Source organism: Nicotiana sylvestris, chromosome 10 (genome assembly GCF_000393655.2).
Source record: "Nicotiana sylvestris chromosome 10, ASM39365v2, whole genome shotgun sequence".
NCBI lineage: Eukaryota > Viridiplantae > Streptophyta > Magnoliopsida > Solanales > Solanaceae > Nicotiana > Nicotiana sylvestris.
This window is the reverse complement of record NC_091066.1, coordinates 124,157,627-124,229,715: the sequence shown is the minus strand read 5'-3', so window position 1 is coordinate 124,229,715 and position 72,089 is coordinate 124,157,627. Positions and strand designations below refer to the sequence as shown.

Below are 72,089 nucleotides of genomic sequence, written 5' to 3'. Positions count from 1 at the left end.
CACTCCTTCATTTGGAAAAGCATCTTAAAGGAGTGAAAATTATGTTCAAAAGGTATTACATGGTCACCCCACTATAATACTAATATGAACATATGTCGTACTAATTGGATTCTCAATATAAGAAGCTTTAGAAATACTGTGGAAGGCCCTCTCTCAATAATCACTGAAAATTAGGGATGTCTATAGTGACAAAAAATGGGATTTCACTAAATTAACTATTAATATCCCAAATGACATCAAAGAAAATATTTCTAAAGTTAGAATTCGTTCAAAGGGATTAGCAAGTGATATTCCTATATGGTCACTAACAATAAAAGATTTTTTCACAACTAAGACTTGCTACAACTTTATTGACCCCCCCCCCCAAACAACCAACTAGATTATAAATGGATTTGAGATCTAAGTTGTCCTAAAAAGATAAAATTCTTCTTATTGCAATATCTACATAATAGGATACCATGTAGAAAATACCTAGCTAATATTGATATTAACATAGATCCCAAGTGCCCTATACGCAAAAGAAATGATGAAGAATCCATCACCCATATTTTCTTTAGTTGTAAAACCACCAATCACTTTTGGAAAAGTCTAGGATGACAAAACTTCTATAAACCACAAGGCAATCACTCGCTTCTTCAATTAAAAGATTTTGACTGTCTACTAAAAAATAAGTATATTAATTGGAAATCTTTCTTTCCATTTTCCATCTGGTATATCTGGTTAAATAGGAATAACAATAATAAAAACAACAATATTCCTATTAACATTGATCTAATAATTCAAAAGACAACTAAATTCAAACTCCTTACTAAAAAAAGCCTCAACCCTAAAAAAAAAAAAATCCCCATCAAAGTTAGATGGCACAAATCACCAAGAGAATGGTTTAAGTTAAATATAGATGCAAGCTTTAAGAACAACAACAAAAAAAGTGGCCTGGGAGGTGTATTCAAATATACAAATGGAAATTGGGTGGTAGGCTTTGCAGAATCTACTCATGCAAATGGGTCATTAGAAGCAGAAACCAAGGCACTCCTTGAGGGGCTTCAGATAGCGCAATAATGGGAAATGTTCCCACTTGAAGTAGAAACAGACTCCACAGAGGTAATTCACTCTATATAACAAGGCAACAAACTATATGATGACATTGTTAATGTACCAAGAGAAGGAAGTGGTCCTTCGGCACATCTTCCGGCAAGGGAATAATGTAGCACATCAATTGGCAAAAGAGGCTAATACTCAAGCAAAGGGGAAGAAACATTTTGTGCAACCTCCATCTTATGTTGAATCTTTTGTAGGAAATGAACTAGAAGAACAATATGTTTTTGTTAAATATCTAACTTATGATGCTTGCAATGTTTTAGCAGGCCTAGGTAATCAATGTGTCCTAAGTGACACAAGGTATGAATGTGATGTACGGTAGTTTTAATATAAATATTTCCTGTTTGCTCAAAAAAGAAGAAGATTATGTCTATTGTTAAGTGCCAGAGAAAAAGGTAGCCCACTACACAAAATATTTTGTGCTGACGCAAGGTCTGGGGAAAGGCAGCACTTCAAGAGAGTATAATGTAGACAATTTACCCTAATGCAAGTATCAGTGGTTGATTTCACGGCTTGAACCCCAGAACTATAGGTCACACAAATACAACTTTAACCTTAAGTGCTACAAACTCTCTGTAAAACTCACGTACATATACTTGGTAAGTTTAACCCCCCCCCCCCCCCCCCCCGTCCCAAAAACAAATCAAACTCTATTATTATCTCAAAATAATTATTTCAATATTATCTGATGAAATAACTTATTTTTAGAGATAATTTTAATTAAATACATTGCCAATTATGTGGGCCACATGCATTAGAATTTAGAATCCAGAAAGAGGCGTAATTTCTAACAATGACGTCATACAGGTCATATCCTATATATACATTTTATTTGGGTGCGCATCATGAACATGTTATTAGTTCATAGAAAATTAGTAATAAGCTATTTGAAGGATAAATTTTAGAGCCTCCTTCGCATACATTTAGCACCATGTGCATTGTCAAAAAGGTGGAATGGATGTGGACTTTCCTTATTATCCGGGACATAGGAAAGTGACTATATATACAGAGAGGGAACGAAATTCATATGGTCCATCATCTTCTGAATAATTGTATAATGTAACGTAATCTCAATAATACATGAAAGGTAATTTATTATCAAAACTTATAGGTACGGTTCAAATGTATCCTCACAAAAGAGTATATATTCGTGCTTACATCTTTGTTAAGATACTCAAGGATGACATCACGTGAATAAGTACTAAATTATTTACGTTATAGTTTAAAAAAATTCCAATAATAATCATATCAAGATATACTTCCCTTGATTCGGGAAGTGCATCTTTTATTTAATTAGCGAAATTGAGACACTATCTCTAGTCTCTAAGCTGATGCTCTTCATCAAAATGTGGCTGCAAGTACAGTGCCTTGACTTGTAAATTTCATTGCCTTTTGGCAATCTGAAGCCCCACCAGTATTCCATATATTTTATCTCCAGTCCCTTCGTAGGGTATGCAAGATTTTGCACAAAATAATGCCGGTGTATAGTCACAATTTTACTTGTATGTTTTGGTTTTAGGACTGTGTTGGTTTCGAGGCTTTACATAAATTGATAACTATTTTGTATTTTTGTTTTTTTACTGATTTCAGTCTAATATATATATATATATATATATATTGTCTTTAGAATATAACATTATATACATTGGCGGATCCAGAATTTTTAAATTATTGGTGCTTAACTATTTTTAATTTGAAAATTACTACTTAAACTGGATGCTCAACTATTATGTATCTGTATGAATTATTAGTTTTTTTTTATAATATAGAGTAATAGTGTTGTGTCCAAAAGCAATGGGTGCTTAAGCACCCATACTTGACAATGTAGATCCGCCAGTGATTATATACACACAAACATATAAAAGGAAAGTTTTAAAGAACTAGTGCATACGTGGAACAACGGCGGCACGCTTTACTGAAAAAAATAGCTAGGCTAGTTACTTTTGGGTCGGTTATTAAAGTTTATCCAGACTAGATTGATATTTCTTTCCTAACTAAAAAGCCAAACAACTCCAGATTAAGAATATTTCTTAATCTTTTTATTATATGCGACTTGGATTAATATGATTGCTAGAGGCCTTAAAAATATAAATTATATTATTTATTCTAAAATCTATTTTTGTGCTAAACCGTTTGGCTCCCACTGTGGGGTCCTAGAAATTAAGCATTCAATCCAAAGTCTTACCGCACCTTTTTCTAAATTCTATTAATCTCACATACTAATTATCCATTTATGGAAAATACCACGTCTGGAGTTAACAACCTGCCAGTCGAGCAAGCCGCCTACTTAGTAGAGCAAACATGGGGAAAACAAACTTCGAATGATCAATCAACCGGATCCTTGCCATCCTGACCAGGAAAAACTCCCTGGCAACGTCTATCGGCGGGGATAACGAAGGACGGGAATTAGAGGAAGCCGAGAAATATTTCATGACGCAACAACATAAATTGAACGCCCAAATCGGAGAGGCTTTAAGGGCCCTCGCAAGCGAAGAAACGACCGCAACACCAACCCCAACCTTGATGGAACACGTTGACATCAGAAACCAAATTATAAACTAAGGAATACCGCGACAAGGGGGATACCAAATGATACCGAGGCCGACGGATCAGGTATGACCAAAAATACTAAGTTATAGAACTTAATTCTAACCTTACAATCATATGTGAAGGAGCAGAACGAGATGATCGAACAGATCCAAGAGTTTCACCCATTATCACGGGGATCACATAAGTAAATATTTTCAATAGCCTTGGAAGCCAAGTGTGGCCCCGCTCCGAAGAAGTTCAAAATATTGCACATCCCAAAATACGACAGTACATGGGATCCACGTGACCTTGTTATGGCTTACACAACTGAGTCAAAGAAAATAATCTTACGAACGAAGAAATCACATCAGTTCTCATCAAGAAATTTGGAGAAACCCGGACCAAGGTGTAAAGAATAGCAGAAAAAGAGTATTATTTGGAGACCTTCTGTTAGCTCAAGATCGTTAACTAAGATTGGAGAATTTAACTAAAGAAGAGGAAGCTTGAAAAGAGAAAGAGATTTTGGAGAGGGGAACTAGTTTAAGAAAGAAGACTTTCTTGAATTTTTGCTTCATTACAAATGCCTAAAACTACTCATATTTATACTTGTCTAGGGATGATTCTAGATACAAAAATAATTTAGACAATTCTATCACCTTCTACTAATATCTTCCTTAAATATCCAAGACTCTAGAATATCTAGATATTTCTTAAGTATAACAAATATCCAAGATAATACTCCATAACTTTGTAGAAACTTCTTCTAATTATAATTTTTACTCTTCCAAAAAATCAACTTTATTTTTTCACACTCCCCCTTAAATTGATTTTTTGGAAGCTATCCCAAGCTTGTCGCGGAATAACTCAACCGATGCTTTAGGACGTGTCTTGGTGAAGATCTTAACACTATTTTTCTGGCTCGTCTTGCTTCCCCAAAACCTGAAGGTTCTTCAGTTGGTCCTGCAAAGAGACATGAGTATGTGCTGATGAAATTTTCATCTCTGAAACGAGCTGGCTTTACAATAGTTCTTTTTGGTCTTCCTAAAACACTTGAATCATCTCCTTGCTCAGTTTTATTTCTTTGAGTTCTCGGGCTCCCCCTTTCTCTTAGCTCCTCGATAACTGCATTATCTAAGGAAGTAACTGTGATGGGCAGATTTGATGCTTCAAGGTTCAAGGGTTTAGAACCTGCCCCGTCTTCTGCAACTCCATAATACAAAGAGACTTCATCAATTATGACATCCCTTGAAACAACGAAGAGATGAGTTTTAGGATCCATACACTTCCAGCCCTCTTTCATCATATCCAACAAAGATGCATTTTCTTGCATTGGCATCCAACTTGCTCCGTTTAGAATCCGGAATGTGAACATAACAAATAGAGCCAAAAATCCTGAGGTGTTTCACGCTAGGCTTTTCTCCAAACATTAACTCATAGGGAGACTTCATATTGTTTGGAGAAAGCGGCATCCTATTAATCACGTACGATGCACATTTCATGCCTTCAACCCACAAGGCTCTAGGTAAATTCTTGGCATAAAGCCATCTCTTACATGTCTCAGTTAAGTGTCGGATCTTCCTTTCAGCCACTCCATTTTGTTGTGGCGTATCGGCGCAAGTCAGCTCTCTTTTAATGCCATGCTGATGACAAAAGGAAAGAAACTCATCTGACGTGAACTCACCGCCATTATCAGTTCGCAGCCGCCTTATTCTGGAATCGAGTTCACCTTCAACTGTTTCTTTGAACTCCACAAACTTATTGAAAACTTCTAACATGTGCTTCACAAAATAAACCCAAGTAAATCTAGTGAAATCATCAATGAAAATTAGCATATATGAATAGCCTGAGAATGAAGGACTTCTCGTTGGCCCCATCAAGTCACTGTGAATAAGTTCTAGTGGGGCATTGCATCTTGACAAAGATTTGTCAAATGAAAGACGATGTGCCTTTCCATATTGACATCCTTCACAAACCTCTCCTCCACCAAAATTTCTTAAGTTAGGCAAACTTTTTACTAGATTCAACTTTACCATGGATTTTAATTTATCCATGCTTAGATGTCCAAATCTAGCATGCCAAAGATGTGTATTATCATTGCTACTCATCTTCTCATATGAATTAGAGGCAGATAAGACATATAACTTGTTAACTCTCTTACCTGAGTGAATGATATTTGCCTTGAGCACCTTGATATTTTGGAGGAACTTCACATCACGTGGGCCAAATAGCAATAGTTTCCAGCATCTACAACATTTGCAACTAAAAATAGATTTTTCTTCATACTTGGAAAATGAAAGACTCTGTTGAGAATGATAGTGTCTTTTTCCTTCTCGTTGATCACATCAGTGCCTTCCTTCTCCACATTATGAACTGTATTATCTGCTATAATAATGACATCATGTCCTTTGTATTTGCGAAAGGTGGAGAATTTGGATTGACCTCCAGTGAGATGGTGCCCACGTCCTGAATCCACGATCCAGCCTCTTTCAAAATTTATGGAAGCCATGGCATTTATTGCTCGAGTCTCCGCTGCGAAGCACTTTCCCCAGTCTTCTTCTTTTTCTTCTTCTTCAGCAACTTTCTTGGTTTGAGCCATATTGCTCTCTTTGGCTCGACAATATCTTTTTATGTGTCCAACCATGCCATAATGGTAACATTTTAAAAGCTTTTTATCGTTACTAGAAAACTCTCCCTTCTTTCCTGGCGAGCATGAACCACTTGAGGACGGAAAGTGCATGCTATCTCTTGATTTCCCTTTAAAGATCCCCTTATCGGCAACAAGAGAATTTTCTTCCCTTTATTTGATAGATACACCAGCCATCTGTTTGGCTAATGGCTCTTGTGACGACAACAAATTCTCAAATTCTTCCAAACATGGTTGTTGAACCCATCCTTGAATCGATGTGACAAAGAAAATTATTCTGGCTTTAAACCATGAATAATAATTTTTCTTATTTGTGCTTCAGAGATATCCTCGTCCGGATTCAATAGAGAAATTTCGGAACACAAATTTTTAACCTTCAAAAAATACGCTGCGATAGAGAGATTACCTTGAGTGGTGTTAGCTAACTTATTCTCCAAAATCTAGAGCTGAGCTTCATCCTTCTTGTTGAACAATCGATCGAAGGTCCTCCATATTTCATGAGATGATTTACACCTTATAATATGATTAAATAAATTAGGAGAAATAGACCTCTTTAGGATAAACTCCGCCTTAGCATTAATCTGCTTCCACTTCTTACGCGCATTACTATTTTCCAGTACGTCGGTAGGAGGACTTGTGTTACTCCCATTGACAACTTCCCACAAATCCCACCAACAAGGTATAATTTCATACAAGTCTTCCATACCTTTTAGTTAGACTGGTTCAATAACTCCATCCCGAGTCCATTAGCACGACCACCCAATTCCATTTAGAGAAACAAGTTGAATCAACCACTAATCCGATCTTGAAATCTAGAAGCCAACTTATGGCTCTAATACCATATAAAGAATAGCAGAAGAAGAGTATTATTCGGAGACCTTCTGCTAGCGCAAGATCGTTAACTAAGATTGGAGGATTCAACTAAAGAAGAGGAAGTTTGAAAAGAGAAAAAGATTTTGGAGAGGGGAACTAGTTTAAGAAAGAAGACATTCTTGATTTTTTGCTTCATTACAAATGCCTAAGACTACTCCTATTTATACTTGTCTAGAGATGATTCTAGATATAAAAATAATCTAGACAATTCTATCACCTTCTACTAATATCTTCCTTAAATATCCAAGACTCTAGAATATCTAAATATTTCTTAAGTATAACAAATATCCAAAATAATACTCCATAACTTTGTGGAAACTTCTTCTAATTATAATTTTTACTCTTCCAAAAAATCAACTTTATTTTTTCACACAAGTTGGCTTTAACTTGGTACTCTTATTTGCCTGAAAATTGCATCAGTTTTTTTTGTCGAACTTGCAGGTGCATTTATCAAAGCACACTATAGAGCATAAAAGGTAGAGAAAAGGGTAGAGGACATCTTCAAAGTCGGAAATACGGAGTTACTTTAGGACTTCATAGATCGATTTTAAAAGGGAAAGAATGTTGCTTCCTGAGATCCCAGACAATAAGGAAACCATGGCCTTTACAAGAAATTTGAACCTATGTTGTTTAAAATCTTTGAGGAGATTAAGGAGAGTCTCCGAGGACTCCAGGCCAAGATATGGAATAATGTGTACCAAAGATAAAGTAGAAATCTTCAGATAGAAGAAGACATCTCCACACTCCCAAGGTTTGAGAAAAAATAAAGATGACTAGATATAGTCGCCAACCTTAAGTAGTCTGCATGTGAGACGAACCCATACAATAAAATCCTAGGGTCCAATATAAACCTTATTCCAGACCCATGCATTGAGAAAGAGACCTAAGGCTGAGGTTAGGTCGAGATGATAGAAGGCCAGGGCGCAGGAATGATAAGGTAGCGCATCGAGAAGGGAAAGAGCCAAAAACGTCAAAAAATAGTGATTATAACCTTAGGACAAAGCTCACCAATTACAACATTAATGTTAACATGTCAGAATTTGTGGCAGTGGTTATGGATAGAGGAAACGAAATGAGGTATCCAAAAGAAATAAAAAAGGGATCCAAGCAAGTGAAGCCTGAAGTTCTGATGCGAATTCCACAACGATCACAGTTACAAGACTACTAATTGTATAGTCTTTCAAAATGAGATAGACCGACTTCTCAATCAAGGATACCTCACTGAACTCTTCAGCGGGAAAGTAAAGCAATCATACATGAAGAATAAAATAAGGAAAATTTTCCTAGTGTCCCAATGCTGAAAACCAATAGTCAACATCACCTTTGAGGGTGAAAATGTGAACATGGCGACCTTCATAGAAGCAAAAAATTTGAATACATGTTTGTCTCACACAAAAAAATATACTCGACAGACACTGACTAGAGAAAGTATAACCTTTAATGATGAAGATGTAGATGGCCTGATCATACTAGTAATAACTTTATGAATTTTACACACTTTTGATTTCTCCAGGTAGTTCAGAAAATATCATCTAATTATGAGTGATCGAGGAAATGCTCACATGCCATATTATTTCAAAAGAAAGATTTTTCTCTGGGTTTAAAAACTATACAAAATAACCAGAGGTGAAGTGACCCTAACAACCAACGTTGAATGAGTAGTCAAGAACACTCTATTCTAGGTGGTAGCAGGTGACATGGCTTACAATGCCATCTTGGTAAGATCTTGGATTCAAGAGATAGATAATTTCCCATCAACTCTGCAACATGTGATGAAATTCCCATCCTAATGGGAATTCAGGAAATCAAAGGAGAGCAAAACGCATCCTGAGAGATCAACTCTATATCGGCCGCAAATAGCATTCCCAAGGATGAAGCAACCCAATAGCAACCAAAGAATGCAGAGGCCCGAACATTGAAGCAACAACTGATCTAGATGATTCCAAACCAGAGGCCACAACCTTCCCAGATAAGATTGTCGAACCAGAAGAAGTTGATACTTCCAAAACTAGTTCTCGAAAAGGAAGGTGTAGATAGGCTCAAGACTCAACCCCGAGCTAAAGTGTTAGTTGGTCAAATTTTTGAGTGCTAATGCTTATTGCTTTGCTTGGTCACATGTAGACGTGACAAAGATTCATCCAGAGATAGTGACTCACAAACTTAATTTTGACCCAAAATTACCAACAGATCAAGCAGAAAAAGCAGAAATAAGGACCATATTGGAATGAAGTCATCAATCCTAAGTTTTTCAAGTAATTGAAGATTGGTTCAATAAGAGAAGTCATGTATCTGGAATGTCTAGCAAACGTCGTGGTTGTGCCAAAGAAGAACGACAAATGGAAGGTGTACTACTCAAGATTAGGGTTGCAAAGTATTGTCTATTCAAAAGGCACTTGTATTGGAAGATATTTAGTGGACTATTAGCTAAATGACTGGGGCTCAATTTCCAACCAAATCTCTCTCTATTATGGCACATAAATTAGGCTTTCATAAAGCACCTTTGGGCAACAGCAACTATTGGGATCTAATTTCGAGATCAACGGGACATGGACTACGTAATGAGGGAGGTCCATGAAGGACATTACGAAAACCACTCCGGAGAAAGGTCATTAGTCTAAAAGCTTATTAGGGAGGGGTACTATTGACCCTAAATAGAACAAGACTCAATCGACTTTGTCAAAAGGCGCGATAAATGCCAATGATTCTTTTACCGACTACATCAACTAGTGGAACCACTATATTCTGTACTCACCCCAAGGAATTTTATGAAGTAGGAAATATATATAATAGGGCCATTACCACAAGCCTGGTTATACGTAAAATTTCTACTCGAGTTAGCTGACTTTTCTCCAAGTGGATGGAAATTGGTATATACACGCAGATCAAAGAAAAATAAGCCATGGACTTTATTTGGAGGAACATCTTATGAATATTTGGGGTACTAAAGGAAATCGTACATGATAACATACCATAATTTGTTCTATCCAAAATAGCAAAATTCTTCGAACAATGATAAATCAAAAAGATCACTTCCACTCTATACAAACCAGGAAAAATGGACAAGTTGATTCCTCAAACAAAGAGAAACTCAACTACTTAAAAAAGAGGCTAGAAGCAACAAAGGAAAGATGGCCAGAAGAATTGCCTGGATTGTTGTGGGCCTACTGCCTAATAACAAAATCAAGCACCAGAGAGACCCTATTTTCCTGTGTATATGGAGCAGAAGCACTAATCCTGATCGAAATAGGAGAACCAAGCTTGAGATTTTCAGATACCACCAAGGAGTCAAGTAGTGCAGCAATAGCTACGGATCTTGACTTGGTGAAAGGGCGATGAGAAATTACTTTGATTCGGATTGCAGCATAGAAGCAACAAATCGAGAACTACTACAGTAAGAAGGCCAACCTCTAACATTTTAAAGTAGGGCACTTCATGTTTCAGAACGTATTCACGGTATCTCAAGAGACAAACATTTGTAAGCTCACGTCCAACTGGGAAGGACCATACTAGATCGTCAAGATAACTGGGAAAGAATCGTACAAGCTCGAGGAGATGGATGCCATGCTCGTAAAGGTAAACTGGAACGTGGCATACTTCAAATAGTTCTACTTCTAAAGACTACAGTGATTTCGGTCTCTTTTCCACACATGCTTTATAAATTTATTTTATTTTATTTTTACTAACCTTTTTCGGATGATAGGCATTAAGTTGTCTCACTATGAATGATAACCATACAGACCTTTCACAAAATTCACGAACCACCATAGTTCCCATCCAAGGTCGAAGTATCCGACTAAAAGTTTCCAGACACCATTTTCATCTAAGAATGCTCCACAAAGAAAGACACACACAAGCAAGTGGAAATGCATGAAATATGAAACCGAAAGGCTTCCTTATATATGTATGTGTGAAATAATGCAAAGCTACATTTGCAATGCTCTCTGAGAGCACTATCCACAGAATTAGAAAAGAATAGCCTATTCTACTTTCTCCTCGGGGACTGCGGCCTCGTCGGCCTCTCCCTCATTATCTTCGGCATAATATACGAGGAACATGGCGTCGTATTCATCCGCCTTGGCCTGCTCAATCTCTTCCGAGAGATTGAAGCCTCTGGCATGGATTTCCTCGAGGGTCTCCCTCCGAGATTTGCACCGGGCATATTCATTGCTTCTGCTCTTCTGATCGGAAGCCCCTCTCATCTTAGCTCGAGCATCAACAACGTCTTTTAAATAGATGGCCACTTTCTTGTCAGCCTTAGCCCAAATCTCTTCACCTTCATCCCGGGCGTCTATAACATCGGCTTTCATCTCCAAAAGGTCGGACTCGAGCCTTGCAATCTTGCTCGTTTGGACCGAGCTATTTTCATAGGCGTTCCCGAGCTGTACCTCGAGGGCAGAAGCCTTGGCCAAAGCATTCTTATTGGCCGCAATATGGGCATCTATCTAAGCCCTTAGCTCGTTGCACTCATACTTGGCCGGGCCAACCTCGCCTCAAAGGCATTCCAGATCCTCTGTCTTGCTCTGCAACTAAAGTATCGAAATATTAATATCTAAGGATAGAAGAAGAAGCATCCATTCCCTCGGAGCAAAGGTTACCTATTTCTCGAGGTGGATTTCATAGTTTAGGCTTCGATTCGCCTCGTACAGAAGGTGCCTCAATTCTTTTCCCATTTTATCACAAAGAAGCCTGAGGGATTTCTCCCCATCCAAGGCTTTTCTCAACTTGGCTTCACAGCGGAGCAGTTCAGACTTCAGCTTGTCAAAGGCCTATGAAAAATAAGCTCGATGAGAAAACGAGAATGTAAAATCAAAAACCAACAAAGTCAACCAAAGCTCACCACAGAACAAAGCCGCTGAGCCTCCTCAAAGGTTGAGCGTGCACCTACTGGCCTGGTCTCACCGGCCCCAATTGAACCGATCTCGGTGGGGACATGGTCGCTCGAGACCCCACTTGATTTAGGCGTCCCCTAGTCTCGAACATCCCTCAAAGTACCTTCGACAGGAGATGAGGAAGATGGCAGAACACCTGTATCCCTCGAAGTACCTTTGATGGGAAAAGAAGACGGCGGTAAAGGAGGAGCTATTCTTCCGAGTCTAGAAGCCTCAGATGCTGCAAGCTCGGCCGATACATCTCCTTTGAGCCTCCGAGCAGGGCTTGCCTCGCTATGAGCATCTTAGTCATTCGAAGATTCCTTCCGTTTGTTATCATTCCTCGGTCCCGAAGCCGAAGATCATTCCTCTTCTCCGAGGGGGCACAATCTCATCTTAGAAAATTCTCCAATACCTGCGATGATGGAGTTAATACACATAAAGGAAAGTACCTTTCGAAGAAAATGGGTCACACAGCACGTACCGTGGTGTTTGGCCTCCCATCTACCTTTGGACAGATCTTGCCACTTATGCTTATAGTAAGTTGAGCAAGCTGCTAGTTTCCATGTCCAATCTGCCAGGTTGGGAACCTTGTATGGCAACCATGGGATTGCTACAGAGAAAGAAAGGAAGACATCTTTTATGGAGTCTACCTCTACCATGAACAAAAAATTAAAAACACAAGTGTACCACTTACGTGTGAAATTCCATTTCTCAGGAAATGGCAGGAACTTTACGGGGATAATATCTACGGTCCGCACTCGGATAAATTGACTCATCCACCCTCAGTCCTCTTCTTCTGCATTACTGGAAATAAAGGGCCGGGTGGATCGATGTCGTAGAGTAATTAAGCTTGATAATGCAAGGGCCGGTACAATTTGATAAGATGGCCGAAGGTGAACTCGAGCCCGACTTTATTCGTAAAGTACCTTCATCAACACTATCTTCCAAAATGACGGGTGAACATGTGCCAGGGTAACCTGATATCTCCTACAAAACTTGAGCACGACCCTATTGAGAGGGCCCAGTGTAAAGGGGTACGTGTATACATTCAAAAACCCCTCGGCATGGGCCATGATGCTTTCTTTCGGGGAAGGCACCTGCAGTACCGCCTTTTATCCCTATCCGCAGTCTTTCCTGACTGCCTTCAGGTGTTCCTCCCCTATTAATGTGGCGATCCTCGATGAATGCTCCCAATGTCCCTGAACATTTGGAGGTCTCTCTAATGTAAAGTCCCTCCTCTAGACAAAACACCTCGAAGTTAGCTCACCGAACATCGGTGGTGTACCACCGACCGAGCGCGAAGCGGAGGCGGAACTCTCCTCTCCTTTGTGAACAGATTTGGACGTAGCAGCCATGGCTATGGTAACATAAGAAAAGGAAAATGAAGACTTGGGCAAAAGCTTTGAGTTGGAATGGTAAAAGAACTGGCTCAAAGAAGAAGGGCTCTATAAAAGGGATAGTTACTAAAAAGTAGCAGAATCCTCATATAAAGAGAAAGCAAGTACATATATAGAGCAATCGGCGACTGTTTGCCTATTTTGAAGGCCAATTAATTCTGACCACGCCAATGTCACTTTTGGGGAAGTGTACCGGTGGGACCAACTCGATCACTTCGCAATTGTGCCATACGAATGATGCCGTCATATGGCGCTCAAGGGGTCAAGATTCCTATATCAATCTAGCCTCGAGATGGTGCCCGATCTCGAGGATCTATGTCATTATAACTATAGGTCTAAGGAGCCATCAATATCAATCTAAGCCTCGAGATGGTGCCTGATCTCGAGGATCTCTGACAAAATGAAAATATGCTCTGAAGGACTATCAACATCGGTCTAGCCTCGAGATGGTGCCCGATCTCGAGGATCTCTGCCACTACAAAATAGGCCCCAGAAGAGCTAACAGTTTAGCCTCGAGATGGTGCCTGATCTCGAGTATTTCGGTTACTCCGAGTATGGGCTCTAAAAGAGCAGACATCAAGATTCAACAAACTAGCTTTACATAAGCACTAAAAAATAAATTTGAAGACTTAGAATAAAAGGATCTCTTTGCATTCTCAAAAATTCATTTACAGAATATGTCTTTACAAAATTCCCCCAAGGAGCCCATACACAAAAGAAAGTAAAGAAAAAGAAGAAAGGACGGCGTGAGACAATTCCTCACCCTCGCTACTATTTGAATCACTTCCAGAGTCCTCATCTGAAGTAGTTGAAGGCGCTGACCTCTCCTCCAAGATTCTGGCTTTCTCAATCTTAACAAAGAGATCGAAACCTTCGGCATTTACTTCCTCAAGGGCCTGCCTCCGAGCTCATAGACGAGCATAAGAAATGGCCCGAGCCAACTTCTACTCGGCCTTCTCGGATATCTCCCTGGCTCGAGCATTTGTAGTAGCGACGTCTCTCTTATATGAGGATGCATCTTCATCGGCTCCTGCCTTGGCTGCAGATAGTGCAGTGACCTTCTTCTGAGTACTTCAAAGAAGACCCTGGGTCGAGGCCAACTCTCCCCGTAAAAGGTCTCTCTCCGAGGTCACAATCTCATTATGCCTCCTCAGCTCAAGGATCTCTGCATCTTTGGCTGTAACCTCTCCTTGAAGTTGCCCCACCAGGGCATCCTTTTGCCCAATCTGCAAAGGTAAGACAAGATCATAAGCACCAAGTTATAAGCATAAAAGGATGAGCGCATGAGTGTCGTGTTACCTCCTCAGCAAAACTAGTCCTTTCCTTGTGCACCCCCTCTAGGCTTGCCCGAAGCTCACCCAACTCCTCTTCCTTTCGGGCGGAGGAAGCCTCTGACTTATTTAGCTTTGAGGTGAGCTTCTCGATTTCAATACAACTCCTCTTCCTTACCATTTAATGCTCTAATGAACTAATGTCATAATGGGAGTGTCGAAGAAGCAAGAATTCAAGGTCGTTTCTTATCATTTTACTCTAAGAAACGCGGGGACTATCTGTATACGGTGAAAATCGAAGAGTCAGATTTTGGGGTCATCGTGGCATTCCATAGCTCGTTGCCAGAAGGCTCGAGGCACAGCTCGAGCTTTGATGAACCAGAAGGCTCGAGGCACAACTCAGCCTCGGGGCAGTACAAATCGTGGGCTATGATGAATGAGTGGGAGATTCCCAAGGCGAGTGGTTAGAGCTGATCAAGTTAAGAATAGTACAAGCCCGTACCGTGGCATTAAATGGTTGTACCAGCTACATATCTTTGTAATAAATGCATATGCACTATGTTGGGATTCCCCCTCCTATATAAAGGGGACCCTTGTTATTTTTTGCACACATGATATTCAATACAAGAACAAGAACATTCTCTGCTCCCTAACTTAAACATATTCTCCCTTGATTTTATTGCTCATATTTATTACACTACTTACATTTATTGTATTTCATCGATCGTTCTTCATTTACTATTCATCATTCATCATAAAGAGCCCTCATTAAAGCTCTTGGAGTTGTTAGTCCTTCATCAACTATCCACAACCTAACGCTTAGCTCGACCTCGAGGCCCCAGTACAGTCTAGCTCGAGGCCCTGATTCCAGCCATTCAGTTTGGATAGTAACGCTGCCCTTTACTCTTACTTTATTTTCCTAACTCACACCTAGCATCTATTGCCTAACAACTAGCATAAAAATAAATCACATATTTTTAGAACAACCAAATCAAATCTAATTGTAATTATCATTTTTGAGGTAAACAGTTTGGCGCCCACCGTGGGCTAAAAATAATAGTGATTGTTTTCGTGCTGGTTTATTAAATAACGCAAGTTATTCTTCACACTTTTTCTTGTCCAAAGAATCTTTGATTTCAGGTCAAAATGTCTAACTCAATGAATGCACACAAAAATAACGGTCCTGAGGACCATGAAGAGAATGGTGTAATTGTTCCAGGTATTGGTGTACCATCACAAAACCCTAAGGATGCGCCAGAACCAATTCCTGTGGATGTGGTCTCATGCAACGCCCAACACGTCGATGTAAGCTCCCACACTAATAGGAGTATACGCCAAGAAAACCAACAAGAAGCTTAGAAAACCCCAGCGCGCGAGGAACAAGAGGTTAGCCTTCACATTATTTTTGAGATGTTACAGGCACAACAGTTGGCGATTGCTCAACTGCAAAGCCACCAAAAAACTCCAAGCACAGCAGCACCGGAAACGGCTCCTCGAACTGAACAGGTACCAAAGAAATCGAGTAACAACGGGTCAGATGCCGACCCCGCTTTCATGAAGATGATCGAGGACCTCACAAAGAGGATCGAATCGGGTGCAAAGATGATATAAGCTAATGATAAAAAGGTGGAGACCTACAATTCAAGGGTCGATCAGATCCCAGGCGCACCCCCGATCCTAAAGGGTGTTGATTCAAAGAAATTAGTACAATAGCTATTTCTGTCAAGTGCGGCTGTGAAGATCATCCCAAATAAATTCAGAATGCCCGATCTCCCAAAGTACAATGGAACCTCGGATCCCAACGAGCACGTCACTGCTTTCACTTGTGTTGTAAAGGGAAACGACCTGAAGGACGACGAGATTGAATCCGTCCTATTAAAAAAATTTGGAGAAACACTTTCAAAAGGGGCCATGATGTGGTATCACAACTATCCCCAAACTCGATGTAAGCACGTGATTTTTGCCCTATATGAGAATTACTCCCAAAAAATTCAAAAATAAAATGATTTTCCTTGGTGTGCAATTTTGTGATATTTTTGAATAATTATTTGTATTTGTCTGTGCATGTTTATTTGTTAAATTAATAAAAATACAAAAATATGTCGCATTTTGCATGTAGGATTTAATTCTACAATTGTTAGTAATTAAGTTTGTTTTACAAAAAAAAGGCATCTTTTGCATTTTTAGCATTTAATGTCCAAATATACAATTTTATGCTTAATTATTACTTAATTGTGCGTTAATTGTTATTGGGAGTTAATTTGCGCTTTTATAACTTACTTTAGTTCTTAATAATAATTTAAGGATTTTTAGAATTTAGTTTTAGAAAAATAAAAGAAGAAAAGAGAGCAAAAATACAAAGAAAAATCGGATTGGACCACTTCTTCAAATTTCAACCCCAGGCCCAAACAATTGTCCAACCTTCCCCACGACCCGGTCCATTTCAAACCGGGTCGACCCAATCCATAACCCAACACCCCCTATCTTGCATTTCAAAAAAACAAAACAAAACAAAACAAAAAAAGAAAACCCTAAAAAACCCTAAACTCATCCGCCCCCCTTCTCTTTCTCTCTTCTCCTTCACCATCTTCAAGCTCCACCATCACCTCCCATGGCAGCTGCCCTTCCCCCTCATCCCCACGCCACACACACAACCACGTCGACAACACACACACACACACAACCACGGCGACGTAACACACACACACCCGCGACTTCACCAATATGAACGACCACGGCCTCGTCGCCTTTGCTCCAAAGCCAAGTGGCTTCTGCTACTCCTGCTACATCTAGCATGGTCGAGCAGTTGGTTCGAAAAACCGACCCCGTCACTCCAAACGACCAGCCCGTCGTTGCTGCTCCATTCCAGCTGCCTCGTTGAGCTGCTACTGCTTCACTGCTCCAGCAGTGTTACTGCTTCTTGCTCCGTCGAGCTCCACCATGAAAACCCAGTCTACTATTGCTTCATCTTCTCCAGCTCTTCCGGGCTGCTGCTGCTGCTCACATTTCTGCTTCTGCTCCCTGCTGCTTCTACTGTTGCTTCATCTTCTTCGTTTCGTCGAGCTCGAGTTGAGTGGTCGAGCTCCCGAGCTCCAGCCATGGACGTGAGGCTTCTCTTCACTTGTCTCCATCCAAATGACCAGTTGCTACTGCTTCTTATTCACTACATGCCCCATCGTTGTTGCTTCACGTTTGCTTCACCTCCTTCAGTTGCTTCTTAGGATCGTCTTCATCGTCGTTTGTGCGAGTTTTGGTTGGGGTCGTCAAAACAGTCCATACGAGTTCGTCGTTGGTCAATCATTGTTCGTCGTTTCGATCCGGTTAGTTGGTTTTGAGTTTTATTTTTGTCCGTATTTCGCTTTGATATTCTCGAATCTAAAATCGGTAAATTTTTGTTTTGTTCGTGTTCAGTGTTTTGTTAATTTTTCAGTTGTTCATGTGAAATTGTTAGTTTAATGTTTGTTAGATTCAAATTGAAATTTAATTAATTATTTCTTCAATTTGTTTCATGTGTTTTATGTATTTTTCAGAAATTGTTAATATTGTTAGATTCAAGTTTAAGTTCATAATTGTTTCTTCTTCGATCTTGTTATTTGTCTAAAAGAATTTAGTTGTAATAGGAAAATATGTTGGTTTAATCATGTGAATCCGTCATGTTTTGTTGTTTAAAATAGATTTAATTCATGTTCATCTTTGTTTGAAGTTCATTTTAATCTAGTGATTTAATGTGAGTTTATGTTTTGGTTTTTGATTCGTTGATGAATCATGTATTGTGTTGTTAATATTGTTGTTTCATTGATCATCCATTTTTGGTCTAAGTTAACCAGGATTGGTTCCCAATATGGTTGATTTATTCACATTAATTTGATGTTGTTCATCTGTGTTCATATGAGTTGTTATTGAATTTGTTTAGAAATTAGTCATATTGGCTATATTTTGGTTAAGTTTGATTAATTGATTGGTTATAGCTGATGGGGTAGTTTGGTAAATCGCAGTACGTTCAGGGGTAAAATGATAATTGCAATAAGGTCGGAGGGGTAGTTAGGTTATTGAACATTTTGTAATTCTTTATGTTAAGCATGAGGGACAAAATGTAATGGGGTGTGGGTGATATAATTGTTTAATATAAATGGGGGACAAGACATAATGTAGTGGAGGGGAATATGGTAATTGTTTATGTTAGGCATGGGGGACAAGATGTAATGGGGTGGAGTTGATATATTTGTTTAATGTAGTGGGGGATGAGTGGGAAGATAGTGGGTTTGGTAGGAGAAAGTGGTTGTTATTAATTGATTAAAGGGTTTGGGATGAGTATATAAATAAAAGATCTTGAATCAGATTTTAGAGAGACTTTTACATTTGAGAGCTAGGAGACAGAAGAGGACGGACAGATAGAGAGAGAAAAAAAAAAGAGCTGAATATTTAAGAGAGAAAGAAAATTCCGAAAAATATTAAAACTTGCAAGAAAAAGAAAAGAAAAGAAAAAATACAAATAAAAAAGGGAGCTGGAAATTAGAAGAGAGAGTAGTACACACCTGACAAATATTCTGATATACGGATTTAGAAATTAAGGGTTAAACATTAATTAGCCTTTCAAATCTGAAAATTCCCTTGGTTTCTGTCCGTTGTTTGTTGTCGGTGTTTCTGGATTTTATTTTGATTTTCAAATCTGTTCCTGGGTTGTTACTGTTGCTGGGCTGTTGTTGCTGTGCTGTATTGTTATTACTGCTGCTGATTCTCATCTTCATCTTCTTTTGTTTCCAATACCAGGTACACGACTGTAATACTAGCTATTGCAAGCTAATAATGTGGAAGCATGAATACATATGAAGAATGAAATTTTGAAGTTTTAATTTCGTTTTTTTCTTTGTTCCTTTTGTTGATTGTATTTAAGCTATTTCATGTATTACTGAATAATAATTGGAATAAGAAAAAATAACATAAGTTAGTCTTTAATGAATCGGTTTGGCAAAACGGGTTAATTCACTAGTTATGAAGGTTTCAAGATTATCAACAGTAGGTTAATCATGAATAAGTAGCTAAATTTAGCTAAGGCATGAATTTAAATTAAATTTCGTAAATTAGGCATTAAGGCATGATTTGAGTTCAAGCAAGATTAGAAGAACGTTTAAGTCTAATAAACTTTCTAATAAGTTTAGTAATTATGGTTAAATCTAGTTTCAAATGGTTGTGAATAATTAATCTCAATAAATTTTTTATAACAATGCTGAGTTGTATTTGATTCTTTTGGATATTAGTTGTCGAATTTTTATTTTATTTATAATTTCAAAATTTTGAGTAAAATTCCTTTTTCATCAATATTTGTATTAATCTAGCAATTAGCATGCCATGTTTTCTTAAAATAATAAAAAAGGTTAGTAATTAATTAGTATTTTCTTTCTTTATTTTAGAGACTAATTTTAATAGAAAAATGTAGTCGCTTTAAGATTTGTCCATTTAAAATAAATGAGATGAGTCTCGCTTAATAAAATGTATAGATTGCGGGGCCCTCAATAAATGTACATTTAATTGCTTAGAATTCGGGAGGAGCCGTTTAGCAAATTTCACGGCCCTACCCAAAATAATGATACGCTAGTCGCTTTAGGCGCGTATTTAATAATGTTATCTTCTTAAACTCGGGTGCGTATTTCATGCGACCCAAATCCAAATCCCAAAACATTGAATAAAAATGTGTTCCGGATTGCGGGTGCATTTCATGTGACGTAATCCAAAGACATGTTTTAAACAATGTTCACATTCTTGTAAAAATAATAATAACAATTATGAAAGCGGTAAAAAGATAAAATTTGCACATAAGTTCATATTTGTATAAAATCAGATAATCAAGCCGAATATAACAGTTGAGCGACCGTGCTAGAACCACGGAACTCGGGAATGCCTAACACCTTCTCCCGGGTTAACAGAATTCCTTATCCGGATTTCTGGTACGCAGACTGTAATATGGAGTCATTCTTTTCCTCGATTCGGGATTAAAATTGGTGACTTGGGACACCCTAAATCTCCCAAGTGGCGACTCTGAAATAAACAAACAAATCCCGTTTCGATTGTCCTTTAATTGGAAAAAACTCCTTCGCCCTCGCGGGGGCGGAAAAAGGAGGTGTGACAGCTCTGGCGACTCTGCTGGGGAATAGGACCCAGAATCTCTGGTTCAGGGTTCAAGAATTCGAGCTTAAAATAACTGTTATGGTTGGCTTTGTTTGTTATCGGATTGTTTACGTATTCATGTTTAATGTGCTAAATGTTGCTTTTTACCGCTTTAATATTATCTGAATTGTGTATATAAAACTGCTACGAAACCCTCCTTCCTTCTGAGTCTTCTTAATTTATGGTGCACACGTGCGCGTGGCCCACCTTTCTGTTAGAAGTCATACCAAATAATACGAAGTTGGGACAAGTAACTAGGCCGGGTAGACTTTCGTGCTCCCGGTACGTTGCCCCCACTTCGGCTCAAGCTGTCCGTTTGGGTAAGCCAGGTCTAGAACAATATGCCTCAGGGTTTGAACATAGAATAACATGACTTCATGCCGGATCCCTAGTAGGAACGATTATTTGCATCATGTTGCATTTGGCTTAGGGGACTCAACACAGGGGTTGGGTCTGTCTAGGACTAGCAACCTGAAATGAAAAAGACCATCTTGATGCATCTTATGTGCTACATGTTGCATTCCTTCAAGGGTAAAAGGGTCATTTGGCGGACCAATGATAATTGAGAGTGAATGAAAAAAAAAGATATGTTTTCTCTGAATTAGTTATTTTTTATTTCTCACCCGTATCCAATCTACCCGAACTACGCGGGTTTGATTCTCACCGGATGTGAGATACGTAGGCAACCTTTATCGGGTCCAACCTCCCATTTTGCTAAAATAGCCAAAAACAAATAATCAATAAATAAAAAAAATGTCAAAGTTTTAATTTTGTCATAAATAAGTCGGGTGATGCTGTCAAAAATAGCCGAATGTTCCCGAAAGGGACGCCGGAAGGCTGACTTTGCATAAACAGCCACCTTTTGGGTCATGTTTAGGATTTTGGTCCAGTTGACCCACACAGCCTTAAAAATCTTCGTCCCCGAGGCGCTGAAGGGTCGTGTTTGCAACACCAGGTTTTTATTGTAATTTGAAAAGAAAAAAAAATAAAGAGTCAGCGGTCAGGTGAATACCATTTGGATTTTTAGTCAAAAATAAGCCGAGTCAGCTTCGGCCGCGTCTTAAACCGTTCTTGCCGAAATAGCCTTAGAGTATCTTTCAGTTGTCGAAAGGCTATTTTCGTAAAAGAACGGACAAGTTTGTAAAGTGTCATAAAATAATCCTCCCCGGCCTCAAAATTCATGTGAGATTTGGAAGGGGCCACATTTGCAAAAATAGCCGTTTGGTTGCATTTGTCAAACGGGGAAAGGAAGCTGGCCGTTTGTTTTTGAGTTTGTAAATCTTTTGATTAGAATATGCGGGTTGTTTGATTTTCAAGTTTGTAGGTCATCTTTAAACCTTTGAAACCCAGTTTGTTTCAATATGCAAATTGAAAAAAAAAATGTTTATTATTGTTTATCTTTTATTGGTCCGAACTACTCAAGGTCTGATTCATGCGGGGTCATGATACGTAGGCAATCTCCATAAGATTCGACCACAACAAAAAAATGAAAAAAATGAAAAAATGAAAAAAAAATGAAATGAAAAAAAAAGAAAAAAGAAAAAAAAATGAAAAAAAAGATGTTGTTAATAATGAGAACCGACTGAGTCCATTCTAACCTGTTTTGTTTTGAATCGCAAAGAAAGTTAAGGTGGTTGGTTTGTGGCAAGCCGGACAATGACACCCAGAATATCGCGCGGAATCCTTTACTTGCACCTCATGATACACACTCTGCGGGGATCAGGCCTGATAACAGAAGCACTCGAATCCTATTGGGACTTGTTGACTAAAGTTGATGATATTGAAGTTGGCAATGGTCTGGGCAATACTGATGCGAAGCTCAGTGGCTGAGATGCCAGTTTTGATAAAATGGGAGGACGCTCCGTTCCTTGGTTAGCAAGAGAGAAGCTTTTGGTGGCTTATTTTGTTGTCATTTCTGTTCTCCGAATTATTAAGGTTGTAATTCGGATTTCGTCTTGTGTCAAACCTTCTTATCTTTCCATTTTGTCATAGCGGTTTGTTTAAGTTTTGTCCAGGCAATTTTAGGATTTTATTCTGGTTTGTTTCGTTTGTTTTGTTATTCAAACCATTTCACCAGTAGTCTAATGCAAAATCCGATCTTTTATTATTTCCAGTCATCTTTTTGTTTAGTCCTTTTATCATTTTTGTTCAGCGCCGATTCTAGTGACATGACATGCGCACACAGTTTGAGCCTAATCTTAAAAGTTAAATCATAAAATCCCAGAAAGGTGATCAAAACATTTAAAGAAAATAAGGACGGTTTGAGATTATTCAGAGCTCGAGTCATATGGAACTAGGGCAAGTAAAACACAAAGAAAATCGTTTAAAAGCAAGATTTGCCAAATTGGCATGAGGGTCGTTCATGATAATGAGAGTGAGAGTGTCGCCCAACGGTGCTTTAGAAATGACAAATGAAAAGCAAATATTGAATATAATTGTCAAGTCCAGCACCATCAGAAGAGACTATAAATCTATGTTCAATTGTGTTGTTTTCACTTGGCATGTTTGAAGACTGGAATGACGAAGGCATTTTGTTCTGCTACCTAAACACTTTATCGTTCGTTAACCCCTTTTGAGCCTTATTGTTTTTCTTTCGTACCCCTCATTAGGAATTAGTAGCAACGAATAGAAAACGCAGGCGCGACAGGTAAACAAAAGAAAAGAAAAAAAGAAAGAAAAGAAAACAACAAAACGAAAAAAAAAAGAGAAAAGAAAAATGATAACGAAAACAAAAGAAAGTCAAATGAAAAAAGAGGAATTGGGAACTACGTTCGACCTGATTCCTCAAAGAGGATACGTAGGCGCCTCACGGCTCGGTCATGGTGTAATAAAAATTAAATAAATAAATAAATAAATAATCCCCATGCAAGAAATTGGGGCAAGGGTTGCGCTTGTTGTAAACAAATATGATTTCGAAGGTTGTAATTTTGAACCCCAAATTTATTTTGTTTTTTGAGCCTTTAATACCCTTTCTTTCTAGCCTATCCAAAACCCACATTACGGTCGAAAGAAAGACCTTCGGTCTTCAAATACAAATGAGAGTCTTACCGGTGAACATAACACTCTGTTCCACAATAGAAAGGACTCTAATCTCCAGCAGAGAGAGTCATACCGGCAATACTCCAAATCCCCAGCTGGAAAGTAATACAAATGAGAGAGTCTTATCGGTGAAATTTTCACGGACACCATAAGGCGATGAAAGCTGAGAGAAAAACAAAATGAGAGAGGCTTGATAGTGAAAACCCTTCGGGCACTACAAGTCGAATAAAATTGAGAATCAGATGGGGAATCGCCAATTGAAGATCTTGAAAAATGATTGACGGTAGAGGATAGGCCATATGTGCATGTCATGACCATTAGAGTCGGTATCTGCGTTTGATAGGTTTTATTTATAGTTTCTTTTGTTAAAGAGTCATCTTTTCCTTTGTCTTTTATTCTGTTCCTTTTTATCTTTCTCCTTTCATAGAAAATTCCCCAATAGAGTCTGTTTGGTCAGAACTAGTGGGAAATGACTTCAAAATAGGCCATCAGCTTTCCAATTATGCAAGATGAGATCTGACTAGTACATCCAAGTGGTATAGTCAGCAAGGAACAAGCGCGGGGCCAATGTCAAAAAAGATATCCCCAGCAAAAGGGAATTGACAAAAGGATTGACGAGTGTCAAGAGGGATATCCTTGCCAAAATCGAAGGTTATTAAACTTCAAGGCCAAGGCCCGTGGACGAACAAGGAGAGCAATGAGCATGATTTGGGGAAATTCATACTAGACTAAAAGGTCGGGGAAATGCCAGTTTTCGAGCTATGCCACAAAAGAAGAGGGATATCCCCAGCAGAAAGGGATTATCCCCAGCAAATAATATCATCCCCAACAAGTTGTGGAACGCAGAGCAAGGAAGGAGAAAGGGAAAAGCCATCCCCAGTAGGAGTATCACAACCAACCATCGCGTTTTAAACTAACAAATTTTGTTTGATTTGAAACAGGTAAAGGAAATGGCATTGATGACAGAAATGCATGCCATAAGAGAGACTGTCAAACTGGGGCAGAAAATTTTCCTTTCATTTAGAAAATTTTCTGGAAGTCAGGTACCCAGTCGAGGAAGAATAAAGAAAACACCAGTCTCAAAGGAAGTAGTTTTGGAAGGAGTAAGATAACATATTTACTCAGCAGAGTTATCCTCAGCAGTGTTATCCCCAGCAGGGTTACTCAGCAGTTCGCAGTGTTATCCCCAGCGGACCATCGAGATGTAGAAGCATCCTCGACAGACTTTCGACCAAGTTTCAAGAGGGTCGGACGGTTACTCAGCAGTTCGCAGTGTTATCCCCAGTGGACCATCGAGATGTAGAAGCATCCTCGACAGACTTTCGACCAAGTTTCAAGAGGGTCGGACAACCCAGAGTGGGTAAGGAAGAAAAGGAAAATTCATCCCCAGCAAAATAATCCCCAGCAGGTACGAGGGAAGACAACACAAGTAAGTAAATAATTCAGGAATAGGGAAATGGTTTACCCATAGGAGAGGCATTTCCTCCTAAGTTTGTTTTACCCATAGGAGACGCATTTCCTCCTAAGTTTGTTTTTACCCATAGGAGAGGCATTTCCTCCTAAGTTTAGTTTTACCCATAGGAGAGGCATTTCCTCCTAAGTTTGTTTTTTTACCCATAGGAGATGCATTTCCTCCTAAGTTTGTTTTTACCCATAGGAGAGGCATTTCCTCCTAAGTTTAGTTTCACCCATAGGAGAGGCATTTCCTCCTAAAGTTTAGTTTTACCCATAGGAGAGGCATTTCCTCCTAAGTTTGTTTTTTTACCCATAGGAGATGCATTTCCTCCTAAGTTTGTTTTTACCCATAGGAGATGCATTTCCTCCTAAGTTTAGTTTTACCCATAGGAGAGGCATTTCCTCCTAAGTTTAGTTTTATCCATAGGAGAGGCATTTCCTCCTAAGTTGTTGTTGAAATCAGGAGCCCGCCTGAGGAGAGGAATGGCGTTTATTTTTAAAGTTGTTGTTGAAGTCAGGAGCCCGCCTGAAGAGAGGAATGACGTTTATTTTCAAAGTTGTTGTTGAAATCAGGAGCCCGCCTGAAGAGAGGAAAGACGTTTTATTTTAAAGTTATTTAAATCTCGCCAACCTAAAGAAAGGAATGACATTTTATTTTCAAAGTTGTTGAAGTCAGGATCCCGCCTGAAGAGAGGAATGACGTTTATTTTCAAAGTTGTTGTTGAAGTTAGGAGCCCGCCTGAAGAGAGGAATGGTGTTTATTTTCAAAGTTGTTGTTAAAGTCAGGAGCCCGCCTGAAGAGAGGAATGGCGTTTATTTTCAAAGTTGTTGTTGAAATCAGGAGCCCGCCTGAAGAGAGGAAAGGCGTTTTATTTTAAAGTTATTTAAATCTCGCCAACCTAAACAAAAGGAATGACATTTTATTTTCAAAATTGTTGAAGTCAGGAGCCCGCCTGAAGAGAGGAAAGGCGTTTTATTTTTAAAGTTGTTGTTGAAATCAGGAGCCCGCCTGAAGAGAGGAATGACGTTTTATTTTTAAAAGTTGTTGAAATCTCGCCAGCCTAAAGAAGGAATGGCATTTTATTTTTAAAATTGTTTGTTGAAGTCAGGAGCCCGCCTGAAGAGAGGAATGGCGTTTATTTTCAAAGTTGTTGTTGAAATCAGGAGCCCGCCTGAAGAGAGGAAAGGCGTTTTATTTTTAAAAGTTTTTAAAGTTGTTGTTGAAGTCAGGAGCCCGCCTGAAGAGAGGAATGACGTTTATTTTAAAAGTTGTTTGTTTGAAGTTGGGAGCCCGCCCATATAACAGAGGAATACATTTCAGTATTACATTTCAAGCGTTGAAGTTGGGAGCCCGCCCATAGAACAGAGGAATACATTTCAGTCTTTTCATTTCAAGTGTTGAAGTTGGGAGCCCGCCCATATAACAGAGGAATACATTTCAGTCTTTTCATTTCAAGTGTTGAAGTTGGGAGCCCGCCCATAGAACAGAGGAATACATTTCAGTCTTTTCATTTCAAGCGTTGAAGTTGGGAGCCCGCCCATAGAACAGAGGAATACATTTCAGTATTACTTTTCAAGTATTGAAGTTGGGAGCCCGCCCATAAGAACAGAGGAATACATTTCAGTCTTTACTTTTCAAGTGTTGAAGTTGGGAGCCCGCCCATACAACAGAGGAATACATTTCAAGATCAAGTCAGAAGGCAGTTAAAGCAGAAGGTTACAACAGGAATCCCCAGTAGGATACAATAAAAATCCCCAGCACCGGGAAGCAAAAGGTTGCAACAAGAGGTCCCAGCACAAACTCAAGTGCATGTGTCAAAAGGAAGAAAAGACGCATCTTGAAAGAAATGGCATGTGAACATTAAATCATGCCCAGCATAACAAATCTGATGAAGAGAGTCGTATCCCCAGAGGAACCGCCGAAAAGCTTAATGAAGAAAGCCATGTCCCCAGCGGACCGAACAAAATGTTGAAAACTAGTATTCAGAAAAGCAAAGGGCCAGAAGTCTTGGTAGAAATGCACCGGAAGAAACACAAGCCGACAAGAAAGCAAGGCAACAAGAACAAGTTGCAGTCTAGCCTAGCTTCTTGTTTTCTTTTAAGCACGGTGTAACAAGGAGATCGGTAAGCAATGGTAATAGCATGCAACAGCAGTAACCTCGCAGTCCCACGGTAGTCCCAGCTACCAAAACTTCCCGAACTACATTGACCTGATTCCTGTTTAGCCCAGGATATGTAGGAAACCTTTGAAGCAAAGGTTCGGTTAAATCTTTTTCAAAAAAATGCTTCACACGGAGTACTCGGATGGGCAAAAATCGCTCGCTTTATCTTTGCACGAAAACCCTTCGTGTCTTCGGGCAAAGAGGGGCAGCTGTAAGCACGTGATTTTTGCCCTATATGAGAATTACTCCCAAAAAATTCAAAAATAAAATGATTTTCCTTGGTGTGCAATTTTGTGATATTTTTGAATAATTATTTGTATTTGTCTGTGCATGTTTATTTGTTAAATTAATAAAAATACAAAAATATGTCGCATTTTGCATGTAGGATTTAATTCTACAATTGTTAGTAATTAAGTTTGTTTTACAAAAAATGAAAATTACAAAAATAGGCATCTTTTGCATTTTTAGCATTTAATGTCCAAATATACAATTTTATGCTTAATTATTACTTAATTGTGCGTTAATTGTTATTGGGAGTTAATTTGCGCTTTTATAACTTACTTTAGTTCTTAATAATAATTTAAGGATTTTTAGAATTTAGTTTTAGAAAAACAAAAGAAGAAAAGAGAGCAAAAATACAAAGAAAAATCAGATTGGGCCACTTCTTCAAATTTCAACCCCAGGCCCAAACAATTGTCCAACCTTCTCCACGACCCGGTCCATTTCAAACCGGGTCGACCCAATCCATAACCCAACACCCCCTATCTTGCATTTCAAAAAAACAAAACAAAACAAAACAAAAAAAAGAAAACCCTAAAAAACCCTAAACTCATCCGCCCCCCTTCTCTTTCTCTCTTCTCCTTCACCATCTTCAAGCTCCACCATCACCTCCCATGGCAGCTGCCCTTCCCCCTCATCCCCACGCCACACACACAACCACGTCGACAACACACACGCACACACAACCACGGCGACGTAACACACACACACCCGCGACTTCACCAACATGAACGACCATCCATGAACGACCACGGCCTCGTCGCCTTTGCTCCAAAGCCAAGCGGCTTCTGCTGCTCCTGCTGCATCTAGCATGATCGAGCAGTTGGTTCGAAAAACCGACCCCGTCACTCCAAACGACCAGCCCGTCGTTGCTGCTCCATTCCAGCTGCCTCGTCGAGCTGCTACTGCTTCACTGCTCCAGCAGTGTTACTGCTGCTTGCTCCATCGAGCTCCACCATGAAAACTCAGTCTGTTGTTGCTTCATCTTCTCCAGCTCTTCCGTGCTACTGCTGCTGCTCACGTTTCTGCTTCTGCTCCCCGCTGCTTCTGCTGTTGCTTCATCTTCTTCGTTTCGTCGAGCTCGAGTTGAGTGGTCGAGCTCCCGAGCTCCAGCCATGGACGTGAGGCTTCGCTTCACTTGTCTCCATCCAAATGACCAGCTGCTACTGCTTCTTATTCACTACATACCCCATCGTTGTTGCTTCACGTTTGTTTCACCTCCTTCAGTTGCTTCTTAGGATCGTCTTCATCGTCGTTTGTGCGAGTTTTGGTTGGGGTCGTCAAAACAGTCCATACGAGTTCGTCGTTGGTCAATCATTGTTCGTCGTTTCGATCTGGTTAGTGGGTTTTGAGTTTTATTTTTGTCCGTATTTCGTTTTGATATTCTCGAATCTAAAATCGGTAAATTTTTGTTTTGTTCGTGTTCATTGTTTTGTTAATTTTTCAGTTGTTCATGTGAAATTGTTAGTTTAATGTTTGTTAGATTCAAATTGAAATTTAATTAATTATTTCTTCAATTTGTTTCATGTGTTTTATGTATTTTTCAGAAATTGTTAATATTGTTAGATTCAAGTTTAAGTTCATAATTGTTTCTTCTTCGATCTTGTTATTTGTCTAAAAGAATTTAGTTGTAATAGGGAAATATGTTGGTTTAATCATGTGAATCCGTCATGTTTTGTTGTTTAAAATAGATTTAATTCATGTTCATCTTTGTTTGAAGTTCATTTTTAATCTAGTGATTTAATGTGAGTTTATGTTTTGGTTTTTGATTCGTTGATGAATCATGTATTGTGTTGTTAATATTGTTGTTTCATTGATCATCCATTTTTGGTCTAAGTTAACCAGGATTGGTTCCCAATATGGTTGATTTATTCACATTAATTTGATGTTGTTCATCTGTGTTCATATGAGTTGTTGTTGAATTTGTTTAGAAATTAGTCATATTGGCTATATTTTGGTTAAGTTTGATTAATTGATTGGTTATAGCTGATGGGGTAGTTTGGTAAATCGCAGTACGTTCAGGGGTAAAATGGTAATTGCAATAAGGTCGGAGGGGTAGTTTGGTTATTGAACATTTTGTAATTCTTTATGTTAAGCATTAGGGACAAAATGCAATGGGGTATGGGTGATATAATTGTTTAATATAAATGGGGGACAAGACATAATGTAGTGGAGGGGAATATGGTAATTGTTTATGTTAGGCATGGGGGACAAGATGTAATGGGGTGGAGTTGATATATTTGTTTAATGTAGTGGGGGATGAGTGGGAAGATAGTGGGTTTGGTAGGAGAAAATGGTTGTTATTAATTGATTAAAGGGTTTGGGATGAGTATATAAATAAAAGAACTTGAATCAGATTTTAGAGAGACTTTTACATTTGAGAGCTAGGAGACAGAAGAGGACGAACAGATAGAGAGAGAGAGAGAAAAAAAGAGCTGAATATTTAAGAGAGAAAGAAAATTCCGAAAAATATTAAAACTTGCAAGAAAAAGAAAAGAAAAGAAAAAATACAAATAAAAAAGGGAGCTGGAAATTAGAAGAGAGAGTAGTACACACTTGACAAATATTCTGATATACGGGTTTAGAAATTAAGGGTTAAACATTAATTAGCCTTTCAAATCTGAAAATTCCCTTGGTTTCTGTCCGTTGTTTGTTGTCGGTGTTTCTGGATTTTATTTTGATTTTCAAATCTGTTCCTGGGCTGTTGTTGTTGGGCTGTTGTTGCTGTGCTATATTGTTATTACTACTGCTGATTCTCATCTTCATCTTCTTTTGTTTCCAATACCAGGTACACGACTGTAATACTAGCTATTGCAAGCTAATAATGTGGAAGCATGAATACATATGAAGAATGAAATTTTGAAGTTTTAATTTCGTTTTTTTCTTTGTTCCTTTTGTTGATTGTATTTAAGCTATTTCATGTATTACTGAATAATAATTGGAATAAGAAAAAATAACATAAGTTAGTCTTTAATGAATCGGTTTGGCAAAACGGGTTAATTCACTAGTTATGAAGGTTTCAAGATTATCAACAGTAGGTTAATCATGAATAAGTAGCTAAATTTAGCTAAGGCATGAATTTAAATTAAATTTCGTAAATTAGGCATTAAGGCATGATTTGAGTTCAAGCAAGATGAGAAGAACGTTTAAGTATAATAAACTTTCTAATAAGCTTTAGTAATTATGGTTAAATCTAGTTTCAAATGGTTGTGAATAATTAATCTCAATAATTTTTTTTATAACAATGCTGAGTTGTATTTGATTCTTTTGGATATTAGTTGTCGAATTTTTATTTTATTTATAATTTCGAAATTTTGAGTAAAATTCCTTTTTCATCAATATTTGTATTAATCTAGCAATTAGCATGCCATGTTTTCTTAAAATAATAAAAAAAGTTAGTAATTAATTAGGATTTTCTTTCTTTATTTTAGAGACTAATTTTAATAGAAAAATGTAGCCGCTTTAAGATTTGTCCATTTAAAATAAATGAGATGAGCCTCGCTTAATAAAATGTATAGATTGCAGGGCCCTCAATAAATGTACATTTAATTGCTTAGAATTCGGGAGGAGCCGTTTAGCAAATTTCACGGCCCTACCCAAAATAATGATACGCTAGTCGCTTTAGGCGCGTATTTAATAATGTTATCTTCTTAAACTTGGGTGCGTATTTCATGCGACCCAAATCCAAATCCCAAAACATTGAATAAAAATGTGTTCCAGATTGCGGGTGCATTTCATGTGACGTAATCCAAAGACATGTTTTAAACAATGTTCACATTCTTGTAAAAATAATAATAACAATTATGAAAGCGGTAAAAAGATAAAATTTGCACATAAGTTCATATTTGTATAAAATCAGATAATCAAGCCGAATATAACAGTTGAGCGACCGTGCTAGAACCACGGAACTCAGGAATGCCTAACACCTTCTCCCGGGTTAACAGAATTCCTTATCCGGATTTCTGGTACGCAGACTGTAATATGGAGTCATTCTTTTCCTCGATTCGGGATTAAAATTGGTGACTTGGGACACCCTAAATCTTCCAAGTGGTGACTCTAAAATAAACAAACAAATCCCGTTTTTATTGTCCTTTAATTGAAAAAAACTCCTTCGCCCCTCGCAGGGGCGGAAAAAGGAGGTGTGACACTCGATAGACTCATTTGCCATGCAGGTAGATTCTTTTATAAAGGCACATGCCGGTGTCATCAAGGTTGCTACAAGGAAGTCCTACGTCTTCAAAATCAAACAAAGAGAGAACGAGATGTTGCGGGAGTTTGTATCTCGCCTCCAAATGGAGCGAATGGAATTACCACTAGTGTTTGATAACTGGGCAGTCCAGGCCTTCATCTAAGTTTTGAACGAACGAAGCTCGGTAGCTTCAAAGAAACTAAAGCAGAACTTGGTTGAATATCCCACCGTGACTTGGTCGGATGTCCACAGCCGATATCAGTCGAAGATTCGGGTGAAGGACGACCAACTGGGAGCCCGCTTGGACTTAGTATATCCTAGCAGGCTCCTAACAAAGGAGCCAAAGCCAAACAAGGAAAGGTACCAACCATACACTGAAGATCGAAGAAACGCCCTAAGGCGTAACATACCCCGAAATGACCGAAGGATAGATCGAGGCCAGAATCGTCGGGGACTCGTAAATAGAGCTGAATTCGACAGATACACAGGGCCGACTAAGACACCCCAATTATCTGAGTACAACTTCAACGTCAATGTTTCGGACATCGTATCAACCATAGGTAAAATCAAAGACACCATGTGGCCAAGGACCGTACAATCAGATCCGTCACAGAGGAACCCTAACCTGGTGTGCGAATTCCATGGCACACATGGTCATAGGACCGAAGATTGCAAATAGCTCCGAGAAGAAGTAGCCCGACTACTTAGCAAAGGGCACCTCCGAGAGTACCTCAGTGACCGAGCCAAAAATATATTTCGGGAAAGAGAGGTGAACAGGAAAAATGAAAGCAAATAACTACAATATGTCATCCATATGATTGTTGGGGGAGTCGACATCCCATATGAATCTATTATCAAAAGAACAAAAATATCTATCACCAGGGAAAAGTGAACTCGAGGTTACATACCCGAGGGCGCTCTCACATTCAGCGATGAGGACATCGAGACCCTATCTCAGCCTCATAAAGACGCATTGGTAATTTCTTTTCTTGTGAATACATTTCAAATTAAACGTGTACTTGTGGATCTAGGTAGCTCGGCCAACATTATCAGGTCGAGGGTGGTGGGTCAACTCGGACTGCTCGACCAGATCGTGCTCGCCTCCTGAATCATCAACGGATTCAACATGGTGAGCAAGACAACTAAAAGAGAAATCACCCTCCAGGTCAACGTGGCTGGAACAACCCAAAATGACAAGTTTCATGTCATCTAAGGAGACATAAGGTACAATGCCTTGCTCGGAAGGCCATGGATACACTGCATGAGAGCAGTACTATCAACCCTTCATCAAATGATGAAATTTCCAACAAACGATGGTATAAAAAGGTATACGAGGAGCAGCATGTTGCGATAGAAATGTTCGCAGTGCACGATGTGGTACCAACATCGGCACCTTCAACATCGAAGGAGCCAAAGGACAAGCAAACAATGAAGTAGCAATCCCGAGCTACATCCTCGGCTACACCCGAGTGAACAAACCGGGGACCGTACCGCATCCCCGAAGCAAGTAGCAGAAGCATATTAAGGCTCAAAACGCCATCACAACTAAGGTATAACCGCCTCCCTTTTTATTTACTTCTGACACTAACCTACGTGCAGGCTTCCAGTTAGAAGAATCGAAGTACCTTCCAGCTTGAAGACCTTAGGTTTTAAAGCATTCGTTGCACTATTTTCCTTTGATCGTATTTTATCCCAAGAAAGGTTTTGCCGGCAAGGTTTTTAACGAGGCAACATCTATATGCTACCTAAGGAGAACTCAACAAGTATTCAAGGCTTATGTTCAATCAACCTCGAATACGGGGGGCATCCCTTTGGGAGGTCATCTCCCCGGAGAAATCAAGACGAGCCGAAGAGGGTCTCAATAGAAAAATGATGTACTGGGTTAAACGATCGAAAGAACTGTGTCCGCATAGAACAATCAAACCCTCGGCGGCAAAGACTATGAATACTTGTACCGTGTAATCAAGGAACAATTAAAACATCGACGTTGATTTTTTACCATCAAAACACTCTGCGCTTCAAAGAAGTTTGCTATTTTTTACAAAAAATAGCTCTAGGGCCGGAAATTTCCCGAACGCTCGGGAACTGACATCAAAAACTTAAAGTCGTAAGTCCTCCGGGCTGGAAACTTTGAGCTCATAAGCCCTCAACAAGGCAACATCAAAGTTTACAAAGAACGGCTCCAGAGCCAAAAAAGCGCTCGATGTCTCAGGGACTGTCGCCCCATCGAGCTATCAAAAATTCGAGGCCATAAGACCCCAAGCGGGCAACCTCGAGCCCAAAAGCCCTCCATGTGGCGATGCCCAAATCTGTAAGACCTCAAGCCAGGCATGACCTATACTTGTACCAACTAGCCTACATGTAAAACCTCAAGCAAGGCATGAATTATACTTGTGCCAAGTAACTTATTAGTAAGACCTCAAGCAAGGCATTCTCAAATTTGTAAGACCTTAGAAAAGGCATAATCCCAATCTTAAAGTCAAGGCTATATATTCGAACTTGTAAGACCCCTAAAAGGCATACCCTCGATATAGACGCTAAGGCTACTTCACTCGGGGACTAAAAGACTATGACCAAATATAATGACTACGATTACAAGGCTGTACCAACCAAACTAACACGACTCGGGGATGCCCGACCGTAATACTTCGAAAAGAACTAGTTAATCAGGCTACCCTCAGCATAAGCAAAGAGTTTCAATCATATCAGCTCCAAACAATAAAAAGGCTCTAAAATAATTCAGCCATTTAGCGAAACCTAATGAGGTGCTCGTCTATCGTCACATAATGGCTCACAATCGAGGTTCTTATCGAACTGTCGAAGAGTCGGACGAACATAAAAATTTCAATGAGGGAAAAATAAAGCCTAAGTTAAAGTTCGTACCGACCTAATGCGTAAGAGCCACTGTCGCCAGCCTGAGTTAAAGGTCGTACCGACCTAATGCGTAAGAGCCACTGTCGCCAGCTTAAATAGGGTCATACCGACCCAACGCGTAAGAGCCACTGCTGCCAGCTTAAATTAAGGGTCGTACCGACCCAACGCGTAAGAGCCACTGCCGCCAGCTTAAATTAAGGGTCGTATCGACCCAACACGTAAGAGCCACTGTTGCCGGCTTAAATTAAGGGTTGTACCGACCCAACGCATAAGAACCATTATCGCAGCTTAAGTTAAGGGTCGTATCGACCCAATATGTAAGAGCCATTGTCGCCAGCTTAAGTTAAAGGTCGTGCCAATCAGATACGTGAGAGCCTACGGGTCAGCCTAACAAGCCTCAGGGCCAATTCGGTTAATCATTGGCAAACGTCAAAACTCAAGACAAAGAAAGACACACACAAACAAGGGGAAATGCACGAAAAATGAAACCGAAAGGCTTCCTTATATATGTATGTGTGAAATAATGCAAGGCTAAATTTGCAATGCTCTCTGAGAGCCCTATACACAGAATCAAAAAAGAATAGTATTTTCTCCTCGGGGACTGCAGCCTCGTTGGCCTCTCCCTCATTATCTTCGACATCAGATACGAGGAACTTGGTGTTGTAATCATCCGCCTTGGCCTGCTCAATCTCTTTCGAGAGATCGAAGCCCCTGACATGGATTTCCTCGAGGGTCTCCCTCCAAGATTTGCACCAGGCATATTCATTCCTTTTGCTCTCCCGATCGGAAGCCCCTCTCAACTTAGCTTGAGCATCAGCAACGTCTTTTAAATAGATGGCCACTTTCTTGTCAGCCTTAGCCCAAATCTCTTCAACTTTAGCCTGGGAGTCCATGACTTCGGCTTTCATCTCCAAAAGGTCGGACTCGAGCCTTGCAAACCTGCTCGTCTAGACCGAGCAGTTTTCACGGGCGTTCCGAAGCTGTACCTCGAGGGAAGAAGCCTTGGCCAAAGCATTTTTCTTGGCCGTAATATGGGCATCTATCTGACCCCTTAGCTCGTTGCACTCATACTTGGCCTGGCCAACCTCGCCCCAAAGGTGTTCCAGATCCTCTGTCTTGCTCTGTAACTGAAGTATCGAAATATTAATCTCTAAGGATAGAAGAAGAAGCATCCATTCCCTCGAAGCAAAGGTTATCTGTTTCTCGAGGTGGCTTTCGTAGTTCAGGCTTCGATTCGCCTCCTACCGAAGGTGCCTCAATTCTTTTCCCCTTTTATCACAAAGAAGCCTGAGGGATTTCTCCCCATCCAAGGATTTCCTCAACCTGGCTTCACAGCGGAGCAACTCAGACTTGAACTTGTGAAAGGCCTATGAAAAAGAAGCTCGATGAGAAAATGAGAATGTAAAATCAAAAAACCAACAAAGTCAACCAAAGCTCACCACAGAACAAAGCCGTTGAGCCTCCTCAAAGGTTGAGCGTGCATCTACTGGCCTGGTCTCACCGGCCCTAGTTGAATCAATATTGGTGGGGACATGGTCGCTCGAGACCCTGCTTAATCTAGGTGGCCCCTGGTCTCGAACATCCCTCGAAATACCTTCGATAGGAGATGAGGACGACGGCAAAACACCTGTATCCCTTGAAGTACCTTCGACTGGAAAAAAAATGGCGGCAAATAAGGAGCCATTCTTCCGAGGCTAGAAGCCTCGGGTGCTGAAAGCTCGGCCGATACATCTCCTTTGAGCCTCTGAGCAGGGCTTGCCTCGCTATAAGCATCTTCATCATTTGAAGATTCCTTTTGTTTGTTATCATTCCTTGGTCCCGAAGTCGACGATCCTTCCTTCTCTCCGATGGGGCACGGTCTCATCTCAGAAAATTCTCCAATACCTGCGGTGATAGAGTTAATACACATAAAAGAAAGTATCTTTCGAAGAAAATGGGCGATATAGCACGTACCGTGGTGTTTGGCCTCCCATATACCTTTGGACAGATCTCCCACTTACGCTCATCGTAAGTTAAGCAAGCTGCTAGTTTTCGAGTCCAATCTGCAAGGTCGGGGACCTCATATGGCAACCATGGGATCGCTACACAGAAAGAAAGGAAGACATCTTTTATGGAGTCTGCCTCCACCATGAACAAAACAATAAAAACACAAGTGTACCACTTACGTGTGAAATTCTAGTTCTCAGGAATTGGGAGGAACTCTACGGGGATAATATCGACGGTCTGCACTCAGATAAATTGATTCATCCACTTTATGTCCTCATCTTCTATATTACTAGCAATACAGGGCCGGGTGGATCGACGTCGTAGAATAATCAAGCCTCGGTAATGCAAGGGCTGGTACAATCTGATAAGATGGTCGAAGGTGAACTCGAGCCCGACCGAGCACAAAGTAGAGGTGGAACTCTCCTCTTCTTGGTGAATAGATTTGGATGTAGCAGCCATGGCTATGGTAAAATAAGAAAAGGAAAATGAAAACTTGGGCAAAAGCTTTGAGTTGGAATGGTAAAAGAACTGGCTCAAAGAAGAAGAGCTCTATAAAAGGGATCGTTACTCAAAAGTAGCGGAATCCTCATATAAGGAGAAAGCAAGTACATATATAGAGTAAGCGGCGACTGTTTGCCTATTCTGAAGGCCAATTAATTCTGACCATGCTAGTGCCACTTTTGGGGAAGTGTACCGGTGGGACCACCCCGGTCACTTCGCAACCGTGCCATACGAATGACGTCGTCATACGACATTAAAGGGGTCAAGATTCCCATATCAATCTAGCCTCGAGATGGTGCCTGATCTCGAGGATCTCTGTTGTTATAACTATAGGCTCTAAGGAGCCATCAATATCAATCTAAGCCTCGAGATGGTGCCCGATCTCGAAGATCTCTGTCAAAATGAAAATAAGCTCTGAGGGGCTATGAACATCGGTCTAGCCTCGAGATGGTGCCTGACCTCGAGGATCTCTGCCACTATAAATAGGCCCCAGAAGAGCTAACAGTCTAGCCTCGAGATGGTGCCCGATATCGAGGATCTCGGTTACTCTGAGTATGGTCTCTAAAAGAACCGACATCAAGATTCAACAGACTAGCTTTACATAAGCGCTCAAAAATAAATTTGAAGACTTAGAATAAAAGGATCTCTTTGCATTCTTAAAAATTCATTTACAGAATATGTCTTTACAAAAATCTCCAGAGGAGCCCATACACAAAAGAAAGAAAAGAAGAAGTAGAAAGGACAGTGTAAGACTATTCCTCACTCTCGCTACCATTTGAATCACTTCTAGAGTCCTCGTCTGAAGTAGTTGAAGGCGTTGATCTCTCCTCCAACATTCGGGCTTTCTCGATCTCAACAGAGAGATTGAAACCTTCAGTTTTTGCTTCCTCAAGGGCCTACCTCCGAGCTCGGAGATGAGCATAAGCAATGGCTCGAGCCAACTTCTGCTCGGCCTTCTCGGATATCTCCTTGGCTCGAGCATTTGCAGTGACGGTGTCTCTCTTGTATGAGGATGCATCTTCATCGGTTCCTGCCTTGGCCACATATAGTGCAGTAACCTCCTTCTGAGTACTTCGAAGAAGAGCCTGGTTCGAGGCCAACTCTCCCCGTGAAAGGTCTCTCTCCAAGGTCATAATCTCATTCTGCCTCCTTAGCTCGAGGATCTCTGCATCTTTGGCTGCAACCTCTCCCTAAAGTTGCCCCACCAGGGCATCCTTTTGCCCAATATGCAAAGGCGGGACAAGATCATAATCACCTAGTTATAAGCATAAAAGGATGAGCGCATGAATGACGTATTACCTACTCAGCAAAACTAGTCCTTTCCTTGTGCACCCCCTTCAGGCTTGCCCGAAGCTCACCCAACTCCTCTTTCTTTCGGGCGGAGGAAGCCTCTGAATTATTTAGCTTCGAGGTGAGCTTTTCAAGTTCAATACAACTCCTCTTCCGTATCATTTAATTCTCTAATAAACTGACGTCATAATGAGAGTGTTGAAGAAGCAAGAATTCAAGGTTATTTCTTATCATTTTACTCTAAGAAACGCGGGGACTATCTGTATACGGTGAAAATCGAAGAGTCAGATTTTGGGGTCATCATGGCATTCCATAGCTCGTTGCCAGAAGGCTCGAGGCACAGCTCGAGGTTTGATGAACCAGAAGGCTCGAGGCACAACTCAGCCTCGGGGCAGTACAAATCGTGGGCTATGATGAATGAGTGGGAGATTCCCAAGGCGAGTGGTTAGAGCTGACCAAGTTATGAATAGTACAAGCCCGTACCGTGGCATTAAATGGTTGTACCAGCTACATATCTTTATAATAAATGCATATGCACTATGTTGGGATCCCCCCTCCTATATAAAGGGGACCCTTGTTATTTTTTGCACACATGATATTCAATACAAGAACAAGAACATTCTCTGCTCCCTGACTTAAACATATTCTCCCTTGATTTTATTGCTCATATTTATTACACTACTTACATTTATTGTATTTCATCGATCGTTCTTCATTTACTATTCATCATTCATCATAAAGAGCCCTCATTAAAGCTCTTGGAGTTGTTAGTCCTTCATCGGCTATCCACAGCCTAACGCTTAGCTCGACCCCGAGGCCCCAGTACAGTCTAGCTCGAGGCCCCGATTCCAGCCATTCGGTTTGGATAGTAACGCTGCCCTTTACTCTTACTTTATTTTCCTAACTCACACCTAGCATCTACTGCCTAACAACTAGCATAAAAATAAATCACGTATTTTTAGAACCACAAAATCAAATCTAATTGTAATTACCATTTTCGAGGTAAACAGCCCTACTCCGTCAACCATAAAAATTACCTCACTCTCGATAAATCCTTTATTCTCCATTCGGTGCTCCTCTCTGCCACCTCGGTCCTTAATGAGCTTGCTTCTCAACCTTGAGGCCTTCGATCTTCTTTTTAGGCCTTTCATTTCATCATTGTTTTGATAATTTTGGTAGGTTCGTATGAGTTTTTGGACTTGTACGCATATTTGATTAGGATCTGGGGTGACTCGAACGCATTTTGACGCATTATGTGAAAGTTGGCAAAAGGTTGAGTTTTAAGTTAAAACTAGAGTTTTGATAACCGATTCTTGATATTTGATGATTTGACTAAGCGATCAAGTTTATATGATGTTATTACACTTGTATTCACGTTCGGGTTGGAGCATGAGGGTCTCGGGTGAGTTTCGGATAACTTGTGGATGGTTTGGAACTGCTGGTGCTCAGCAGTTGTTGGTGTAAGGTTGCAGGTTTCGTATTTGCGTGAACCTGATCGCAATTGCAAGCCTCGCATTTGCGATGTCAGGCTCGCAAATGCGAACAAGGGATGAGGCTTTGGTCTTCGCTTTTGTGAAGAACTCATCGCATTTTCGACCTTGGTATGTTCGCCTTTGCGACCATTTTTATCGCATTTGCGAGGACTGGGATCCAAGGACTTCTTCACAAATGCAAAGGATGCACCACATTTGTGATGTTTAGGGACTTTGCAAATTCCAGGGCTCTATCGCATTTGCAACTTCTGTAGGTTTGATGCACTTATCGCGATCAGTGTGTCGCATTTGTGATTAGTGTGTCACATTTACGGACATCACAATTGCGAATAAGAGTTTGCAATTACGACATCTGCAACTTGGCAAAAGATTGAAAAATCGGGACTTAGCTCATTTTACACCCTTTTTCAACCCTAAGCTCCCTAGAAGCGATTTTGAAGGACATTTTCTCCCTAAATTCATTTGTATGTATCTTTAACTAGTTTTCAATCAATTCCAACTACTTTTCTTGAATTTTTAACATCAAATCTATGAATTTCAAGGTAGAATTTAGGGGTTTTGGGTAGAATTTAAGAATTTTATAAAATTGAGATTCACACCTCGAATTGAGGTCGAATTGAAACAAACACACATATTCGTGCTCTGGATGAATGGATAATCAAGATTTGGTCCGAATTTTAGATTTTGACCAAGCGGGTTCGGGCTTAGCTTTTGTTAACTTTTTAAAAAATGATAACAATTGAACCTCTTTCATTCATGGGGTAGTTTCTAATGATTATATTGCATTGTATGATTGATAATTGGTTAGATTCGGTTGGTTGGGATGCTTTTTCGAAAAATGCCATGATTGATTGTTGATTTGATTGCAGAAAGAGGTAAGTATCTTGGTTAACCTTGATTTGAGGGGCATAAAATAGAATTGAGTCTATTTGATATGTAAATTATATGTTGGGGCGGCGTACATTCAAGGTAATGAGTGTATATGTGCGGGCCATGGGATAAGCATGCGGGTGGAATTTGCCTTACTTTTACCATGTTATTTCGTGAAATATGTCTTTCATGCTTAGATATATTGTTAATTCCTTGATTTCCCGCTTTCATGTTATTTCATTTATTGATATTGTTGTGACATTGGTTGATGAGAACGTGGAAATTGTTGATTGGTTATTTGCACTAATTGTGGAAAGATTCTCATATGACGACCGGATTTTGATATTATTATGGAAGTTGAACTTGCTTCCCACCTTGCTTGGTATTGTATTATTGTAAATGCTTGGTAAGGAATAGTGAAAAGCACAAAGGGTGCTATCGTGCCTTCTTTGCATATTGATATCTTTGCTAGAGTGAACGTGAGGCTAAAGCACGAAGGGTGATGCCGTGCAATTGCATTTATATTATCTTGTGAGGAAGAGAGAAAGCATGAATGATGATTCCGCACAATTTCTTGCTATTATCATTATCATGTGAGGATTAGAGTAAAAGTACGAAGGATGATATTATGTACATGCTTTATTTATATCACATGGTGAAGATGAGAGTAAAAGTATGAAGGGTTATGCCTTGCAATTTGTTGACTTTATTGTATTACTTGATACTTAGGTTGTGAATTTAACTTGGCGGTTTCGTTGCTTATTTCGGAAAGATACTTACTTGATAATTCTTTACTTATTGTTCCGATTGTTGCCATCATTTCTTTTGATGGTTTACTTGTTATTTTCCATTGCTTTATATATATAACTGTACAGGTTTTAGTAGGCGTCTTGTCTTAGCCTCGTCACTACCTCGTCGGGTTTAGGCTCGACGCTTACTAAGTCCATTAGGTCGGTTGTACTCATACTACACTTCTGCATTTCTTGTGCAGATTTTGACGCTGGTACCAACAGAGTCCTGAGAGGTACTTAGCGGCTACCAATCAGTGATAAGAGGTAGAGATGCACCCCGTTCGCAGGCCCTAGAGTTACTTTCCTACCTTTATTGTACTATTTCCATTTTATTTCGGGACAGTATTATAGTTCTTTCAAAACTTTGTATTTAGTTAGATTTAGACGCTCATGTACTTGTGATACCAATCCTTGGGGTGGTTTTACGTTAGTGTTTGGTATTTGTAACTATTATGTTATTCCAGAGTAGTTCTGCATTACATTATTTTTCAATTGTTGGTCAATTACTGCTTTCTTCTGCATGTTACCTATTGTATTGGCTTGCCTAGCAAGCAGTGTTAGGCGTCATTACAACTCCTTCATTGGTTGGGGTTTTGGATCGTGACAGAGGTTAGAAGAACAACCAGAAGTTGAGACCAAGAAAGAAACCTTTTATCAAGGCCAACACTTGCAAAACACGTTCATGGTAAACAAAAACAAAGAAGAAGCATAAAAAAGAAAAATAACAAAATTGGCAAGGTATTACCATGGTAATTTTCTAGGATACCTTCAAACTCGACAACAATGACCTTCCAAGTTCTGGAAACATTGGAAAAGACTCTAAAAATCTTGGATAGCATGTCTTCGATGTCTAGGACCCCTTAGAGATCCATTGCAACAAATGCAGGGCGCCAATTATTAAATAGAACCCACAAAGGTATTAAAAGAGGTTGTGAGTTCGAGTCTCCCCAAGAGCAAGGTGGGAAGTTCTTGGAGGGAAGGATGTCGGGGGTCTATTTGGAAACAGCCTCTCTACCTTAGGGTAGGGGTAAGGTCTGCGTATACACTACCCTCCCCAGACCCCACTAAGTGGGATTATACTGGGTTGTTGTTGTTGTTGTTGTAAAGGTATTAAAAGAGCAAAAAGGAGAGGAGAAACACTTACGAACGAGGTTCCATTTCTCTAGGAATCAAAGCTTTTCACTTGGCCAGAGGAACTAGGTTTGAACCACTAGATACCTATCGAACCATCTTTGATAAAAGTCGCCTCCACAGTCATATATCAAGGCGCATGAACCTCATTGGTCATGTAAATTATTCCCTATAGCAAACTTTAGGGGATCAACGGTGAAGAATGTGTCGGTAGGTGAGGGAGACTCCGACCTTTGATGCTAAGTGATGGAGGCGCATGACCATACTTCAAATATGAGGGCATGCCTTGGCTAGGAACAAATTGTACCAAACACAAGGCTTGGCAATAATCTCGTCCACCGAAAGCTTGAACCGCATAATAAAGAAGCATGTGCTGATGAAAAAATGTTTAAGACGATGACTGGTAGGCCTCTCACCCTCCCGAGGGAGCCTGATGATGATGTCATCTATATATTCACATTGGTAATCCTTCTAAATTTGTTGAAACATGTCCCAAGTAATTAGAGACGGATAGATTAACATAGGGGCATTTCAGTCCCCTATCTGCTTCTCAAACTTTTCCCTAACATTGCATTCACTGTTACTTTTCAATTCCTTTAGCACAATATCCAAGACTATTCATTTCGGCAAGGTCTCTAAGTCGACCTTCTTGGTCTTTCTCTTCTTTGACAGAGGAGATACAACCTCAACCACTGTTGTCTCAACATTGGCTGCGACTGGGAATCCTCTTTGCGCCAGAGTAGAGATAGATAAGGGTCTCTCCTCTGAGGGGTTACAACTCTAGGAATCCATTGTAGGAAGTTGAGAATTGTAGAAGGAAAGAATAGAAAGCTTCTTAAATCAGAGTAGGCATAATATTTGGAAAGAAGAAATAAAAGATTTAGAAGACAGGGATAGGAAAAAACCGTGATTCACTCGTTTATAAGGAGAAGCCATCATTACCTTGCTAATCGTTGAAGGAACCAATTCCAATCGGACACAACCACGTGTTTCTAGCATTAAATATATGCAATATTTGATGTCATAACTTCGAAAAGACGCTTGATAGAACAATGCGCCTTCCCTCCAAAAAGACTTCTCCACTCTTAAGATGTATTAGAACCATTTAGAGAGGATATAGCCAGCCACACGTGGCATAAAGATGTCCAATCACTCCCTAGACCCGAAGCAAAGAGGACTCGGAGTATTCAAACACCACACTCGCTCTCCGAGATCAAATTTCCACGACTAGTGGGAAACACTTTCTATATAAGGCATTTGAATGTGATAAGGGTGTACTCAATATCGAAATGATCTACCAGTATCTAAGGTGAATACTTGGAAGAGGCATAAATGGGAAAAGATACTTTTTATTCATTATCTGTCATAATTGATTACAAAAGAAGGTGTATCCACAAACGTCCACATCCAGAATAATACAAAAACAAAATGCCATAAAAGGAAAAAAAAAGAACTCGTAAAGCACTAGACACTCATCATTGCACTTGTATTGCCATCTCATTAGCACTTGGAAGGAAGGAAATAGGCATGGGAGTTCGTAGAGGCCATGGTGGAAGAAGAAAAATTACAATGGGAAGGATGAACTTGAGGGACCTAAGGGTTATAATTCAACTCAGCATTCCTCTTTTCGATAGCCTCATCGATAGGCCCGAAAACATCCCCCTTTCAAAAACTCTTCGATGGAGAAGGCGGACCCAGAGTCTGTTGGCTAACTCCACTGCTCGAGTCACCTTCTCACTCTTTTTCCAAGTTGGGAATCCCTTCTTGGACAGCCTTTGGAGTTGATAACTTAGATTCCAAGAAATCTACATTCTAGGCCACCTCAGATTGCACCTTCAACCTATCGAACTTCCATATAGCCCTGTTTCTTTTACCTTATAGTCTTTCCTCTTCATCTCTATAAAAGTCAATGGAAGCCTTCCAAGATCCAAGGAGTTGTTCAAGCCGCCTCCCTCGTACCTTCTCCTAACTAAGCTCATACTAGTTTTGCATGTTCATCAATAAGTTGACTCGAATGCATCTCCTTCTGAGTAAGAGAAGCTTCGAGTTGTCCTACTCTATCGGCGTACATGGCTTTCTTATTCTCCATCTCTCTTCTTACCTCTTCTAACTCCTCCTTGGCCATCTCAGTCAGAAATACATTAGCCCCCTTCTTTGTATGCACTTTCTCAAACAGACTCTCAGGCTCTAAGATTCTTCTAAAGTTCCAGCAGAGCTTTCCCATGAAGTGAGAGCCTCTCTATCACCTCAGTTGAAAGCAAGTTAGTCTGCAATAAAAATACAACCCATGATTACCCATAAAATTAGGGAAAATTTTAACAGTAAAGGGAAAAGAAAGAATCTCCACGGTATGCTCGAAAGGTAAAATAAAACACATCTTTCAAAAGTTTGACATCGGATAGGATGTTTGCCTTCCCCTTCTCCAAAGGCATGACCAACTCTTTCAGCCATACAATATCCCTTTCTGGATGGTCTAGGAGGTTCACTCCATCCGGTACCTGAATTAAAAATTGGCATTTACCAATACCCACCAAGGAACCTACCTATGAGGGGTGTGAATCTGGGTGCTCCAATTAAAGGCAGACTCAGTTCAAGGAACCTCAAGATCGAACAACTCAAAAAGATCATATGTCATTATTCCTTTATCTCTGAGACACGGGCGAAGGCATCATCCCTAGACGGCTTTCTAGCGGGGGATTCTATTTTCTCTTCGTCAATTAATATGGGATCACTACTTTGAGGGTGTGCAGTCTAGGAGCCAACTTGGGGACTGCCTCGAGCACTCCTAGAACCCATCTTGAAGCTAGATATCGTTCTCTTTCTCAAAAATCTTGCAGAACTATCAGCCAAAGAAGACTTCAAGGAACCTATATTTCTCTATGGAGTAGATAATTGTCTGATCCTCTCTTGGGTAGAATCAATGGTTGTATGAAGATTGATTAACACTTGAGGTTAGATTTCCTTGGTACGATGCTTATACGATGAGAGGAAATGTGAAGACCCAAGTTATGGGAACAAAAAGGAAAATCAACTCAAGGGGCTTATCGTAATTTTTGGCTCTCCACCCTGAAATTTCAAAATGTGCTTCCAGGACCTTTTAGTTATCGGAGAGAATGACAAGATCTTTTCAACCCATTCCTCGATGTCGGGGACTTTACTAAGAGCCTCCGAGACTGCTGCAATAGAAAACCACAAATTAGATTTTTGTTGACAAACAGTAACTGGGATAATGATAGTGCATTTACGCTTGTTGTTCCAACTCTCTAGAAATGATCAATTTTTGGAGACGATCGGTTCTCGGATTAGCAGAAACAAAATCAAACCATTCTATGTCATAATCATCATCAGTGTTCACAAAAGCTCATGTACCACGACTGTTAAGAATGTCGATGCTACCCTGAATAGTCTTAGGGAATAGAGATAGGATGTGCTGAATGGAAAGGTTAACATCCGCCAAATTTGCCTGAAATCAAAGACATGCTACTAGTCTCTAAATGCTCGGGCAATCTTGACGCAAATAGATATTAAAGTGCCAGCAGATATCCAAAATTAGGGGATCGATCAAAAGGTTGTGCGAAGGAAAAACCAGCCCAATGGTTGGTAATCCTTTTACTCTTTAAAGGTACTTGAACATCAACATGATTACCGCAATAGCAGTGCTTCCAAATAAGGGGAATGTGATCTCCACGAATAAGAGAGTCGATGTTGTTCACATGAGTACTCAAAGATTGTGTTGCTACCTTACTCCATGTGTCCTCGTCAGCCTTAAAATTCTACTATTTTGATAAAATATTACTCCCTCCGGTCCAGAATAAGTGATTTTTTGGTTGTTTTCACACATATTAAGAAACTCACCTTTTAATATTAATTAGCAATAAAATTGACCATATTAACCTTTACTATCTCTTCATATAAACACGCATAACACATACTCAAACATTAATTACTCAAAGGGCAATGTAGGAAAAAAAAATTAATTTATTCTTGAAATCTGGAAAAATCACTTATTTTGGACCACAACAAAAAAACCTAAAAATCACTTATTTTGGACTGGAGGGAGTATTAACAAGAGGCTCAACTTCGTTCCTCGCCTTTTTGCCTTTACAGGATTTTTGGATTTTCTTCCCCTTTCCATTGGAAACGGTGAAAGTTACTTCTAAAGGCTCGGTACTAACATTCATTTGATCTTCTATGGTGAAATCTACGACTGCTAAAGTGTTACGCCTCACAATATTATGTCAATATTACGTCCTACAGTATTATATTACGACGATATTATGCTCTGCAGTAATATATTATGATGGTGTTACCCTCTGCAGTAATATATTACGATTGATGTTACGTCCTGCAAATATTAAGTTACAACAGTGTTGTACCCGACAGTATTACATTACGGTAATATTACACATTGCAATAATAAGTTACGATAGGGTTTCACCTTGTAATATTACATTACAGTGATGTTACGCTTCGCCATAATAAGTTACGACGATGTTGCATCCTGCAGTATTTTACGTGGAATTTGTCGTAAGATAATTGACATCAATCCAAGGAAAAGATTATTTGGGGATTATAAGGATTATGCTATTTCACAAGTGATTAGTAAATTTATGAAGGTGAAAGGAGGAGCAAGTCAAAAAATAATTTTTTTGTCAAAGTTTGGCATTTTGGGATAAAATATGGCCCGAGCTAAAATACCCGATATTTATGGACTATTACCATACAAGGTACTACATGGCCATGATAGTAAGGTGTACAAGGTATGTTAAAAGAAAGTAGTATTTAAGTAATTTGTCATAATTTTTAAATTATGCGGGTAATAAATTAATTATCGGATAACGAAACATTACCTGGTTAACTAATAAGTAGATAAATTTAATCAACTACCCCAAAGAGTAACGTGGCAGCCCTCCCTTAGGGTAAGGTGAGTCATTAATTAACTTTACATGTGTCAAAGGCTTAAATTTCAAAATCTTATCCTTTGGTGAGCTTTATCAAATCAAAGCAAGCAATACAATTCATTAAATATCAAAACCAAGAACTTTGAGAATCATTTCATGTCTTTAGCTTGAAGACAAGAATCCATGGAACAGTAAACGTTTTCATCCAAAATCTTTAGCCAACCTTTTAATTAAAATTTCAAAGTTCAACAAATAGATTAAACCCATTTCGGTCCTAGTTCAAAAACGTTCAAAGCAGAACAAATTCGCCAAGGAACTCAAGTGTAATTTCGTTCGTATTTCGGAGAAGCAGATTCGTTCAAATAATTTCAGGGACAGGTATGTTAAGGTTCTCCCTTCTTTCTTTTGGCATGGTCCAAATTATACCGAAGAAATGAGTAAATATACAGTTTCTATAAATTACTCTATTCATAGAAATAGTAGGGGTGTCTATATTCTTGATTCCCCACGAGAATTATCATTATCTTCTGTTCATGGATCTCAGAATAATACAAAGTTGGAAAAATTTATCTGAAAGGAATATTGAGATTATTACGTGTTTTTCATGCATTTCATACATGCTCATTGACCCATGACCAGATGGCGTTATATACGCGTATATATATATATATATATATATATATATATATATATATATATATATATATATATATATATATATGGAAAAAGGTTACGGCGTTATATACGCATTACCACCTGATCAACTGGTATATGATGATGATGTTGCCCACAATGGCTGAAATATGATTCAAATGGCATTATATACGCGTATATATATATATATATGTGTATATATATATATATGGGATATGGGAAAGGTTATGGCGTTATATACGCACCACCACCTGATCAGCTGGTATACGATAATGATTTTGCCCACATTGGCCGATATGATATGATGGGATGCCCTCAGAGGCTGATGATGTTATGAAACATATACCTATGCACGACATGACATTCATACGCATATGCGTGACGCTAAAAGTAATTTATGATTTACAAAATTATTCAGACTTACAGATTGAGTCATGTATTCTATATGTCCTCCATATCTCTTATGTATTTATTTATGTGCCTTACATACTCGGTACATTATTCGTACTGACGCCCCTTTTGCCTGGGGACACTACGTTTCATGCCCGCAGGTCCCGATAGATAGGTCAAGAGCCCTCCAAGTAAGCTATCAGCTCAGCGGAAGATGTTGGTGCACTCCATTTGCTTCGGAGTTGCTCTTTTGGTTAGTATGATTTAGACATGTATTGTTTGGTATGGCGAGACTCTGTCTCGGCCTTTATGACATTTATGTATTCTTAGAGGCTTGTAGACATATGTCGTGTACATAAAAGATTGTACGGTCTTGTCGGCCTATGTTTCGAGTTTATAAAGTACAAATAGCACGATATAGCCAGTTTTCGGACTGGTCATTCAAAAATAGCCAGCATTTACGAAGTCAATAAAAAACAGCCACTATTTTGCTGCAACAGAGACCGGTCCAGCATAATATACAGGAGTTTGGTGCACCTGTGTATGAACTCCAGCATATTATGCTGGACCGGTATACTTTGCTGACCCCAGTATAATATACTGGAGACTGGAGCACCGGTGCTCCAAACTCCAGTAAATTATATTGGACAATTATATTTGCTGGAACTCCAGTATAATACGCTGGAGTTCAAGCATATTTATGCTGGAACTCCAGTATAATATACTGGCGTATTTTCCAGGTTTTGAACAGTGTTTTCGCTCAGTTTAATCTTTACATGAAAAGTGACTAAATTTCGATTACTTTTAAAATTGGGCTATTTTTGAACGACCAGTTGTAAATCTGGCTATTTTTGAATTTCTCCCGTTTATAAAGGATCATGTTGGCCTATTAGGCCCGTATGTCATGTGTATATGATTATGTAATAAGAAAGATACTTTACGTTGGTACTCGATTGAGTAAGGTACCAAGTGTCCGTCGCGGCCCAACGGTTTGGATCGTGACATAAAGGGACTGGACGTTGGGATCCATAGCGATAGCAAAAAAGAAGAGATTAGAAAAACAGAGGAATAGTTCAACAATGAAAGCTATAAGGAAGTGTAGAAATAAATGTTCTGAATAGTTGATAAACCAAAGAGTCCTGAGTTCATATATATGGGCGGGAAGACTACTTAGCAGAGCTATCAAACTTTGGAGAAGTTTCCATTATAAAAATAATCATCATGAGCTAGAAGACTATAATCAACGGTAAAAATAATTAGGAATTGCCACATGTTTCGACAGTAAATGGAGGCTGCACACACTATCTCAATCACAAGTCATGTCACTTTAATGGAGGAATACTAGCGAGATTTCTTCCTCATCGAGAAAAGATCTTAAACATGCTTTTCTCCTAATCTAATATTTCCACTCCTCCAACACTTCTTAGAGCATATAATAGAAGTAGGGGACTATTTGTATTGGTAAAATTCAAATTCAGCGCGTGGTGTGATGAGATATTGACACGAAGCAAGAATTCTTCCAGACCAACAAACGAGGAGCTTGTGACCGGAAAGACGGTAGAGATTGATATTGAATCTGAAGCGAGAGTATCCGAAGGAGTGAGCACTTGAAGTTGATGCCGAGCTTCGCTGTACCCGAGCCCTTCCTGAGATCGTGGCCCCCGTCAGTTACGATGAAGCAGTTTCCATTAGGGAAGATCTCATCTATCCACTAACCTTATCCCCGATGTATAGGCTAGGGGCTCGGAGCGACTACACTCGACCTCAATTATAAAACCGTATCACTTTTATTTGTAAAGATCATCGAAAACATACTAAGCGCTATTTATTTTACTTATTTCTTCTGTACATATTGATTGACTATCTTGCAAGCGTTGTAATTCAAACTTCACGGCTCCCTTAGACCCATTGGAGGGTAATTCTCAATAAGAATTTTTTGATCTTTTCATTCTGTTCATTGTTGTTGTTATTATTATTATTATTATTATTATTTAATTTATTATATGTGACTTGGATTATTCTTATTTCTAGATACTTTAAAATTATAAATTCAATTGTTTATTCTAAAATCAGTTTGTAGGTTAAACACCTTGGTTTTTTTTTATGTGTTGTGTGCCAAAGCATTATCTACTAATAATTTAGTGATGTAAAGAAATATTATAGATGACTTCTCTAAGAGCTCTCTTACTGGTATCCAACCCATCTTACTCGTAATTTGACAATTTTGTTTGATAAAGAATTAATTTAGAGAAATTGAATAGAGAATTAGGAGGATTCTATAACGACCTGATTGATCGTTTTGAGTTTTGGCATTCCGTTCAGTGGTTTAAGGTATTGAGAAGCTTCATAAGACATTTTATGACTTTCATGCATGGTTAGTTTCGATTTTCGGATGTTCGGAAATGATTGGGTAGAATGATTCTCATTTTTTGAAGCTTAAGTTGTAAGAGTTGATCGGAGTTTGACTTGTGTGTAGACAATATCGGAGTAGAGTTTTGATGATTTAAATAGCTTCGTATGATGATTTTGAATGTATGCATATGTCCGAATTTAGATTTAAAAGTCCGTAGGTTGATTTGGTGCTTTTTGGAAAATGTTGGAAAATTGAAGGTTTGGAAGGTTGAAAGGTTTGACCGAGAGTTGATTTTGTTGATATCGGGTCCAGATTTGGTTCCAAAAGTTGGACTAGGACCGTCGTGTCATTTGGTACTTGCGTGCAAAAATTTGAGGTCATTCCGAGTTGATTTGATATGGTTCAGCGTGAGTTTTGGAAGTTGAAAGTTCAATATTTTATTAGGCTTGAATTGTGGTACAATTCATAGTTTTGATGTTGTTTGGTGTGACTTTAGTTCTTGAGGATGTCGTGTTATATTTTGAAATTGGTTGGTGTGATTAGATGGGGTCCTGGGGGACCCGGATGTGTTTCCGATGGACTATGAGCCATTTCTTCATGTTTTGGAGTTGCTAGTTTTCTGGTGTTCTGCAATTCATCACGTTCGCTAGAGGACGTATACAACCGCGTAGTATATTTTGGGTGGTTGAGAATTTACTCATCGTGTTCGCGAGTTGGCCATCACGTTCGCGGAGCCAGGGGTTTGATGGTCACCGCATTCGCATCCCTTATGTTGTGATCGCATAGAGATAGAGCTAGAAGGGCGCCAGTGGATAGGCCTTCGCGTTCGCGTGAGTAGGGTCGAATTCGCGTAGGCCAGTTGAGGTGAGTGGTGGCATTCGCGGGCTTCAAACTACATTCATAAACAGGAATTTTGGCCACTTATGATTTGTTCTTCGCGATCGCGAAGCATGTCCCTTGATCATGAAGAGGACCCCCGGACAGACCTATATATTACTCTATTTCGATGGCTTTTTTTTATTTTATCACTTTTTGAGTTAGAGAGCTCGGTTTTGGGCGAATTTGAATGGTATTTTCACAATTTGGATCGAGATAAGTATTTTTGACTCGGATTTATCCATTATTCATGATTCAATCTTCGTTTTTATCATTTAATTAGTGATTTGAATTGGAAAAATTGGGGGTTTTTTACAAACTTTTCAAAAACATAAATTGAGAATTTGAAGGCTGATTTGGGGTCGGAATTGGATGATTTTGGTATGCTTGGACTCGTATCAAAATTTGTGAGTTTTATTGGGTTCCAAGGGGCAGGCCTAAGGTTAAATTTTTTGGTTGACTTTATGGTTTCATTAAAGATCGAAGCTTTATTATTCAGAATTATTTTCTATGACTTTTATTTATGAGATTAAGTTATTGGCTAGATTTGAGCCGTCCGGAGATTGTTTCATACGGGAAGGACTTCTTAGAGTATTCATTTATCTTTTTTAATGTAAGTATTGTGCCTAACTTTATATGGGGGAACTACCCCGTAGAAGTTAGATTAATAGCACTATTTGACTTATGTGGAGGAATGTACTTGAGGTGATGAGTGTGTACACGGGCTTATATGTGGAAATTGATCGGTTTAGGCTCGTAGGTCACTCATATGCAATTAATCGAAGTGGTTATTACATGTTGTATCTTTCATTGTTGAGGTTATTCGGCTATTTTAATGTGTTGTTGCAATTCTTGTGTTAATTTTTTTTCGTACTCTTCTGTTATTATTGTCGTTATTGGTACTTATTGTTGTTGAGCCGCGGGCTATATATAGTTGTGGTAATTGTATGGTTGTTATGGAAACATTGTGGTATATTGTCATATGTGGTGGAAGTTGTTATGTTGTGTTGTTGTATTTTGTCACATGTGGGCCTGTTGAGCGCATTATCGGGGTGTTTGCACGAGGTTTCTGCCATGTTATTGATATTGCACATGTTGCGAGACAAGATGAAATATTTGTTAATGCGCATGTGTTGGGACAAGGCAGGCATTATTGTGCACGCGGTGAGACACGGGGATATTATCAGGGATGTTATATGATGGCCTCGGGGAATATTATTAATGATATTCGTTTGGTGGTGTGAATTCCTTGTGTGTGTCATGCATATAACGTGATTTGTTATGTTGCTTCCAATGTGCTACTTGGTGTCACAGATATTACTTGTTGACTTGAGCTGTAATAGTACACTTGTACATGCATACACCGTAACATGCTATTTATACTAGTCCAGGAGTATGATACTCTATGATCATTGACCATGTATATGTATTCTTGTATATTTTCTTTCTTTGCGATATAGCCAGGTTGGTAGCCCATGACCACACCGGACGGTTTGGGATATTGAGCCTGTGATAAAGTCGGGCGGATTGTGATATTGAGCTTGTGACCATGCCAGGGGGTTTGTAATATTGAGCCTGCGACCACATCGGATGATTTGATATTGGCACGTGAGTTGTCCATGTGGTTGTGAGTGATAATGCGGGCATAAAGTTCCATGTGTGTATGATTCATTAAATTATGATTCGTGATTTGTGAGTATGAGGTGTGGTACCTCAGGGTGAATCTCATTATAAACCTCGTAATATAATGGTTTGATTATTCGCTTGTTGTATTCCTTGATTGGTTTCACTGGTACTTTAACTGTGTTCTGGTTACTTTGTTGCGTTATCACCTGTTTACCCCTTGTTGCTATTTCTTGCTCCTACTTCTCTTGCTAACGTTATATTTTTGTTCTTTCAATGTTAAGCTTTATATTGACATTGTTCCTCTGTTAGATTTATATTAATACTTTGCACAGGTTATTATGTCTAGTGGGTATCTTGACTTGTACCTCGTCACTACTCCACCGAGGTTAGTCTTGATACTTACTGAGTACCGAATGTGATATACTCATGCTACACTTCTGCACATTTTTGTGTAGATCTAGGTACTTCATAGCATGATGGATGTTAGTTAGCCCCTTGGGATTTGTTGCGGAGACTTCAAGGTAAACCTGTCATGGCGTTTGCAGGCCTCGGAGTCACCCTCTTATTTTATTTCTACTGTTATGTATTTCAAACAGTACTGTAGTTGAGATTGATTTAGTTAGAGCTTGTGACTCTGCACCACCTAGTTATGGGTTATTATGTTGAGTAGTTTCCGCTTCGTCCTGTATTACTCTTACTTTCTCTTTTATGTTAAACTCCATTTTCGTTATTTCATGCTTTAATTATTTTAAATAATGTTGAGAGCTGGCTTACCTAGTTTGGAGACTAGGTGTCATCACGACTCCTAAGGAGGGATTTTAGGTCGTGACAAGTTGGTATCAGAGCTATAGGTTCATTGGTTCTACCAGTCACAAGCAGGTTTAGTAGAGTCGCGCGGATCGGTATAGAGACGTATGTACTTATCTTGGAGAGGCTATAGAACAATTAAAAAAAGTCACTTCTTTAATTCTTATCATGCGAGTTTATTGATTTTGGAGTTTGAGCCTTTGTTCTTCTATTCTCTCACATATGGTGAGGACACGAGCTATAGTTACTGATGATGTTGCTTCTAGAGCCGGTGTTTCTAGGGGCCAGGGTAGAGGTAGAGGCCGAGTAGGAGCATGTGCCGCAGTTAGAGCACCTTCTAGAGTAGCAGCCAAAGAGCCACCAATAGATCCGGTTGGGGGATAGGCACCGGAGGCTCCTGTTGCTACCCCCAGACTTCAGGAGACTTTAGTGCAGTTCCTGAGCATGTTTGGTATATTGGCTCAGGCAGGGTTGATCCTATGTTCACCATCTAATTCACATACCGAGGGATGTAAAGAAATATTATAGATGACTTCTCTAAGAGCTCTCATACTGGTATCCAACACATCTTACTCGTAATTTGACAATTTTGTTTGATACATAATTAATTTAGAGAAAGTGAATGGAGAATTAAGAGGATCCTATAATGACCTGATCGGTCGTTTTGAGTTTTGGCATTCCGTTTAGTGGTTTAAGGTATTGAGAAGCTTCATAATACATATTATAATTGTGTGTATGGTTAGTTTCGATTTTCGAGCGTTCGAGAATGATTGGGAAGAATGATTCTCATTTTTTGAAGCTTAAGCTGTAAGAGTTTACTAGAGTTTGACTTTTGTGTAGACAATACCGGAGTAGAGTTTTGATGATTCCAATAGCTTTGTATGGTGATTTTGAATGTATGTGTATGTCTGGATTTAGATTTAGAAGTCCGTAGGTTGGTTTGGTGCTTTTTGTAAAAAGTTGGAAAGTTGAAGGTTTAGAAGGTTGAAAGGTCTGATCAAGAGTTGATTTTGTTAATATCGGGTGCGGATTTTGGTTCCAAAAGTTGAACTAGGACCGTTGTGCCATTTGGTACTTTCATGAAAAAATTTGAAGTCATTCCGAGTTGATTTGATACGGTTCAACGTGAGTTTTGAAAGTTGAAAGTTCAATATTTTATTAGGCTTGAATTGAGGTAGGATTCATAGTTTTGATATTGCTTGGTGTGATTTGAGTTCTTGAGTAGGTCCGTGTTATGTTTTGGTATTGGTTGGTGTGATTAGATGGGGTTTCGGGGGGGGGGCCCGATTGTTTTTCGAATGGGCTACGAGCCATTTCTTTATATTTTAGAGTTGCTGGTTTTCTGATGTTCTATAGTTCATCGCGTTCGCGGGAGAACATACGCGATCACATAGTGTATTTTGGGTGGCTGAGGATTTACTCATCGCATTCGTGAGTTGGTCGTCGCGTTCGCGGATCCTGGGGGATGATGGTCATTGCATTCACGTCCTTTGTGTCGCGATCGCGTAGAGATAGAGCTGGAAGGGCGCTAGTGGATTGGCCTTCACATTCGCGTGAGTAGGGTCGCGTTTGCGTAGGCCGTTTAAAGTGAGTGGTCGTTTTTGCGAGCTTCAGACCGTGTTCGCGAAGTAGAAATTTTGGCCGCTTATGATTTGTTCTTCGCGATCGCGAAGAGGATCCCTGGGCAGGCCTATATAGTACTCTATTTCGAGGGCTTTTGTTATTTTATGACGTTTGAGTTAGAGAGCTCGGTTTTGGGTGATTTTGGAGGGTATTTTCACAATTTGGATCAAGGTATGTATTTTTTCACTCGGATTTGTCCATTATTCATGATTCCATCTTCGTTTTTATCATTCAATTAGTGATTTGAATTGGAAAAATTGGGGGGGGGGGGTTTGAAAACTTTTCAAAAATATAAATTGAGAATTTGAAGGCCGATTTGGGCTCGGAATTGGATGATTTTGGTATGGTTTGACTCGTATCGAAATTGTGAGTTTTATTGGGTTCCAAGGTTCAGGCCTGATTTTAACATTTTGGGTTGACTTTTTGGTTTTCGTTAAAGCGAAGTTTTATTATCCCGAATTGTTTCTTATGAATTTTATTTTTGAGATTAATTTATTTTGGCTAGATTTGAGTTGTCGGGAGGTTGTTTCATACAGGAAGGGCTTTTTAGAGTATTGATTTAGCTTCATTGAGGTAAGTATCTTGCCCAACTTTGTGTGGGGGAACTATCCCATAGAATTTGGATTAATTTCACTATTTAAATTATGTGAAAGACGTGTACATGAGGTGACGAGTGTGTACGCGGGATTATATGTGGAAATTGACCGGTTTAGGCTCGTAGGTCACTCGTATGCAATTAATTGAAGTTGTTATTACATGTTGTATCTTTCATTGTTGCAATTCTTGTGTTGATTTATTTTCCGTACTCTTGTGTTATTGTTGTCATTATTGGTACTCATTGTTGTTGAGTCGTGTTATATATATGGTTGTAGTATTGGTATTATTGTTATGGCAACGTTGTGGTTTATGGACACGTGCGGTATGAGTTATTATGTTATGTTGTTATATTTTCACATATGGGCATGTTGAGTGGATTGTCGGGGTATTCGCACGAGATTTCTGTCATGCTATTATTATTATTATTATTGATATTGCGCATATGGCGAGACAAGGCGGACAATTTACATATGTTGGGTTTGCGTATGTGGCGAGACAGTGTGGGACAATTGTTAATACGCGTGTGGCGAGACAAGATGGGTATTTACTATATTGTTGTACACGCGGTGAGACAAGAGAGGTCATGTCAGGGATGATATGTGATGGCCCGAGGGAATATTATTGATGATATTCATTTGGTGGTGTGATTTCCTTGTGTGTGTCATGCATATTACATAATTTGTTGTATTATTTCTAATGTCATACTCTGTGTCACAGATATTACTTGTTGACTTGAGCTGTGATAGTATAGTTTCACATGCATACACCATAATATACCATTTATACTAGTCCAAGAGTGTGATACTTGATGATTATTGACCATGTACATTTATTTTTGTATATTTGCTTTCTCTGCGATATAGCCGGACTGGTAACCCGTGACCACGCCGGATGATTTGGGATATTGAGCCTGTGACTAAGTCGGGCAAATTGTGATATTGAGCATGTAACTATGCTGGTCGGTTTGTGATATTGAGCTTGTGACCACGCCGGACGATTTGATATTGGTATGTGAGTTGTCCATGCAATTGTGGGTGATAATGTAGGCACGAGGTGCCATGTGTGTATGATTCGTTGAATTGGGACTCGTGATTTGTGAGTATGAGATGTGGTACCTCGGGGTGAATCTCATTGTAAACTTTGTAATAGAATGGTTCGATTATTCGGTTGTCATTTGTTTTCCTTAATTGGTTTCACTGGTACTTTAACTATGTTCTGATTACTTTGTTGTGTTATTATCTATTTACTCCTTGTTGCTATTTGTTGCTCCAACTTCCCTTGCTAGAGTTATATTGTTGTTCTTTCTATTTTTAGCTTTATATTGATATCGTTCCTCTGTTAGCTTTATATTAATACTTTGCACTAGTTATTATGTCTAGTAGGTATCTTCACTTGTACCTCGTCACTACTCCACCAAGGTTAGTCTTGATACTTACTGGGTACCGATTATGGTGTACTCATGTTATATTTCTACATATTTTTGTGCAGATCCAGGTAATTCGGAGCGTGCCGGATGTTAGTTAGCCGCTTGGGATTTGTTGCGGAGACTTCAAGGTATACGTGCCATGGCGTTCGCATGCCTCGGAGTCACCCTCTTATTTTATTTCTATTGTTATGTATTTCAGATAGTATTGTATTTGAGATTGATCTCGTGTATTCAGTTAGAGCTTGTGACTTTGTACCACCTAGTCCTTTGATATTATGTTGAGTAATTGTCACTTCGGCCAGTATTGCTCTTATTTTCGCTTTTATGTTAAACTCCATTTTTGTTATTTCATGCTTTAATTATTTTAAATAATGTTGAGAGACTGACTTACCTAGTTTGGAAACTATGTGCCGCCACGATTCCTGATGAGAAATGTTGGGTCGTGACAGGTCCTTGCAACATTGAAGGGGATGGAGATGTTAGAGGAAATAATGGTGCCTATTGTGCACAACCTAATCCCAACATAGTGTACTCGATTTTACAATAAAATTTTCAAAATACAGTATCTTATATTGGGATATAATAAAGTGCATTAACAGAGAAGATTTTTCTTCTTTAAAGTTTCAAACTCCAGCATACAGCTGCTGGGTATCAAATATAGTAGAATTTTAAATTTCATGAATTGTTCCTGAAATTTGAACTTATAAATGTTCAAAGTGCAGTAATTATTCTTGAAATTTTTCGTGTTTTATTTAGGGACATTTTTTGTCCAAATATTTGTTTCGTGTTAAAGAGGGAGTAGATGCTAATAGCTTTTAAAATACTAACTAAACTCTATAGAAAGAGTTAAAATAGCTTTCTAATTACTTACTTTAATACAGGGTGTTCCCCATTGTACTGTATGTCTGTACTCACAAAATAATAGTGCTTCACATTTTTCCTTCCAATAAATGAAGGTGACAGTCGCTTGGGTCTTTAAATTAATTCATTCCCTAGGCTGTCCTAAATAGTCAAATAATTTTTTCATCAATCTAGATATGAAAATAGAGATAATACCTGCTTTTGCAATCCTTCAGCAAGTAAATATTTTAATTTCCTATACATAATTTATTTATCTCCTTTTACTACACTTAGCTATGAAATTCAACTAAAAGTGCATAAAGAACTTGTAATGCACATTTCCTGATTCTGTGGCCAGGTCTGCAGGAGATTATCGTTCTCTTGATAGTGGTACTAGCGTTGACAATAACTGAGATTCGGTCCTAAAGGCTAAAACAGAAGCAAGGTTATATGATAAGGTGATTTTGGGGAGAAATTCAAAATAACCAGTTTTACAAATGATAATCGAAAAATAGTCACAGTTTCAAAATTAATTGAATTTTAGCCATTTTTCATGTAAAGATAAATTTGAACGAAAACACTGTTCAAAATCCAAAAATATTACAGCATAATATACTGGAGTTCCAGTATAATATACTGGTCCAGCATAATATATTGGAAGTTCATACATATGTGCTCCAATCTCCACTATATTATGCTGGAACTTTCTGTGTCTTAGAATTCCAGCATAATATGCTGGAAGTTCATACACAGATGCATCAATCTCTAGTATATTATGCTGGAACTTTTCGCGTTACAGTAAAATAATGGCTACTTTTGTATGACTTTACAAATATTGACTATTTTTCAATTACCAATCCGAAAACTGGCTAGCCCGTACTATTTTCAATTCGATTTTGCTCGTCTGCTTTTACTATGTCTATGTTGGCGAATCTCAACGGGCCTCATAAAATATTATATCAATATGGGCCCTTACCAATTTCTCCAGATGGACCGCTCTTGGGCTTACTAAAATGCTGAAACAGTGAAATAGTTTGAAGAATTAACCTAAATAGCTACCAACCAATTGATGAAATTAAAAATAGCTTGCGGATATGTAATATATATGTATAATATATTTATAATCGTGTATAATCTATATATACCAGCTAAAAAAATAAATAACTGAATTCGATTGGCTATTTATAACTGTGTATAATCTATATATAGTTTTCTCTTTGCATTGGGGTGAAGTATATAAATAGCCCTCAAAGTGGATGGTATTGAATTTTTGTCACCACTTACCCCATGGGCAAATTTTAAGTTTAACAAGCATTTCCCCTCGCTTGCCCCGTGAGCAACATTTTTAACTTTTGACCTTGAAATTTTATTCATGAGGCAAGCGGGGGTTAGAAATTAAAGACCACCCTAAAACGTGTCATATTTATGCAATTTTTTGTTTCTATTAATGTTGATTTCAGACCCCATAAATTTCTCCCAATTTGTAAGCACTTCTAAGGTTGTGCAATGTAATATTACCTATACTTTTAGTAGAAATTGCACGGGGCGCCCTATTTGGTCGCCCCCATTTAACCTATACCCATTTTTTTAAAACTTTTAACTTGTACCCACTTCTTAAATAACTTCAGCTCCCTTTCTCCTCCTCTTTCTCCATCACCATCACAACCTCACCCCCCAATATAATGAACGTAAAGAGTACAAGGTTTTCACTGGCCCGTAGGCCATTGTTACTCAGTAGCATGAATAGAATTATAAAGCCACAAGAAAACTCTAATCTATTCTAGAAGAGATTTGCAGGCACTCCTCATTGCAACAGTCATCTTTTATGATTATGTGTTCCCAACCCTCTGTTAATGTCATGCCAACCAACTGTCATCTTTTAGTCTGTTTCTGTAGTTCTTAAATTCTCGATCTCAAAGGTAGCTAATATCCAAGGATTTACTGTATGTAATACATGTTGCTTAAATGACGTCCATATGATTCTCTGAAGCATGATATTTGACGATCCTAGCACCTCGAATAACTGAAGTCTCCCATTTGCAACACAAAAACTTCAGCTCTAGAGCTCTACTATGTAATATTAATAGGTGGTAAAAAAAACTATGTAATATTAATAGGTGGTAAAAAAAAACTTCAGCTCTAGAGCAGAAGTTTCCCATTTACAACACAAAAACTTCAGCTCTAGAGCTGAACTTCAGGCCCGGCTACTAGAATGCTGAAGTTTTGCGTGATTGTCTTTGCTACTTCAGCCCCGTATGCTGAAGTTATGCGAAAAAGCGGTACACTTGCAATTTTCTTTTGCAAAGCGGGCACAGGTTAAAATGTGGCACAAAAAACGGGTATAGATGCAAATGCCTCATACTTTTAGCGTAATATATTAGAGTAATGTTTATAGTTATAATTATCATGGATTTGGTCTATTCCATGTACATTTTACAAAAAAATAATTGAATTAGGAAGTCTCATTTTTCTTCAAAGACAAAATTTAGTCATTTTAATTAAAATTAGTGACATATTTCAAAGTTTGAATGTTAATTAGGACACTAAGGCCTCATTTGTTTGCACTTAATGTACGTCTGAATCTTAATCATTCAGATTTCAGGCATTAAGTACGCTTGTTTTTAAAGTCTGAATCTTAATTATTCAGATCTTAATTATTAAGTGTGTTTGTTTTTTTAATTCACAACCACTTAATGGGTCTGATTAGGTATGTATGATTAAGATCTATAACAAAGACTTAATTTCATTAAGATGCTATCACATATTCATTATTAACTGCCGTCACCGCCTACAATTATCAACTACCACCATGCCGCCACCACCACCACGCCACCATCATCCTCAATCATAGCCGCCACCATTATCAATCATCACCACCCACTATCCCCACCACTCCAACCACCATCATTCTCACCCACAATCAACACTCATCCACCTCAACTACCACAACTGACCACCCCATCACCATCAACAACCACAACCGACATTGCCCATCATTATAACCTACCACCACCAACCCACCACCTTACTGAGTCACAACTACTACCACCACCCGCTATTATTAACTATCATCATCCACCACCACTATCCTCAATCATAATCGCCACCACTACCAATCACTGCTAGCTACTAGCATGGACCACCATCATCAACCAAAACTATCACCAACCACCGCCTCTAGTAGGCATTCACCGGTTAGCCATCACCACCAATAACTATCATATTTTAAAAAACTATATATTTTATTGACAGAATATTAGATTAGTTAGTATTTCATTTGAATTTTATGTTTATTAATTTTCAAATAAAGATAAATTTTATACATTCAGATGTTAAAAATCAAACAGTTTTAATTATTTCTATTCAGATCTTAATAACATATATTAATATATTCAGATGTGTATTTAGATCAAATATTTTAATCTTAATACACATCTTGATATTAAGATGTGTATTCAAATTCAACGTTTAATCTTAAAAAAACAAATGAGGCCTTAAGTCTTGTTTTCTTTCTTTACTCCCCCCTCTCTTACCCTCCCCAAAAAAACCTTCATTAATAGCTCTTTGGTAGTTATACACGCAAATAAAATTGGAATTGATTTTTTCACCTTTATGGTAAGAGCAGAATAATCGTTCTTTGTTTATCTCTCGTGAATGGTAACTCTAACCATCCAACATGTTATTTAAAGGACGAATTGCTCTACCAATTGATCAAATCTCCACATTCATCAGGAATTGATTGAAACTTTTTGCTGCTTAAATCAAAATTAATTATAAAAATCCACCAACTTATGGACCAGTAGCCCACCACCTGTGTTGGAGGTGAAAATAGCACGGGCTAAGCATATTTACCGCGAAAATAATAAATACAATTAGAATTGATTTTGTGGTTCTAAAAATATGTGATCTATTCTTTGCTAGTTGTTATGCAATTGATGCTAAGTGGAAAACTGGAAAGTAAGGTAGGAGCTTGTAGATAATGTAATGACTAAACCGAATGATCAGAAATCAGGGCCTCGAGCTGTCACGACCCTGGTTCGCCCTCCATAAACCATCGTGATGGCACCTAGTCTCTACGACTAGGTAAGCCCAACAATGTGGAAAATAAACAAATTGCGGAAAAAATAATAAAGACGAAATAGTGAAGCAAAACAGTGGTTAAATGTGCCGCTCGGCATACACAATATCAACTCTCGAAATCTAAATACATTTTCCAAAACTCGGAATCTCATGATCACAAGCCTTTGAATGTCTATAAATATCTAACTCCAAAATATCTATCCAAAGGAAAAAGGAAAATACAGAAGGGCTAATACTAAAAATGGAGAGTAGAAAGGGACTCTTCGGTCTGTGAACACGACGGATATACCTCGGAGTCTCTATAAGCGCTTTGTTTCAAGTGTGATGAGTTTGAGTGGAGGTACCTAGATATGCACATGCAAAACATGCACAGAAAAGGGCATGAGTACACCACAACGGTACTCAGTAAGTGCCAAGCCTAACCTCGGTCGGGTAGTGACGAGGAAGGTCAGGGCTCTACTGAGATTAAATAAAATATAAGATATGACAGTATAAGATAAAGCAGTACAATTGAAAGATAACCATAAGAATCAATACAGGATAATAAGTTTAACTACAACTAAAACAGAAACAGAAAACAATCACCAGGAATACCACTCTTCTCAAAGACAATAATCGGGGATCTCCCAGTATACCGAGGATGTCTTAGTACCCTCAATACATGCCAAAGATCTCTTGGTATCCCGGGGATCTCTTGGTATCCTCAATATATGCTAGGGATCTCTTGGTATCCCGAGGATCTCTTGGTATCCTCAATATACGTACTAGGGATCTCTCAGTATCTCGCACCTCAACTCAAATCATCAATAAGTACAGGGAATCTTCCGGGATGTCGTCCCATAATCCCACAGTAAAACACACAACAACAACACAAAGAATACTCAATTAAGCTAAATTTCGTACCAAGTAAAACAGGTAATTCTAACCAAACATGCTTCACATAATACAATTATGGCAGTTTAAACAATAAAGCAATTAAGTAAATTAAACATGCTTTTCTAAGCTAACAACAAATTTAAATTTCAAGTAGAGTAAGCAAGAATGGAAAACACAATTTAAGCTACTTAAGTGAAATCAGGATTTTTCAATAATTAGCACAAGTGCGCACTCGTCACCTCACTTCAAGGCATTTCAATTACCACAATACCAAATCCTAAGGGGAATGTCCCCCACACAAGGTTAGGCAAGCCACTTACCTCGAACCAACTCAAAATCAACCCGAAATCACGTTCTTACCGCGAGTACTCGACTCCAAATGGCTCAATATATTCAATTCAATTGCATAATGTAAATAACATTTCAAAAAATTGATTCCACAAAGAAATTCTAAGCTAATACGCAAAATTAGGTAAAATGACCAAAACGCCCCTCAGGACCACATCTCGGAATCGGGTAAAATTTACATTTTCAGAAACCTCATACTCTCACAAGTCTATACATAACAAGAACACTAACATCAAAGTTCAATTGACCCCTCAAATACCCATGTTAAGGTCTCTTAATCTCAAACCCTAATTACCTATTTTTCCCAAAATTTTCACCACTAATTAGGTCCTTAATCACATATAAACGAGTTATGAAGTCAAAAATGTTACCTCCAAGTGATTCCCCTTTGGTTTCCTCAAAAATCACCCTCAAAAGCTTCAATCCCATTCAAAAATGGTAAAAAATGAAGAAGGGTCGTTGATGAGCTATTTAAATACTGTCCAGATATTCCTTCTTCGCGAACGCGGAAGGCCCCTCGCGTTCGCCAAGCAAAAATTCACTTGGGCCCAAATTTCTTCATCGTGAACGTGATGCCCAGGTCGCAAACACGATGTGACACTTCCTCTTCCTACGCGAACGCGGGAACACCTTCGCGAACGCGGAGGTATAAAACTCCCAGCTTCGCGAACGCGGGAGACACTTCGCGAGCATAAATTCATCACCAGCCCCAGCTCCTCTTCACAAACGCGAGACCCCACTCGCGAACGCGAAGAAGGAAACCAGAACTGACTGCTGCAGCATTCTTTTGGCAAATTCTAAGTTCCAAAAATGACCCGTTGAGCATCCGAAACACACCCGAGGCCCCCAGGACCTCAACCAAACATGAAAACCAATCCTAAAAAATCATTCAAACTTGTTCCAATCTTCGGAACGCTCAAAACAACATCAACACACCAATTTAGCATCGGATTCAAGCCTAAGAACTTCAAAAACTCTCAAAATACGCTTTTGATTAAAAAGTCTATCAAACCTTGTCCGAATGACCTAAAATTTTGCACACACGTCACATTCAACACTACAGAGCTACTCCAACTTCTGAAATTCCATTCCTACCCTCGGATCAAAATCTCACTATCGAACCGGAAACTTCAAAAATTCAACTTTTGGCATTTCATGCCTAAATTAGCTACGGACCTCCAAAACACCATTCGAACACGCTCCTAAACCCGAAATCACCCAACTGAGCTAACGGAACCATCGAAATTCCATTCCGAGGCCGTTTTCACACTATTCCGACTACGGTCAAATTTTCAAAACTTAAGCTCTCATTTAGGGACTAAGTGTCCCAAAATTCTCCGACACTCCCAATAATTCCTCCCAGCAACTCACAATAGCAGAAACAAACCCAGAAAAAGCAATTAATAGGGGATCAGGGCCTAAATTCTTAAAATGACCGGCTGGGTCGTTACAACTTCCCACACTTAAACATTCGTTCGTCCTCGAACGAGCATAGAGACATACCTGAAGTAGTGAAAAGATGAGGGTAACAGCTTGCGCATATCCTGCTCTATCTCCCAGGTCGCCTCATCGACCGGCTGACCCGCCACTGAACATTCACTGATGCAATGTTCTTTGACCTCAGCTTTCTAACCTGCCTGTCCAAAATTGCCACTGGCTCCTCAACATAAGATAGATACTTTTCCAACTGGACTGAACTGAAATCCAATACGTGTGACGGATCACCGTGATACCTCCGTAGCATAGAAACATGAAATACCGGATGAAATCCTGCCAAGCTGGGAGGTAAGGCAAGCTCATAAGCAACCTCCCCAACATGCCTCAATATCTCAAAAGGACCAATAAACCTCGGACTCAACTTCCCCTTCTTCCCAAATCATATAACGCCCTTCATAGGAAAAATCCGAAGCAGAACTCGCTCTCCAACCATATAGGAAGCATCACAAACCTTCCGGTCCGCGTAGCTTTTCTATCTAGACTGGGCTGTACGGAGTCTATCCTGAATCACCTTAACCTTTTCCAAAGCATCCTAAACCAAGTCTGTACCCAATAATCTGGCCTCACCCGGCTCTAAGCAACCCACCGGGGATCTACACCGCCTACCATATAAAGCCTCATACGGTGCCATCTGAATGTTGGACTGATAGCTGTTGTTGTAAGCAAACTCCGCCAATGGCAAGAACTGATCCCAAGACCCTCTAAACTCAATCACACATGCATAGAGCATATCCTCAAGAATCTGAATAGTATGCTCGGACTGTCCGTCCGTTTGAGGGTGAAATGCTGTACTCAACTCCACCCGAGTACCCAACTCATGCTGAACAGCCCTCTAGAATCGTGATGTGAACTGAATACCTCTATCTGAAATGATGGAAACTAGAATACTATGTAGAAGAACAATCTCCCGGATATAAATCTCCGCCAATCGCTCCGAAAAATAAGTAGTACACACAGAAATAAAGTGTGCGGACTTGGTCAGCCGATCCACAATTACCAATATCGCATCGAACTTTCTCAAAGTCTGTGGGAGCCCAACTACAAAGTCCATGGTGACCCACTCCCACTTTCACTCCGAAATCTCTATCTGCTGAAGCAACCCTCCCGGTCTCTGGTGCTCATACTTCACCTACTGACAATTGAGGCACCGAGCTACAAATCCAACTATATCTTTCTTCATCTGCCTTCACCAATAGTGCTGCCTCAAATCCTGATACATCTTTGCGACACCCGAATGAATGGAATACCGTGAACTATGGGCCTCCCCGAGAATCAACTCCCAAAGCCCATCAACATTGGGTACACAAATCCGACCATGTATCCTCAATACACCATCATAACCAATGGTCAAATCTTTGGAATCACCATGCTGAACCTTGTCCTTGAGGACAAGCAAATGATTGTCATCATACTGACGCTCCCTGATATGATCAAATAAGGATGACCAAGAAACCACGCAAGCTAGAACTCGACTGGGCTCCGAAAGATCCAATCTCACCAACTGGCTAGCTAAGGCCTGAACATCCATCACCATAGGCCTCTCCAATGCTGGTAAATAGGCCAAACTCTCTGCCCGACGACTCAAGGCATCGGCCACCACATTGGCCTTGCCCGTGTGATACAAAATTGTGATATCGTAGTCCTTCAGCAACTCTAACCACCTCCTCTGGCACAAGTTTAGATCCTTTTGCTTGAATAGGTGCTGCAAGCTCCAATGATCGATACAAATCTCACAAGAAACCCCTTACAAATAATGACGCCAGATCTTCAGGGCGTGAACAATGGTAGTTAACTCAAGGTCATGGACCGGATAATTCTTCTCGTGAACCTTCAACTGTCTAGATGCGTAGGCAATCACCCTACCGTAACTGTATCAAAACCGCTCCAAGGCCAATCCTCGAGGCATCACAATAGATAGTGTAAGACCCCGAACCTGTAGGCAATATCAAAATTGGTGATGTAGTCAAAGCTGTCTTGAGCTTCTGAAAACTCGCTTCACACTCTTCCGTCCATTGGAATGGAGTACCCTTCTGGGTCAACTTGGTCATCGGGGCTGCAATCGATGAAAACCCCTCAACAAAACAACGGTAATAACCTACCAAGCCAAGAAAACTGCGGATCTCAATGGCTGATGATGGTTTGGGCCAACACTGCACTGCCTCTACTTTCTTCGGATCCACCTGAATACCCTCACTCTACACCACGTGGCCTAAGAATGCCACAAAATTCAACCAAAACTCACATTTCAAGAACTTAGCATATAACTTCCTTTCTCTCAAGGTCTGAAGCACTGTCCTCAAGTGTTGCTCATGATCTTCCCGACTCCGGGAATACACCAGAATATCATCAATAAAGATAATGATGAACGAGTCAAGATACGACCGGAACACACTATGCATCAAATTCATAAAGGCTAGTGGGGCATTGGTCAACCTAAATGACATAACAAGGAACTCGTAATGACCATACTGAGTCCTGAAAGCGGTCTTCGGGATATCTGGCTCCCGAATCTTCAACTGATGCTAACCTGAGCGCAAGTCAATCTTAGAAAACACCCGTGCGCCCTGAAGCTAGTCAAACAGATCATCAATACGAGGCAAAGTATAACGGTTCTTCACTATAACTTTGTTTAAATGGCGATAATCAATACACATACACATAAAACCATCATTTTTCTTCACAAACAAGACAGGAGCACCCCAAGGTGATACACTAGGCCGAATAAAACCCTTATCAAGTAATTCCTGTAACTGATCCTTCAACTCCTTCAACTCAGGAGGTGCATATGATACAGAGGAATAGAAATGGGCTGAGTGCCCAGCAACATATTAATGCCAAAATCAATATCTCTATCAGGCGGCATGCCCGGAAGATCAGCTGGAAACACATCAGGAAAATCTCGTACTACTGGGACTGAATCAACTTAAGGGGTATTAATACTAACGTCTATCACGTAAGCTAAATATGTGTCGCACCCCTTCTCAACCATTCACTGAGCCTTAAGGAAAGAAATAACTCTACTGGGTGTGTGATCTAAAGTATCCCTCCACTCAACATGCAGTACACGTGGCATAGCCAGAGTTACGATTTTGGCGTGACAATCAAGAATAACATAATGGCGCGACAACCACTCCATGCCAAAGATAATATCAAAATCTACCATGTTGAGTAATAATAAATCGGCTCTGGTCTCAAAACCACTAAGAGCAACCAAACATGACTAATAAACGCGGTCCACAATAAGAGAATCTCCCATAGGAGTAGAAACATAAACAGGGGAACTCAAAGAATCCCGAGGTATACCCAAATGTGGAGCAAAATAAGAAGACACATAAGAGTAAGTGGAGCCTGGATCAAATAGAACTGATGCTTCTCTGTGACAAACCAGTATAATACATGTGATGACAGAATGCTTGTCAGGTCCACTCCTCTATCTTTTCTTGCCTATCGTCCACTTCGGTGAAGGCAACAACCTCAATACGGGTAGGAATGGAATAGTATCAGGCCTAGCCTCCCCCTCTAGGGCGACCTCTACCTCCCCGACCTCCACCTCTAGCCGACTGAGCAGGTGGGGTAGCAACTAGTGCTGTAACCATAGCCTAAGAACTCTGTGGGGCACGCTGTGGCTAAGAAGTCTGTGGAGGCGCACTTATACCAAGTCTAGGGCAATCCCTCACCACATGGCGTGCGTCACCACACTCAAAACAAGCTCTGGGAGGACTGGCGACTATGACTGGCTCGGGCCAAGTATGCTGGACTGACCTCTGAAAGCACCTCGCGCTGGAGGCGCGATAGATACCGGAGGTGCATAATAAGGCTCCTGAGGCCTAGGAGGAGCTAGAATACCACTAGCTGCTGGAAGAGCTGAATGAACAGGGCGACTCATATAACCCCTACCATGATGACCTGCAGCCGGGGCACGGGAACCAGAATAATGGACCAACTCTCGAGACCTCTTGGCCTCCCTCTCCTCTCTCTCCCTAGCATGTATACCCTCAATCCTCCTGGCAATACTCACCACCTGCTGATAAGAAATATCCATCTCCAACTCATAAGCCATGTTAGACTTGATGTTGGGAATAAGCCCCTCAATAAACTGGAGAACCCTCTCGGGAACAGTAGAAACCAAGGCTGGGGCATGTCTATCCAAACTGGTGTAACGGATAGCATACTCCGAGATAGTCATAGCACCCTAGCGCAAATACTCAAACTCTGCGCGCCATGCATTTCTGAGGCTCTAAGGAACAAACTTTCTTAGGAACATATCTGAAAACCGAGTCCAAGTCAGTGAAGCTGCCTCATCCGGACTGTCTAACTCATAGGTGTGCCACCACTCATAGGTAGCTCCTCGAAGCTGGAAGGCAGTGAAAGACACCCCACTCGATCTTGATATATCCATAGTGCGAAGAATACGGTGTCACTCCTCCAGAAATCCCAAGGCATCATCTGAGGCCAACCCACTAAATGCAGGAGGATCATACTTCTTGAACCTCTCAAACCTTCGTTGCTCATCCTCTGAAACCACTGCCCTGTCCTCGGGTTGACCTGGGGCTACAAGCTATACAGGAATGATCTCTGGGACCTGATCAACATACACTCACTGCTCAGTAGTGCGGGCGGCGGGAGTATGCTCCTCCCCCGGCCTGAGATGTAGCTGCAGCAAGGGAAGAAACCGTGCCTAAGCCAAAGTGTTGTACATGCTCATGAACTATGCCATAGTCTCCCGAAGTGCTGGAAAAGTAGTAGCAGTAGGCGTATCAGGTGTCTGGACTCCGATTGGAACTACTGGCAGTACCTCGGTGGCAGCTCGCACAGATGCTTTGGCTGCACCACGTGCGCGTCCTCAGCCTTTACCCCAACCCCGGCCTCTGATGGCTGCAGTAGGGGGCACAGGTGCTTGATCATCTCGGGTAGTGCATGTCCTCACCATCTGTGAGAGAATAGAAGACAGAAGTTTAGAATTGTGATATCCAAATCTCGCGCGACATGGAAATCAAATGAAGTGAAATTTTCCTAACAGTTACATAGCCTCTCGTAGATAAGTATAGACGTCTCAGTATCGATCAGCGAGACTCTAATAAATCGACTTGTGATTCATGACTCCTATGAACCTAGAGCTCTGATACCAACTTGTCACGACCCCGGTTCGGCCTCCATGAATCATCATGACGACACCTAGTCTCTACGACTAGGTAAGCCTAACAATGCGAAAAATAAACCAATTTGCGGAAGAAATAATAAAGACGAAATAGTGAAGCAAAACAGTGTTTAAAAGTGTCGCTCGGCATACACAATATCAACTCTCGAAATCTAAATACATTTTCCAAAACCCGGAATCTCATGATCACAAGCCTTTGAATGTCTATAAATATCTAACTCCATAATATCTATCCAAAGGAAAAAAGGAAAATACAGAAGGGCTAATACTAAAAAGGGGGAGTAGAAAGGGACTGTTCTGTCTGCAGACGCGACAGATATACCTCGGAGTCTCTATAAGCGCCTCGTCTCAAGCGTGATAAGTCTGAGTGGAGGTACCTGGATCTGCACATGAAAAACATGAATAGAAAGGGGCATGAGTACACCACAACAGTACTCAGTAAGTGCCAAGCCGAACCTCGATCGGGTAGTGACGAGGAAGGTCAGGGCCCTACTGAGATTAAATAAAATATAAGACGTGATAGTATAAGATAAAGCAGTACAGTTGAAAGATAACCATAAGAATCAATACAGGATAATAAGGATAACTACAACTAAAACAGAAAACAATCACCATGAATACCACTCTTCTCAAAGACAATAATCGGGGATCTCCCAATATCCTGAGGATCTCTTAGTACCCTCAATACATGCCAGGGATTTCTTGGTAACCCGAGGATCTCTTGGTATCCTCAATATATGCTAGGGATCTCTTGGATCCCGAGGATCTCTTAGTATCCTCAATATACATGCTAGGTATCTCTCGGTATCCCTCACCTCAACTCAAAGCATCAATATGTACAGGGAATCTCCCGGGTTGTCGTCCCATAGTCCCATAGTAAAACACACTACAACAACACAAGGAATACTCAATTAAGCTAAATTTCGTACCAAGTAAAATAGGTAATTCTAACCTAACATGCTTCATATAATACAATTATGGCAGTTTAAACAATAAAGCAATTAAGTAAATTAAACATGCTTTTCTAAGCTAACAGCAAATTTAAATTTCAAGTAGAGTAAGCAAGAACGGAAAACACAATTTAAGCTACTTAAGTGAAATCAGGATTTTTCAATAATTAGCACAAGTG

General features: G+C 39.6%; 1 protein-coding gene across 1 annotated transcript; it reads right to left on the bottom strand.

Moving 5' to 3' along the window:
- Window positions 1-38,229: 38,229 nt before the first annotated feature.
- Window positions 38,230-45,033, bottom strand: LOC138879902 (uncharacterized). Its single transcript, XM_070159547.1, has 2 exons — window positions 44,890-45,033; window positions 38,230-38,523 (listed from the first exon to the last, which is right to left on the bottom strand). The coding sequence occupies exons 1-2, from the start codon at window positions 45,031-45,033 to the stop codon at window positions 38,230-38,232; spliced, it is 438 nt and encodes a 145-aa protein (XP_070015648.1).
- Window positions 45,034-72,089: the final 27,056 nt, after the last annotated feature.

Excerpts from the sequence above, each read along its gene's own strand:
- LOC138879902 (XM_070159547.1), bottom strand. The coding sequence starts at position 45,033 with ATGGCCAAGGAGGAGTTAGAAGAGGTAAGAAGAGAGATGGAGAATAAG. Across the intron at positions 38,524-44,889 it reads TTGATGAACATGCAAAACTA|GGAGAGGTTGCAGCCAAAGA; the intron begins GTATGAGCTTAG and ends GGGCAACTTTAG.